Raw genomic sequence first — 63,962 nt, forward strand, 5'->3', positions numbered from 1 at the left:
AGCATATTCTGCGCCGCTACCATCTCATCCGAGAAATTATGGATCGAGGTGACGTCAATCTTCAGAAGATCGACGAAAAGAAGAACCTGACCGACCCATTCACTAAAGCCATTACGGTGAAGGAGTTCGATAACTACATGTCGAAGATGGGTATTAGATACTGCACCGATTGGCTTTAGGCCAAGTGGAAGATTGTTGTGAATAGTGTCCCAAAGCCAATCATCATCCTGTTGACGGTTGTGCTCATTTTTTATATTTATACATAAATTATGAATTAATAAAAATTATTTTGATATTTTTCATCATAAAATATTTCATCTTCTAATGAACTCCTATGTTGTGGTGAAGTCCTTAGGACTATTTAGACTCGACAAAGGAAGATTTGTCATTTAGTCCTTAAATCTGTTCGTGACCAAATGATATGTTGTTACCAAGGACGATAATGTTTATCAAGCATAGGTTATTTTGTGTCATATAGGTTGGTTGTCCTCTTAACCAATGAGTGTGGAGACACTGGTATGGCATACAGGTGAGATGTAAGGGTACATCTGCACTGAACGTGACCAACTTCGGAGCTATTTTTGCTGTCAAGATTTGCTCGGATGAAATATGGGTATAAATATCCCTCCGACCTAAGACCGCCATGGTGACTTGCAAGCAACTCACTGCACTTAGGCACTGGACTACCTGAATTTTTAATTCAGTGACGGAAGGCTGCTGGGTGTAGTCAAGTACTTGACTTATCGGTGCGTATCAAGATGGGATTGACCACTCCAGTTTAGGAGCTGTGTACAGTCATATTTTAATTTAGCAAAATCTTGGCCAGGGTAGTCCTTGTAAGGGGTCACAGGACTGTTTGAGTTGAGCATGATTCGGATGATTTGATCAGGGTTGACAGTTTAACCCTGAGTCATCCTAAACACAGGGATCAAAAGGATGAATTATACAGTAACCATATTCATGTAGGTTCTGAGTGTTGCGATTGCGACTCTTCAATCTATCCGGATGTCGGGTACCATTGCTAGATGGTCACTTCGATTAGTACAGGAATTGGTTCCTGTACTATCGGCTTAGGTTCGAACCTACGGGGTCACACACATTAGAGGTTCCTATCTGATCTGATGGCTGGTGTAGAATCCTACATGTTTGGAACTCAATGATCGAGAATCAGAATTCTCTGATCACAAGTTTCACACATTATGGGTACCGGGGTCAAGAGTCCCACTGGTTGGGACTTTTCGATCAGGATTACATATCGATGAATTCTGATGCCCGATTGTCCATCGAATTTGGACTCAGTATTTATGAGAAGTTTAATTAGTGATTTGATCGCTAATTAACTCAATTTGATTGAGTAATTATTTTTGGATCAAGTCCAATTGAATTGGATTCAATTGGGTTTGATCCGATTAGGTTAAGAGTTGACCTAATCGTCGAGATGGTTTGGTCCCTGATTTGATCAGGGGTTGGGCTTAGTCAATTTTTGATTTGATTAGAATTTTATTGTGCCTAATAAAGTCTAATTAAGTTGAGTTTAAATTAGTCTAATTGGACCTAACTTATTTGGTTCAATTAGGTTGGTTTAAATAATGAAACCACCTTGACCAAATCTCCATGCGCCACCTCACTTTCATTGCACCCATTTGAATTCATGAGAAGAAACTTCTCATGAATTTTTTTCTAATGCCAAGCCTTCTCCACGCCTCACTTTAATGTGCCAAATGAATAGATAAGGATGATTGGTTGGTCATTCAAATTTAAAATAAAGTTTGAATTTGAATGGGCAATTAATCTTTACGCCTTATCCCTTTTTTAACGTCCCATTTATTACATGAGAAAATATTTCTCATGAAATCACTCCATGCACAATTTAAGCCACACCTCACGCTTTTAGTGGATAAGGGATGAGTTGGTGTCCATTTGAATTTAAAATTTGATTTGAATTCAAATGTGCAATTACTCATCTTTATCCTTTCATTTGGATAAGATGTTTGACATTGTTATAAAAGGAGGAGAAGAGTGGGGCGTGTGTAAGAAGATTTTTGGAGAAAAATTTTGGGACGTGAGGAAGTCTTGTGCATGAGAAAGAAGTCCATATCCTTCCAAGAGAAAAAGAAAGAAAAGAAAGAAAAATGGGTGCAAGGTTTTCGGTGAGTTCTCTAGAGTTTTAGCCTGGGGTTCGGGAAGTGAGAAGGTAAGCTACGAGTGTCATGAGCCCACAAATTTCAGGAAGATCTTCAACATCCTCTCAAGCATGTCTGTTGATGATCCGGAGCATCCGAAGAATTGACAGACATTGATCGAAGGAGTTCGATCAGCATCGACCGTCAAAAGGGCTGTACAATGAGCTAGCGCTCGTGAGGAGTCGATCAGACCGAAAGCTTTATGTGGATGATCCACAGAAGTCAGACATGCTGTGTGGCTGCATCGCGATGATCAGGCTCTCCCAACGGTGATCAGATTGCGGCGATCTACTATCCGCACAAAGGTATTGTGTTCTGAACACATTACAGTAAAGTGTTTACTGTTCGAATTTGAATTTCAAATTTAAATGAATGCATGCTATATATCATATTTAGATCCTAGTGTAGGGTAAATTCATGTTAATTAATTAGATTAATTAATATTTTTCTGCTTTTAAATCATAATTTTGAAAAAGTTTTAAAATTACCATTTTACCCTTGCACTGATTTTCCCCACAGTAACGCATTTGGATATGAAAAAAATTAATCCATTGAGCATATAAGTATTTAATAGCTAATTATGTTATTTAAACTAGATAATATTTTTATAAAAAAATTAGATAAGATTTTCATAGAATGAATTAGATTTAGAGGAATCATTTTATGCTTAATTGCTAATAAAGCTTATCTTTCAAATCTTGTAGTTTCATAAGAAGAAAAGAAATGGGTTAGTTCAAAGCCGTTTGAATGATTTGGTATATGTAAGTATAATTGGGCTTTGAAACAATGATTCAAGCTGTGAAATCTCTAGATCCTCTCTCCGTAAAGGACTTAGATAACAATAATGAGTGGCTTATTGGGAGGATGAACAAAGATGATGAAGGTATAGAAGATGACTTGCTTTTCGATGATTCAACATATGGTACTGTGCCTAGAGCTACTAGGGTTGGAAAGCCTACACATAACACTAGAAGAGAATCAATTGTGAGGACACAAGCAAGTATATAAGGCTCCAATTCTAAGTTAAGTCAATATTGATGAAGAAGAAGCTGCTTAGATGAGACCAAAGAGGGAGATGAAGAATATAAATTTGAAGAGGAGGAAGACAAAGAGGATGTTGCTTTTACACGTGTTGACGGTGATCTTGGAGATTAGGATTTTTATATTACTTTAAATTTTTGGATTGGATATCATGATAGACACTTTGGTATCTTTATACTTGCATCACGAACAATTGGACTTATATGTTTACTTTCATATTTTAATTTAAGTTTAGACAATTGATCTTTAAACACTATAACTTTCATTTAGTTCAACATATTTGTATGGTTCAATAGTTCATACTTGTTTGTAATACCATAGTAGTTATTTTTTTGTGGCTACTTATTATCTCATTATATTTTGAACTTTTTTAATATCCTTTGTTTGTGCATAAATCTGAATTATTATGCTTCTTTTATTCATATTTGTGCTCATAAATTGATAAATCATTGATAAATATATATAGAATCATTTATTCCCTATCGTGTACACACACACACACGTGCGTGTGTGTATATATATTTATACTTATATCTATGTTTATAATTTTTAACAACCTTTTATGGTGCCAAGGTCTCTTGGATCCTATGTAGGAGGTGCAATGCAAGGTGCATGTCTTGACAAAATGAAGTGCAAAAATATCAATTTACAAATAAATAATAGTAAATACATGACACTAGAAAGAACAACTATGAGTTATCAATTCATAAACACAAATTCAAATACAAGCATTAGAATTCAAACATATATGAAGGGCATGGTGTGTCCACTATTAAAAGTTCAAATATAATAAGACAATAACTAGCTAGAACAAAAAGAAATATTATGGTATTGTCACCAAGTATGAGCTATTGAAGATTAAAGAGGAGGAAGAGCAGCAGCAACAATTAAAGGAGGAGAAGGAATAGTAGCGGAGCACCACCAGCAAGAGGAAGAGGTGAAAAGAGAAGGTAGAGAAGGCAGAGGAGTAAGAAAAAGAGCATCAGCGGAAGGAAAGATCAAGTAGTGGAAGAGCCCCTATTTCAGAGGGGCCAGGCCGTCCCCTACTTTTAATGGAGGGTGATGAACACTTGAATTAAGTCACTAGATGCATATAATTCTATTTAATTATACTTTATTTATTAAGAATTTGATGCTCTCTAGTTTATTTTGCAGATAATTAAAAGTTTGGGTTTATACGATTCAAATTGGACTCAAATTGGATCAGACTTGAGTGAATCAGATAACCTGTTTCCATTCTAATGTGAATGTGACTTAAAGATCAAGGGTTAAGAAGCAATCTCTCCAATTAATGATCCAGATTAGAAGATAAATGAAATCAAATATGAACACAACTTAAATCTCAAGGGCTCAGATTAAAAAATCACTCTTCATGAAGATCCAAGTATGAATATTACTTATTGATCAATAGAGAAGAAGCAATATGAAGATCCAAGGATTCTTATTCATGCTCCCACCTCTCTTTTCATAAAATTATAGCCTCTTTTCTATAAATACATCCCAACCCTCCTTTTTGCCAAGATCCTCAGCAATGGCATCAAAATTTGATGTATATCGTAGTATACTAAAATTAATCTTACTCACTACTATGCAGATAGGATGAGTCGAGATCGTATCTGCAGAGATCTTATATTGATTATTTTAAAAATATAAAAAAAATAATAAATTACAAAAAATTAAAAAAAATAAGGAGATTGCAATAAAAATATTTTTTATTGATTAAATAAAGAAGCATACAATAGAAAAGAAATAAAAATTCAATACAAAAATAATGAAATCAAATTGATCTTCTCACTGTGCGTGATAATGGATGTGCCTCCTTGAATCCTTCGTCTTCCTCCATGCAGACAATGGCAGGATGGCTGAAAGACTTGATCTAGAAACTCCAAAAAAGAAAGGTAGATGGAAGAGAGTATGAAAATATAAAAAAGATAGCAGTACTAGGATTAAGATCTCTTCTAGATTTGATGGAAGGCATGCTAGGGTTAGGACCTCTCCTAGACTTCTTGGGATGTAGAAAATAGATCTACAAAAGAATATGGTGTCATGCTAGGGTTAGTACCTCCTCCAGACTTATGAAGAAGAAAGAAAGAGAGATGAGGGCAGCAGCTTGGAGAGAAACTTAGGCATTGGCTTGATGGGAAGAGAGAAAGAGTAGAGCTTTGATGGAGGAGAGAAGGAGGAAGAGAGATTGTTTAGAGAAAACAAAAATAAAAAAAAATCAAAAAAATATTTACTATTTTATTTTTTTAGTTGATTATTTCTTTTTTTCGTATTCTTATTTTTCATACTTTATTTTGCTCATTGATTTATTTTTTTATTATTAATTAATTTATTTTAATTACTTAATTATCTTCTATTTATTTTTTTTTAAAATTTCTATCTTATATTACTCTTCATATATGGTAGCTTTACTACTTTCTAACTAGATTACTTTATTTGTATGTATAAAAAAATTTTTTGCTTTTTATAGCTTAGTGATTTACTGTATTCTATAGCTTAAAATAATTTACTGCTTTATATAATTAATAATTTTTTATTTTCTAAGTAGATTAGTGTCCTTATCTTTTATTTAGATTACGTAGTTACCTTTTATTCTTAACTGTGAGATTACTTTATTTGCATAGTTAAGTAGCTATCTTATTTATTACTGCTCATTATTCCTAGTGATTTACTATTTTTTATAGTTTAAAATAATTTATTATCTTAAAAATAGATTTAATTTATTACTTTATTTGTAGCTTACCTACTTGTCATTTTAATCTTAACATTATTTACTTTTCATTTAGTTAGATTCACTAGATCTTCTCATACCTAATTAACCTAATTTAAAACTTACCTCTTATTCCTTCTTGCTTAAAGATAACATAAAATAAAAAGAATACAAAGACACCATAAAATATTTGACTAATATAAATAAACTAATTAAATCTTAAAAGCTACTTAATATGTTTGGACACTTTTTCTTTTTGTATTGCATATTTTCATAAAATATTTTAAGGATATTTAACCCAATTAAATAAGATAAGGTGGGGATTTGATCACCCTTTCTTGACCTATAAATCACAATCCTGCATTTGCATTGACCTAAGCCTCTAACCTAAAATTAATTAGACATTGGGCTTTAAAAACTCTCGAGCTCAATAGGATAAGAAATCTTAAGAGTTGGATCAGATTAAGATTGGTGTCTAGAAAAGTAATTCAGAGATTACATCCTGAAAGAAGGTGGTTCATTAATTGGTTTCGTTTGCTGATCTAGTCAATTTAGTTGGTATCTAAGGAAAGCAATGGAGGGACCCCCACCAACCTTGTACTTACCTGATCAGTTGAGTGGCTAATCTTTTACTTAGAGTGCTCGAAGGTGACTTTGGCAGTTAGGAGCTATCTAGATCTTGGGTAACCTTAGGATAGAGTTGACTTGATTGCATCACTTATTTATAAAATAAAAAAAATAAATAAAAACAACCTTCTCATCTATCATCTCTAGGTCTAGGACTCTCTTAGGATTCTCATCTTTAGAACTTCTCTCTTTTTTCATCTTCTCTTCTTCTTCTCTCTCTTTCTTAAAAAAAAAAAATCAAAAGGGGATTGTTCTGATCTAGACCTCTTGATTGTATATTAAAATAATTAGAACAATCCGATAAATTAGATCTGTGCTAGAAATATGAATTTCTATAGTAGAGAGGATGAGCTATCTCATAGATTAGATCGTCTACTGGCTATTAGACACTCTCTCTCTGCATCTTTTCTTCCTGCATAAAAAGTTGAATGTCCAATCGTGCACTAATTTTTTGAGTTTAAGTATGAGCAAGTTCATCAAAATCAAACCCAAATAGCCTACGAACTAGAAAATAACCTATTCTTTAATGACTACAATCCAGGTTGGGGGGTTCAACCAAATTTTTTATGGAACCCACACCCAGTGGGCACCCCAATAACACAAGGATCTACGTCTATTGAAGTACTTTATTACAACATACCCTATTCACAATATCAACCTTCTCCAACTACCTATAGTCCATCATTTGAAGAGAAGGGATTGAAAGCACCAATCAGCTCCTTCACTCCTCTATGCAATCTTTAGCCAAACTAGAAATTCAAGTCGATCAATCAGTAATTGCAATCAGTAGGGAGGAGGAAAGAGAGCTGCTTAGTTAGTCTGAGAATAACCTAGAGAGATAATACCTGACTAAAAATTTTAATGTCCCTGTAATTTTTTTTGAACAATCGATTATGACTCTCGAGAATAAACTGATCATAGAACAATCCTGCACAACCAAAATGACCAGCACAGATAATTCGACTAAGGTAGAAATATCTAGAGAAAAATTCAAATAGTGGGATAAACCAATTTCATTATCATCTTACCTATCTATGGTCCCATTCCCAAGTGTCCTAGAATCATCCATTCCTTGTAACGGGAAAGGAGGACAAATTGATGAAATGAAATTAATTGAGACTTCTCAAGGACCATAAATGAATAATATAATAGAAAAAATTACACCCATAATTCTCCTCTAGGATTCTTTAGATCCCTATTTAGCTTACTTTGGGGTGGATGATTTTGATATCGATGGATATATCACAAAAATAAATGATCTAGTTGATACGTCCTATCCTAAAATCATCCTACTTTAAATCAAAAAATATGAGCCATCACCTAACCCTCCAATAGTTCTCTTGTTAGAATCATTTCCTGCTCTAGAATTGAAGTCACTTTCTGATGCACCCACTGATCCCCTTCTAGTAATCCCTAACCAAGAAGTCCAACTTGTAGGTATTCTAAAAGCACATAAAGAAGCTGTTGGGTGGGATATCTTTGAAATGAGGGACAATGATATGAATATTTTTATGACTGATTTCTCTGTTTTAGGTATTACTTTCGAGGACTGTCTCCAAAATCTTTCTATAGTGTTAAAACAATATATGGAGATAGATTTAATGTTAATTTGAAAAAAATATCATGCTATAGATTAAAAAGAGATGATATCGAAACATGTCATATCTGAGATAGGGATTAGAGTAGATCAGGTTCTAATTGAAGAAACTTTTAAACTACCAACCCTAATCTCGGTTCAACAAATACAATCCCTTCCTGATCATCAAAAAAATTATGAGAATATTCTTAGTCCCTGGTATTGCGTGCTTGCCCAGTACATTCTATTAGTCTGGGCTAATCGTTGTAAAGCATTCCACAAACATTTTTCTGCCATAATGACAAGGTCTCCTGATTGATCTTGTTCTTTTGACTCTTTGATGGATATATCTAAGTTAGTTATAGGTGGGACTTCCTCATAGTATCCGACCGAAAATGTTAAACTTAACGCTTGTTGGGAGATAATCCAGCTTATGCAATATTGTTAGTTTCTTTTTATTTTGTAAGAATCTCTAAAAAGATAATTAGCCAAGTTGAATCTCTATAGTGGAGTGGATGAGTGTGCTACTAGCCAAGTTAGGGGGAGAGCCACGTTCACACTAGCTGAAATCAAGAACACATATTGAACTCAGATGGTATCCTTTCTTGTTATATTATAATTTTTTTCTTCCATTGAGAATAATGAAAATTAAGTTAGAGGGAAGAATAACTAATTTAATTAAGTTTTTAAGTATGGTCAGAAATAATTAGCTTTGTGTACCTAAATTTTATCTCGATTTGGAGTTAATCAAGCATCCTAATCAATGATTGATTGATGGTCTAGATAATTTTAGAGATATCGAGGAGAAAATTATTAAGAACACCCAATAAATAGTAGGATTTAGATTAAAATAAATTTTGGAGTAATTCTAGAACCCTCTTCTTGTCTATCTCGATGAAGAATCTACTTTATAGGGGTATGGGTGTAAATATCAAAGTATGCAAAAAGTCTACCTTAATAAAATAGATTTTTAGCATTTCTCAATGAGTAACTAGACCTTTTTGCCTAAGTGTTGTTGTTCGCATCAAAAGATAAGAATATGAAGAAATCTCTTATAGAGTCAGTCTTAACTCATATCTTTTTTGACTCGAGTCAGTAAGTTTAAGGGATATTTTACACCTAATGCCCTAAAACTAACTGATTTGAGAGTCGTTGGCCTAAAGTCGCTATAAGAGTAAATTAGAAAGCTTAAGAGGTTAGGACATTGCACTGACTGTATATGAAAATATTTTTTCAATTTTTTTTAAAAAAAGAGAAAGAATAAGGGGAATAAACTCTAAAAAGACACTACACTAAACCCATAATATGTTAGAGGACTTAAAGAGTAGAGTGAAAAGTTGATGGAAGAAGATTTTTAAAAATTTTTATGGCTAATACTCAACCACTAATTAGATCGAATTGAAAATTCAATGATGTACCTCTTTAATGGTTTAGCTGAATATCAGCTATCGTTAGGAATATCTAGGATAACTTTCGATTCAAGGATAATTTGATGCATAATGCTAATGTATCTATTTTACTCGAGGACGAGTAAAGTTCAAGTTAGGCAATATGATGAACACTTAAATTAAGTCACTAGAGGTAAATAATTCTATTTAATTATACTTTATTTTTTAAGAATTTGATACTCTTTAGTCTATTTTGTAGGTAATTGAGAGTTTGAATTCATACAATTTAAATTAGACTCAAATCGGATCAGACTTGAGTGAATCAGGCAACCAGCTTCTATTCCAGTATGAATGTGACTTAAAGATCAAGGATTAAGAAGCAACCTCTTCAATCAATGGTCCAGATTAGAAGATAAATAGAACCAAGTATGAACACGACTTAAATCTCAAGGGTTCAGATTAAAAATCACTCTTCATGTAGATCCAAGTGTGAATGCGACTTATTGATCAACAGAGGAGAAGCAATATGAAGATCCAAGAATTTTTATTCACTCTCCCACCTCTCTTTTCATAAAATTCTAGTCTCCTTTCTATAAATACCTCAGCCCTCCTTTCTCAATCCATCAGCCCCCTTGTGGGGTTCTTCATCTTCTCTCCTCTCTCTTCCTCTTTCTCTCCTCTATCAAAGCTCTTCTCTTTCTCTCTTTTCATCAAGCCAATACCTAAGTTTCTCTCCAAGTTGCTGTCCCCATCTCTCTTTCTTTCTTCTTCATAAGTCTAGGGGAGGTACTAACCCTAACATGACACCATATTCTTCCATAGATCCATTCTTTACATCTCAAGAAGTCTAGGGGAGGTCCTAACCCTAGCATGCCTTTCATTAAATCTAGAAAAGGTTCTAATCCTAGTATCACTATCTTTTTCATATTTTCATATCTTTTTCCATCTATCTTTCTTCTTTGGAGTTCCTAGACCAAGCTTTCTAGCCATCTTACCACTGTCTGCATGGAGAAAGATGAAGAATTTAAGGAGGCACATTTATTATCACGTGCAGCAAGAAGATTAACTTGGTTTCATTGTTCTTGTATCAAATTTTTAATTCTTTTCTATTGTATGCTTCTTTATTTAATCAATGAAAAATATTTTTATTGCAATCTTCTTTTTTTTTTCTTAATTTCTTATAATCTATTATTTTTTTTTATATTTTCGAAATAATCGATCTAAGATTTCTGCGAATATGATCCCAACTCATTCTATCTACATAATAGTGAGTAAGATTAATTTTGATGTACTACGACATGCATTAGAGGGTAGTTGGGGAAGAAGAAGAAGAAGACAAAGAATGGATAGCTGGGAAGGAGGAGGAGGAGGAGAAAGAAGAACACTACAAAAAAAAAAGAGCTTTAGCAACGACTATTAGCGATGGCAATTTTGCCGTCGCTAATAATACTTTTTATTGATGGCAAATGACAACCAATATTTATTCCGTTGCCAAAAAAAGTTATTACTGATGGAATTTTTGGCTTTTAGCGACGACAAGTTGAGTCGCTAATAAAAAATTAATTTTATTTTTTTTAATTTGATTGTAAGATTATTAGTGATGGAAGATTCTTATTAGCGATGGTCTTTTGCTGTCACTAATAACCTTAAATTTTTTCTCCCACCGATTTCTCCCTCCCGCCCCTTATTTCCCCCATCCCCTTCTCGATTCTCCGCACATCCTCATTTTTCCTTACCCTCCTCTCGGTTTCTGGGTTGGCTCCCTTGCCCGCAACCGACCTCCTCTTTCCCCCACCTCCGATCCCCCTCTTTCTCCCATCACCGGATCCCACCACCCCGAGCCCCCGACCGTCGAATTCTGCTTCTCCAAACCCCCGATCGCCTCTCCGAGCCCCCATCCATTGGATCTCGAGCTCCTTGATTGTCTCACGCCTCCTCGAGCCCCGACTGCCTCTCTGAGCCTAGGACTGGCAAAATATGATCCGATCCACCAATTCGATCCGTGTTCAACCAATCATAAATATTTTTGGATTTAGGCTACATGGATTTGAATCATAAATGAATCAATCCATTTAACCCATTTAATAATTGGATTGAATTTAGATTTTAGATATCTAACCTATTTAACCCATTTAATATTCAAGTTGGATTGAGTTAGATAATCTATTTGACCTGTTTAACCTATTTCTGACCTATTTAACCCAATCTGTTTAACTTGTTTAATTCATTTAAGATCTATTTAATCTGTTTAAAATCTATTTAACCTATTTCTATCCATTTAACCTGATCTGTTTAATCTGTTTAATCCGTTTAACCTGTTTAACCTATTTAATCTAATTTGATTTATTTAATAAATAGATTAAATGGGTTGGATTGGATTACCTGTTTAATAAACAGATCAGATTTAGATTTAAATTTTTGACCCATTTAATAAACAGGTCAGATTTGGATTGATAATTTTCTGACCCGATCCATATTGATCCGACCCATTTATGATCCGATCTGATCTGATTGCCATCCCTACCTGAGCCCCCGGCCCACCTCCCCTCGATCGCCTTCAGTCTTCCTCTTTTCCTTATCACCAAATCGACCTTCCCTAAGCCCCCGACTGCCTCCCCGAGCCACGATCCCTTGATCGCCTCTCTGAGCCATCGGCCTGCCTCCCCCGTCTACTTCTTTGAGCCCCCATCCACCTAATCTTGAGCCCTTTGACTGCCTCCTGCCTCTCCGAGCCTCGGCTACCTCTCCGAGCCCCCGACCTTTCTCTCCCTGACTGCCTTCGATCCCCCTCTTTCCTCTTCACCCTCTTATTCTCTCCTTACATCCCCCCCACCCTCAATTTTAATCTCCCCCACAGGCAATCGACCGACCCCCCCTCTTCCTCTCCCGGTTCCCCAGTTTATGCGTGCCACCATCCCCGCCGGCACCCCACACTGCTTTCTTGTTGCCACCGTCCATTTGTCGGATTTTCTGTGCCGCATCCCCTCTTGGTTCTCCAGCTCATGCCCTCCCCATTCATGTGCCGCCATCTCCCCCTTCGCCATCCCCGCATCGCCAGAGTCCTCACGCCACCTTTCCCCTATCGGATCCATTCCCGTGCTCACAACCTGATGGTCATTTCGGCTCTATTTTTGGTCAGATCTTGATTTTTACCTATTGCTTTTTTAAACTTCTTTCTCGTTCATGGGTTTTAGATCTGGAAGTTCATTTTTTCTGGAATATGGATGTTCGCCTGTTGGATTTTCTGCACCACCCCATTCCCTCCTAGTTCCCCAGCTCACACCCCTATCTTCTCCTCTTCTTTATACGCCTCCTTCTCCTCCTCTATCGATAAGGCGAGGCAGCTTTGGAAGGTCTGTTGTTCCACAGATAATCGGCATGCAGCCATCGTTAGATGGAACGGAGAAGAAGACAATGCGAGAGGGATATTTTCCCCAAGTTGGCTTATAAATTTCTTTCTCAAGATTGGCTGGATTCTCTTCCTTGTTCTTCTTCTTGTCCTAGGTCTTCAGGTGGGTAATGGAGGTGATATTATGCTGGAGAGGATGACGGGAGCAGGAGGAGGATGAGGAGGACGACTGTAGGGGTTCGAGGTCGGGCCACCGTTGGACTAGCTCTGGCCCGGTGATGACAGAATTAGAATTAAAAAATTTAATTATGATTTTTTTAAAAAAAATAAAAATTATTAACAACAACAAATATCATCATTAATAGTTTTTTAAAATATTAATTAATAAAAAATATTAATGATGGTATTTTTTATCGCTAATATCATCGTTAATTAGCATTATTAGCGATGGAATTTTTATCGTCTCTAATAATGATAATTAGCGATGATATTATTTTTGATGGATTTTTAATGATGGAAAGCCGTCGCTAATAGTATTAGTGACGGTGATCTGATTATTAGCGATAGTATTTAGTCATCGCTAATAATCTTTTTTCTTATAGTGAAAAAAGGATGAAAGAAGAAAAGGGCAAGGAGAAAGATGAAAAGCAAGAGAAGAGGAGGACGAAGGAAAGGGACAGGTGTCCTCTCCCTTTGGATGGCCAACAATAGCAACAGAAGGAGAAAAAACCAAGAGGAGGAAAAATGAAGAAGAAGAGGAAGAGAAAGAGTGGTAGTGGTGGTGGAAGAAGAAGAAGAAGAGTGGCAATAATAGATAAAGAAGAAAAAAACTTACCAAATGTAGCTATGATCAAAAGCCTAAGAAGTCCCATCAGTTGCTATCCTTAGGAGCCCTCAATCCAGGGGTGAAAGTGAATCGAATAATATCTGTCTGTATTTATTTTTGTGTCCAAATCTATCCAGATATAAATAGAAATTTGAGCATCTGACTAATATTCATATTTGTATCCATATTTATTAAAAAAAATAGATATAGATAGACAATTATCTGATCTATATCTGAATATTCAATTTTATTTGTAATCTTATTTAATTTTATATAGTACTCATTAATTTTTAAGAAAAATAAATAATCAAATTAACATGCTATTAACTTGAGTTACTATCCATTAAGTAATGTCTTTGGTTCTGTAGCCGTAAAATTTACTCATCTAACTTATATCCGTATTTGTATCTATATTTTTAGTATCCGATTTGTATTCATCTCCATTTAAAATAAACATGGATATAAATTTTGTATCTGATCAATATCTATATCCATATCTGTATTCATTAAATAAAACAAATATAGATATGAATATGCTAGTATCCGATCCATATCCAATCAATTTTCAGCTATATATAAATCCCATCTCTTTTTCTTCGGTCTTTTTTTTTTGGCCAGAAAGCTCCAAAAATCCTATCAAGATTAGATGGTTAAGACCGCAAAGAGCCAAAAATACTTTTTCTATGTCTGAGTTTTCTTTAAGATATAAAATAGCCACATCTTTTGTGTCTTTGCAAAGGGCTTCTCCGTGTATAGGAGAGGCAATTGGTATGGGCTTGGCTTGCACCTTCACCAAGGCATGCCTTAGGTGCACCTTTGACAACACTGACACTTTGAAATATTTTCTTTTGATAGCCTTCATTTACTTCGGGCAATTATCATTTGTATAATTATGGTATATTTTTGTCTAGAAGATCCCTAGAAATTATTTTGTTTTATGTCATAAAACTCGTGTCTAGGAGCTTACTATCTTCTAGTTATCAATTAATTATAATCAAATAATAATTAAATATAATTTTATTTGAAAACTATAATCCTAGAACTATGTTAGCTTAGTTTCAAATTTCTTAGGACATTTAACAATGAGAAGATTGATAGTAAAAGAGATATAAAAAGTTATCTATATGGTATAAGAATTTAAATAAAAATGTGGCAAGGCAATAAGTAAGGTTTTTATTAGAATCAATAGACAAAAATGCAAATATGATGAATGCAGTAGATAAGAGCATAGAAAATTAATACAGATGCAAAAAAATTGTGTATCATAAAGATATAAATACATTGAAGATTTCATTTGAACTAATAGAGGTATTTTGTTGACTATATTACCAATAATGACTTAGTGATGTAAAATGAGGGCCTTATATTGGGAAATGGTAGCACAGAAATATAAATATATCAGTGATAAGAAGGTTTATGGAAACTCGCTGACACAACTTAGCCCTTGGTAATAGTCAATGACAAAATCTTCACAAAGACTATTTTGCATTGATGGATAAGGCAAGGCTTAAAATCAAAATACCCTGATAGGTTTTTATTGATCTAAAGAAGGTATATGAGATTTTATTAAGCAAATGTGCAAATCACATGTATAAATTTAGTAGTGAAGAAATGTACAGGACTAGGATTAAGTAATTATACCTTTTACAACTGCTAATGAAACGCTCATAGATCTTTTAAAGGTAGCCCTACTTGCATTTACATATCATTTGAAGATGTTATATTGATGAATAATATAGGGAATGTGTGAAGATCAAAGTTATTTTTTAGTCTATTTACAACATACCATTCACTATTTTCATATGAAAATTGATATCAAATATTCACTAAACTACAATAGTAATATTATAGTTAACAATATCATGTATTCAAATGATTGCTATGCACTTTTGTATCATAAACTTTTTACAATGCCACTTCCACACTTGCAACTAAATCAATCATCACACATGCTCCTGATTCAAGTAACTAGAGGGGAATATAATACTAACTACGTATATAATAGCCTCACTGACATGAACATTCATTATGATATTTGTACAACCAAAGTAAAATATAAGGATCACAACTTTAATGAGGATAATTGTAGAATTAACAATTGAGTGAAAGTCAAAAGCAATAGATTCATCGGATACATTTATCTACAAATTGGCTATATCACACCCCAAGACTTTTGGGAGGTTCACATGAATGTCAACTTGATTGAGGTTAAATGAAGATGAACCCTCAAGTTTGTGCAATGGTCCAATACCATTAAAACTTTAGTGGTTATCTCCAAATAGCATTGCTATAAAAATTTTTAATCTTGTTTCTAGCAGCTTGGATTATTCTTTCATCTAGAGACATCTACCAGCATGCTAATAAGTACCAATATATTGGTAAGAAATAATATTTGCAAATAATTAACAAGATATGAGTTCTTTATGCAAAATTCTATCTTTGATTTGCTTGGTCCACCTTTCTCTTCACCCTTGACCTCCACATTCTCATCCTACTTCTCCTCTTCCTCCTTTTCTTCTTCCTCTTCCCTTCCCACACTGCCGACTTGATCTCTCCTAGTCGCTCTCAACTTTTGCTGCTCCCCTTAAATCTTCTCAACTAGCATCACCTTCTCATATCGCCGCATCAATGTCTCTAACCATTGCTCCCCAAGCTGTGATAGAGCCCTCCCTGATGGATCTTGAAACCTCTCCTAGTACAAATGGTAGAGGTATGGCTCTCGCTCCCTCATCGCATCCTTCGAGAAGTGCTCCCCTCCTTTGATAAGCACTCTATGTATGCTCATCGTCAGTTCTTGACTGTCACCGACCTCGCCTGCACCTCTTCCGTTATCAAGCTCCGACCGTGACGAAGATAGTTGTGGTGCTGCTCCATCTCACAGTCTACTTTCAGCATCTTGAAATCTCGAAGCTTGTCAATGATGAGCTCCAAGTTGTAGCGCTTTGCCATTAGGAAGAGATCAAGGTAAATAATCTGGGGTGAAATATAGGGTTCGGGGGCAAAAAGAGAGAGAGAGAGAGATGAGAGATAAAAAGGATTAAGGAAGATGAAAACATCATAGGAGAGGAGGTCGAGAAGGGTGGACTTGCACTAGGAGGGGTCAAGGGTTGGCGGCAGATAGTGACAGAGAAGTAGAGGCCTTCAATAGAGGCCAAAAGTAGTCTGTGATGCCTTCCATGGCCGACCACTCCATGCTCTTTTTCTCTCTCTCTCTCTCTCTCTATTCGTCGGTGCTGCATGAGGCATCGTTGGATTGGAGATAGTTTGTTGATATGATGGAATTCTTAAATGAGATATTTGTGACTTGTGCCGACCATGGTGCTTGGAATAGACTAGGTTAAAAGGTTTGGCCCAAAGTATTTGGAGACTTGGATAAGTTCGGATCATAATTTGAAAAGATAGCCATTTTTCAAATGCAAACATTCTTACTGGGCTTCATTTTGGGCTTCAAAGGTAGAGTAACATTAGGATAATATTAGATGTGGAGAATGTAGGACATTAATTTGGTGTTGCTTAAAAGAAATATATATGTATATACATATTTTTGAAAATTCTAAATCCAAAAATATTGAATAAATATTTGATAATAATTTGAAAAGTACATCTACAGAAGAAAGGGTCATAAAAATGTTAATAGGAGGAGCTAGAAAATCTAATTTGTGGCTTCTCTTTCTCTTCTCATAAAGTCATAGGAGGAACAAAAGATTTGCCTTCAACAATAGAAATAATTTATTTTGATAGAAATAGTATTTGATCGATGATTATGATTCTATCAATCAAGATCAATTTTAATGAATATGATAAATATATTTCATGTAATTTATTTGTATATTTTTTTATTATAGTTTAGTTAGAGAATGAGTGTAAATAGTTACATACATACATATATGCATACATATATAAATATATATATATATATATATATATATATATATATAGAGAGAGAGAGAGAGAGAGAGAGAGTAAAATAAGTATTCATTTAACTTTGGTTATATATGCACCTGTGATGCATGTTTGCTATGTAAAAATTTTAAAAAAATAAAATGATAGCTTAATAATAAATAAATTTTTATTTTCAAAGTATAATTTAAATATGATAAAATTACAATTTTTTTTTAAAATTTAAAATTAGTTAGATTTGTTAGTTTTTATATATAATTTTTATAAAGACTATATTATAAAGTTTCTATTTTTATATTTTTTGAAACAATAGTTTGAACTAGTAAAATTCTATTTTGGAAATGTTAAGAGAGTTTGTGTGAAAAATTTTAAATTTTAGAAGAAAAATCATCTAATTTTTCTAGCTGTCATTGATAAAATTTGAAAATATAAGGTTGAGTTATTGAGCTACATATATATGGTGGGAGAGAAGGGGGTGGAGATTTAGTTGTTTGAGTTTTTTAATTAAGAATCATTATTTAATTTACATAAATTTATTTTTCAAAATATCCATATTTATAAGGATTGTACAATAAATTTTTTTGTAAGATAATACTAATTTGCTGAAGATCATCTAAAAGTCCCTTTGTGCTTTTTTTGATATAGCATAGATAATTCATGAGTTGTTAGCTAAGTGTTGATATCTATCAATAGCTTGCCAAATAAAAATAAATATAATAGATGATTTTTTTTTTAAAAAAGATGACTATATGAATTATATTATCAAAAGAGAGAGAGAGGGAGATAATTCTCATTAGATGCTTTTATTAATTTATATGACTTGGAATAACTGAAGCTTCCCTTTTCATGAATATTTCCAAATAAAATATGGTTAAGAATTTACATATATAATCTATGTATATCTCTATTTGTATATGTATCTATAACTTCAATTTAGATGTTGTTTCTAAATATCCCAAACTAGTTGGACTCCATTTTTTTCAGGAAAAAAAAAAACCCATCTCTCATCTAGAACCCATTAGAATCTTTTTTTATCATTTTTTAGAAAAAAAAAATTGATAATCCTTCTCTATTCCATATTTTTATTTCTATTATCCTCCAATTTGATATGTCTGATCGCCAGTAAGATAAATATAAATAAACAAACTCTTATACTTTATATTTTTGTTACAAAAATATCTCAAATCATAAGTTTTGTATCTTTATTACAAGATAATGATCTCATGCTACAACTACACCTATTTTGTATATGAAGTTTCATATAAAATATCATAAAATCATGGTATATATAAGAGTATGATATTGCTTAAATTTTATCTGTATCCTTTTGCTTATCAATCAATCTAAATCTTCATTTTTTTCATCTCTTCTTTTTAGACAAGCCCTTAGCCTTTAACTAATATTTAAATGATGTATTTCATATACATATTTTTATAGTTTATTACACTTCTAAATAATTTTATAATTAGTTTTCAATTTCTAGCATATACTGAACAATCTCCCATAATAATTTTACCTTAAGAAAATATTATTTTCTTATAATTAGAAAATCGATCATCTGTAAAATAATCATTTAATATCCATTATCCTGATTCTTTTTCATCTTAATTTGGATGGAAGTTCATTAATTATGGAAATTACAACTATTATATAGCTAGTAAAGAGAAGTTCATTAATATATAATACTAATGCAATCCAAAATAGTCTTCTCTGTTGCTAACATTAAGCAAAAGGTAATAGGAAGACAAAGTCAGAAGTAGGGAAAATATTCAATGATTGAAGAGATAGGAACAAAAACATAACAAGAGCATTTGATTACACCACCACAGGAGAAGATGCAAAGTATCAAATGCTATTAGATAAGAAGTAGAAAATATAAAGGAATAAAAGAGCTGCACATGTAGAACCGAAAGAAAAAAATGCAACAAGGAGTCCAGGAGAGAGATGTCGTGAAGAAGTGGAGCATGGACCAACTTGGTGATAAGTAGAAGTCACTTTTGATATCTAAGAACAATACCGTAAAAACTAGCAAACAATAAAGCACCAGAGAGACTAGTTGAATATCCATTATAGGAGCTGTGTAGTAACCTAATAAAAGGTTTGAAATAGAGCCAAAGATCAACGAAGTGAAGGTACATAAAAGCCAAATGCTATACATGTATTGTATGAGAATTAGCAGCTTTAAAGATAACTAAAAATAAAAATTAGCTACAATCATCCAATATGAAGTAATAATATCTTGATAGCCAAATAAAACAGTAGCTTACGGTGTAGTAAAAAAAAACTGATGTAAATTGTCCAAAACATATCCTGCTTTGAATAACAATCTGAAGGGGCACCTCAAAGTATAAAGATAATTGATAAAGCAATAAAGACTCTAATGGTTATTTTCAAATAAAGAATCAATAAAGATTGTAGAAATAACAGAGACAATAAAAGATATTAGACTTAAGAAGCCAACATAGAGAATCAACAGTAAGAGCCATTGCATGCAGCAAGTAGCATAGCTAAAAAATACAGAGGGTGGTGTGCCATAAGAGTTTGAAACTATCCAATCAGTGAGCTGCATGAAAGAAAATAATAATCTATAAAAAAGTATGTAATAACTATACTTCATTTCTGATTTCTTCATCATACATAAGATCATGATGCAATATCATAGCAAATTATGGAGATAATATATCTCCTGAGTGAAGGAACAATTGTCTAAAAGAGCCTATTTGGAGAGCCAATCAGCAGCTTGGTTCTGTTCACGATAAATGTGAGAAAAAATATAAGAAAAAAAATTATTTATGATGTTCAATATATCCTGAAAAAATAGAAAGATCAGTCACCTTACAAGAGAATTTATGTGTAAGCCACTAAATTATTGTAAGAGAGTCACCTTGAACATATAAGATATTATTTCCAAATCATTGTAAAGCAGTTTTAAGTTCATACCATGCTACTAGGAGCTCTGCATAAGGAACCAAGTAGGAAGAAATGCTAATACCTTAAGCTAAAATAAGAGTTCCACAAGCATCTCGAATAATAAAGGCTACCCTGGCAACTTAAGATTAGATTGCAGCATCAAAGTTTAGTTTTAACCCTCCAAAAGATAGAGGCAGTCAGGTTAATGAATTAAGAGAGAAAATGTGCCATGGCATATAAAAGCTACCCCAAGACTTTGACTGAGGGTTTGCTAAAAAAGCTTAATTGATATCTTACATATAAAAAGATAGATGTCTAAACAATCGTGAATGGAAAATAAACTAATGCTGAAAATCCTAGCATTGTGACACTTCTAGAGCAACCATGCCATATTACCCATCATTGCTTTCAACCTGTCTCCTATCCAAGCATTTGCTAGCAAATCAAGCAGTGCTGGCCAAGAAGCGGGAAGGGAGTTAAGATCAGAAATCATGGCAAGGGCGGCCCAACATTGTTTAGCATATGGACAATTTACAATAACATGTTCCAAGTCTTCAAAAGTATTAGCACAAAGGTCACAGTAAGTAGAAGTTTTGGAAATTATGCCTCAAAGATTTAAGAAAGATTTACAAGGCAAACGGTTCCATAAAAGCTTTTATAGGAAGCATTTAACCCTCATAGGTGAAGGAAGAGCCCAAATCCAATTGCACTGAGGAGTATAAGACTCCATGTCTCAAGAAGGAAGGATCAATATAATGTCAGAAGTTGAAGCATTAGAGGCATGTGAATTAAACCAACAAAGTCTATCTGGCCACGGATTCAAAAGAATAGGAATCTTAGTAATAGTATAAATTAAATCATCATTAAAACGTGAATGAAGAGCTTGCAAATTTCATTGCCTATCAGTAGTTATAAAAGCTGCAAAATTAAAAGAAGCTAGACCAATATTTGAGTTGATAAAGGTAGGCATCCTAGATAACAGCACATTAAAAATTCAAGGGTCAAGATAGGCATTAATAGAGCTGCCAGAACCAATCATCTAAATTAAAAATTTCTACAACTGGATATCAATGGCACTAATTTTGTTCTAAATGATAGAGCATTTATGGGGTCTGCGATATCCATTCCAAGAGCTTTTGAATTTATATTTAGCCTAAACCAGTAAAGCCCATAAGGAAGAAGGATGTAAAATCAAATTTATAGCTACTTTACCTATTAAAGCCAACTGCCTATTTTTCAAGGTCTGCAAGTCAAGGCTACTACAATTCTTTGGCTTACAGGATTTAGACCAAGAAAGCATATGAAGATCTTTTTGAGTTGAAGGATGATCCCATAAAAAGGCTCAAAACTTTTTTTCCATAAAATTAAGAATTGAAACAAGTAAGTGGATATAATGCATGGTGTAAAGAAAAACTGAGACAAGAATTGATTGCAAAAAGGTTGCCCTTCCGACAAATAAAAGAGCCTTCCACTTCCACCCTTTAATTTTATTATTTAGCTTTGCCATGAGATGATTAAAGTAACATGCAACTAAAGTAGTAGCAGATAACAGAAAGCCTAAGTAATCCCAGACGCCTCGTTTAATTGGAATTTGAAGGATATGCTGAATCTGCTCCTCAATAGAAGAGGCAATATTAGGATTAAAGGTGATATGTGATGTAGCATAATTAATAGGTTGCTCAGTGGTATCACAACAAACTTCAAGAATATATTTTAATATTAAAGCATCACGAACAATAGCAGGAGCATCCCTCACATACAACTTATATCTAGCTTATGATAACTTCATTTGAAAATTTTCTCTTATCGGTAGATTCTAGCAATTCCAACTATATGCTCAAAATTATAAGATATAGCATGCCTAAAACCATTCAACATTATGTAGCCCATTTATGAATATCCCCTTTTTATTTTCAAAAAAGTCTAAACATACACCCCCATTTTGTCAAAAAATAATCTTTTGCATGCATATTAAAATAACCTTTGTTTAAAGATTGAAAGTACTATCTATCCAATCCAAAAAAAATCTATTTATTACATACTTGCCTTACCCATACAACCCAAAATTCTATTTTTATTTGCTATTTAGAAAACAAGCCAAACAATGGTCTGTAATTGTTAGAATTATCTTTTTTTTTACAAAATCTGATATATTATACAACTCTTATATAAATATATTTTTGTGAGCTTTAAGATAGATTTTTCAAGAAATAAAGAGAAGCGACAAAAATAGAATCCCACAGAGTAACTCCAGCATTATTGGCTGCATAGGTTGCTATCCACCAACAATCTTGGATGAGGGGGTGAATACCACTATTACTGGATACCATGTTTGATAGCCACTTGACCATTGTTCTTGAATCCCCCTCAAGCACAATGCAAGATGCCCTAAAGATCCTAATGATATAAATCACTCCTTTCCATAATCCATGCTACTCAGCCATCAGAATAGTGGTGTAAAATATCTTAGTACCACCTGCAGCAAGAAAGGAGTAACTATATATGACTTCTGATGACAAACGCAGCTTCACTATAGCCACTCTTATTATGCATGCTATCATAAAATTTCTTGAGAAAGTAAGGGGAAGTTGGCTCTTAGGAGAAGAAAATTATTTGACACAAAACCCATAAAAGAGGAGCTATTAATTTCCTTTGCTATCAAGGAACCCTCGAATGTGGCAATCTGGATGAACTCATCATTTGAAGAGAGGCTTTCAACTATATCCACATGGGGTGCTTTGGAAGATAATTTCTAGCCAATCAGATATGGTATATTATATAGCATATGAAGATTGCCTCTCTCCTCTACTACTTTTTAGGAGTATATTCTTTTAATGATTGAAGAAGTTCTATAAGAAGTGGCCTAATTTGGGATTGTCTAAACCAAAGTCGGTAGGCCTAGCTGACACCAGCCTGAATCAAATAAAAAAATAGTAGGGAAGAATGAGATTGAATCCCCACTCAAGCCCCTGCCATTGAGATATGACTAGAGAGTTTTGGCCGACAGAGACTCTTCGCAATCGGTACAGAACCATCATGACTATCGGAGCCATCCTAACCATCAAATGACTGATAATATCCTTCATCGATTGAGTTGATCTTATTTTAATATTTTTTTATTTATTCTCTTCTTTTTGTGCAATTGATCATCATTGAGCTTTTCTTCATCCTTCTTCCTCCTTTTCAGTGGTTGTGATGCTGCCATGGTCGAGTGCCACTGCTCAAAATCTCTTTTTCTATTTAAAGTTCACTGATTGCTATGCCTCCCTTGTTTTAAGATTATTGGCCTTTTTTTCACTAGAATCGATTACAGCCGGCCACGACCTGCTGCCACGTCACCTTCGATGAATCCCCTTCCTCTTTTTGCTATTCTCTTGGCCATGGGTGCCACCATCAAAGTAGAAAGGTGCAACATCCCTTTCCTCCTCCCTTTTTCTTGTGCATGGCTAGACCGCCATGCCCAAGCCACAGCCACTTTGCTGCAGACCTTGGCCACACAGATTGTACCACCATCAGCCCGACCTCGATCATGCCTCCATCAGAACCCACCTCCTTTTCCCTCCTCTCCATTTTTCTTTTAAATGGATTGAACCCCCCATAGGAACCTTTATTTTGGCATAGAAGAAGAACAAGAAAAGAAAGAAAGAGAAAAAGAAAAGAAAAAGAAAGAAAAAATGAAGAGGAAAATCTATTTTCTGTTGTGGTCTCACCTTTTTGGATCAGGTCCATAATCTGATTAAGCTCAAAGTGAGATCTTTGTTGGTCGATCGAGTCCGAATAGATCAAGTCTCTAATTGGATCTAAATCAAGTGGATCTAATCCAAAAAATCTCATTGATCTAGATCGAGTATCTCTCTCCTTCTCATATTGATTGAGTCAAACCAAACATATCAGTCTGTGAATGAATCAAAATAGAGTTTTTTCTCTTTTTATCTCTATTGATTGGTTAGATCAAGTCTAATTAGTCTAATTTTTTTTTGATCAATGAATTAGATCTAATCCATGATTTTGATTTAGATCGGAAGGAGCAAGAATCTAAGGATCAGGCCAAAGTTGAAAGTCATGACTTTTTGATCTATTTGATATAAGACTATAAGTTTTCTTTTATCTTTAAATTTTTAGTACATATTTATATATTTAAAAATTAAAAATTATATATAAATTTTATTAAATATTTAAAAACTAAAATATTCAAAAAAGTATGTATCCCATGCATAAAAAGAAATTCAAAATTATGTATCGAGCATGTCACTTGGCATGATTGCAAATTTTTAAATAAGATAATTTCTTTATTTTAGTGTTGGATGGTATTACACTTGTATGAACTTTTGAATAAAAATTATTTTCTTATTTTTAAAATTAAAATATAAAAAATATTTTCAGAATAAAAATTATTTTCTTATTTTCAGAATTATTTTCTAAGGATATGTAGCCATATGTCATGTGCCTGATTCAGACTGTAAAGTTATGTATGACAGATTAAGTGGTATCAGAGTTTAGATTTAAGATCTTATCGCTTAGATTAATAATGAGAGTGAGGTAGAATTAGGATTTTAATTGAGTGTCATGAAATAATTATTGGTGCTAAAAGTTCACTTAGGACTCATTTGGTTCATGAGAAGTGGAGGAAAGAGATAATTCTTAAAAAGTAAAGAAGAAGCCTCTTATTTAGTTAGAGTTTTAAGAGAAGAGAATAAAAAATCTATTACTATGTGAAGATACTTCTCACATTTCATGCAGAATGAAAATTCATGGGGGAGATGGGTTTTAAATTTTTTCATGAAATAAAAATTAATGATACATTTTTTTTCTAAAAATATCTTTTTAAGATCTATGACTAAGATTTTATAAAATATATCAATGGATGGTTTGGATAAAATACTAAATAGTAATATATTTATTATATTTTTTAATATTGATACTAATATAATATTTATATTAATATATTAATATTTATATTAAAATTTTAATATTAATATATATTATATTTAATATTATATTTATATCTATATTAATAAATTTATTATATTAAAATATTAATATTATATTAATATATATTGGTATTATATTAATATAATAAATTATTATGATCTAATATTATATTATAATATATTAATATTATATTTATATTAATATAAATATAATATTATTATTTATATAAAGTTTAAAAGTAAAAAGTTATGGTCTTATATTTATTAAGGATATAATATATATTCTACATTATTTTTTTAAAAAAATAGATGCTCAACCAAATATAAGCTACTCTACAATAAATTATTTTTTTATGATTAATCAAATATGTTAAAATTTTATTTTTAAAAAATAATTTTTCAGGAAGTAACTTCCTTGAAAGTTATTTTTTAGGAACAAAAGTTCTTCCTGTGAACCAATGAGTCCTAAATTTTTTTTGATGGATATGATTTCTAGGGCTTTGCTGATGTGAGTTGTAGATAGCTTATATAATTAAAACTCTTACCTAAGTGCACAAGCCTAAAACTTGAAAGAATGCCGTTGAGGGCTAAACAATTGATATATGGAGATATATTTTGCATAATGTAGATGAGTTGCATTGTATTGACCTTTAACATTATTCTGAGAATCTAAACTTGATATGATTGTAGAATGTGATCACAATTTCAAAATTGTTAAAAGTTATTTTGGATTGCAAAAAAAAAAAATCATATAGCAAATTATGGATGTGAGTGGAGTTGGTGGAATGATGTCATTGTGAAAGTATAGAGCCTATATTTTGGTAGTTCCTAATAAATCTTTGAATTACATTTTTGTGTTGAATTATACTGAAGTTAAAAAAAACAAAATTATGAGATGATCATGGATCTGGTACAACCATTGTTGAAATACTAATGGAATCTCATGTTGATAAAAAAAATTATAGAAAAATTGGGAGGCTCAAATGAGTTTAGCCTAGAAGAAAAGATTCTGGAGGATTAATTATACTCACAAATGAGTTAATTTGGTATCTTTTGATTCATTGGAATATAGAGTTGATTTTCTCAAAAGGGAGAGAGATTAGTTATAAATTTTGTAATTAAATAGTCAAGGTAATCTAGAGCTGGTTTAACTTAAATCGAATTTAGAATTTAATATCTCGATCATACAATGGTACAATATGATGATTATCTTAAGGATTAATCATGATATTTGAAAAGTAAGGATAAAATTTTTGCTTTGATTTTATAAAAAAATTAAAAAATATTGATCAAAGTTGCGTAGTGGAAGTATGGTAGATTGAGTCATTTAAAATTGATTAAAAATATTGATTATGGTTGGAAATATGTTATGATAGAAGATTTGATTTTTCAAATAAAAAGGAAGGCGAATACTGAATACTATTGATTATTAGGCTAATCATAACGTAGCTATATTATTTTCTCTGACAGATTCTTTTATGGACAGCCATGCTAAAGAATACTTTGAGCTTTCTATGTCTAGGTTGAGTTGATTGTTGATTAAACTTGGGCTATTTATTAAGTATTTAAATAAATCATGCACTATTCCTTTTCTTCTTATTATTTCAACTCTAACATAGAAATCATAGTATCGGTAACTTATGTTCTCGAAATTACTTTTATAATTTAGTGTTGATCATTTTCATACTTTGTAATAGATCTTTGTTATCTAAAGCCTATAATTACAGATTCATTTCGATGATCACCTTCACAACTATATGATGATTGGACTCCAATCAAAGTTGGTTATTATGTTTTGTAGGATCAAAACTTCATCATAGTATTTGTACTGAATCCATTTCAAGCTCTATTCCCAATACAATCAATTTTAATAAGATTGATCTTGCTGTAAGGTTTTAGCATCCAATTGATCCCAATCCGATTTCAAATGAACCAGCATTCATGACATAATGATGATTTCAATCTCAGACCCTTTGTCACTTTTCTTGTGCTAACCTTGTTAGCATACATCTTAATGTTAAATAAGATAGAAAGTTTTTAATAATTGATTCAAGTGAAGTTATAGTGATTTTGATTGAAGAGAGATGAGATTTTGAATTGTATGTTACTTCGGGATAAAATTCTAGAGTTGATACAGAGGTATCAAGCTGTGAAGCATTTTTTATAGGAGTTTGTATTTTAGGATAAAAATATGCATAAGTATTGTGATTGATCTGAGTAGTCAGATTGTTTATACGCACTTAAGTAGTGTCATCATGTATTCAGAATTGCCAAGCATGAGCAAAGTAGTATATATAAATTTTGAGCTAAGTATCTTTAACTTTGGAAGAGATAGATTTCTCAAATTTCGAAGATGAAATTTATTTTAAGAAGGAAAGAATATGAGAATTGGTCTAACTTAGGCTTGTTTGAACCAAAGTTAGCAGGTATAGTCGACTCTAGCTTGAATCAAACAAATATAAAATAGTGAGGGAGAACGAAATCATGACTGAAACAACGAAATCGCTATCGTGATCCCCACTTGAGCCCCTACCATTGGGATATAGCTAGGGAGTCTTGGTTGGTGGAGACTCTTCATGGCCAATACAGAACCATCACAGCCCTTGGAGCCACCCTAATGATTGAGCGATCAACAATATCCTCCATCGATGAAGTTTATTTCATTTCAATTTTTTTATTTAATCTCTCCTTCTAGTGCTATTGAATGCCATAGAGCTTCTCCTCTTCCTTCCTCCTCTTCGGTGGCCGCCATATTGCCATGGCTAAATGCCACCATCCAAAACCCCCTCTTCTCTTTAAAGTTCACCAGTTGCTATGCCTCCTTTATTTCAAGATTGTTGGCCTCCTTTCTATTGGAATTAGTCATTGTCGGCCATGACCTGATGCCACCACCATCTCCAATGAGTCCCCTTCCTCTTACTTTTTTCTTGGCCATGGATACCACCATCAAAGCTGAAAGGGGTGACACCCCTCTCCTCCTTCCTTTCCTATGTGCATGGCTGGACTGCCACACACAAGCCGTGGCCACCTCATCGCAAACCTTGGCCATGTAGGCTATACCACCATCAGCCCATCCCCGATCGAACCTCCATTGGAACCCACCTTCCTTTCCCTCCTCTCTATTTTCCTTTTAGATAGATCGAACCTCCTGTAAGAACCTCTATTATGGAAGAAGAAGAAGAGAGAAAAGAAAGAAAGAAAAAAGAAAAGAAAAAGAAAGAAAAAAATGAAGAGGGAAATCCATTTCATTTTATGGTCTCACCTCCTTAGATCGCGTCCACAATCCAACTAAGCTCAGATGAGACCCTTATTAGTCGACCTAGTCTGAATAGGCCAAGCCCTAAATCAAGTGGATCCAATCCAAAAAAAAATAATTAGCCTAAATCGAGTATCTCTCTCCTTTTCATATTGGTCGAGTCAAACCAAATCGATTAGGTTGTGATTGAACCAAGATAGAGTTTCTATTCTCTTTTATACCTCTATTGATTGATCAGACTGAGTCCAGTTAGACTAATTTTTCTTTGATTAATAAATTAGATCTGATTCAAAACTTTGATTTAGATCGAGAGGAGCATAAATCTAAGGATTCGGTCAAGAGTCAAAGGCTATGACTTTTCGATCTGATTGATATAAGACTATAAGTTTCATTTTATCTTTAGATTTTTAGTATATATTCATATATTTAATAATTATAATTTATATATAAAAATAATTAAAATATTTAAAATCAAAATATTTGGAAAAGTATGCATCTTATATATAAAAAAATTTAAAAATATGTATCAAGCATAATGTCACCTTGGCATGATTGTAGATTTTTAAATAAGATGATTCCTTTATTTTACTATTGCATGGTATTACACTTACATGAACTTTTCAATGAAAATATTTTATTATTTTCAAAATTAAAATGTAAAAATTTATTGAAAAATATTGTGAAAGTAAATATGCTGGTTATTATGGAAGTTTAGAGAAGAACTCTCTAGTTAAACTATGATCTGGATTTAGCAAATGGGATTGATTGTTGGCCATACATCAAAAATTAATTTCTTTTGGACCTAGCCAGTCTGGACTGAATGTTGATAGAGCTAGTCCTTCTAGATCTAGCAAGTTGAGGCTAATTGTTAGCACATATCGATACATCATATGTTTATATTCAGAACTAGTCTTGTTACCTTATTATGGGGTTAATTATGGGCGTATAAATCAGAACTAGTTTTTTTTTGGACTAATCATTAAGGCTAATCATTGGTATATGCTAATGGATCGTATGTTTTGTATTCAAAGGCTAGTCTGTTATGGAGTTTGTCACGAAACTAATCATGGCCGTAGTCATTAATAACTGAGAGAGAATTTTATGCTTTATTATTATGTATGACATATTTTGAAAAAGTTATAATATTGATATATATATCTTATTTTTATCAAATTGTCATGGTTGAAATAAAAAATTTTATTTATGCTTGATCCCTTAAAGATATTGAAAACTTATTGATCCTATAAAGCTCACTTCTTCTTTTATCTTTTTCTCAAATACAAACGAGTATACGTGCCATGCCTCTAATTCGAGATCATGAGCCAGGGGTCATAGCAGTTATCACATACTCATGGAGTATTCTTCTTACAAGTATGTAAGGCATTCTAAACATGATATCAATCCATTATAGTGAAACTAATTTAAATGACTAAAAGTCAATATTTAATTAACAAATTTAACTAATAAATTTTGACTGATAAATCTTAACTAATAATAATAGATCTGAATCTAAACAATATTGATGTTACTAAATATCGCTTCTAATCTCTCTCAAGTAGTACCATATTCAAATCTACGCATCTGGATTGAAAAAAAAGAGAGGATAATAAGTTTGACAGCCCAGTAAGTAATGAATACTTTTGCTAGATAAATTAAGTAATATGTTGATTCAAAATCTAATTCAAAATATACATCACTAATCAAAATAAGATCCATATGAATTTATTTTTTTAAAATTTAATTGTTAAATTTATTTTCATGCATAAATTAATTTTCTTCAAAACATCCAATTCATCTCAATAGCCATGAGCTATGACCATACTTATACCCTATGGCTGGACTGGAATGTGCTCAGAATAGTCGAAGTACAAATATATAATCTTCATTGATAAGGTATTAATATACCAGTGCATAACTCCCACATCAGGATATCGATATACCAATGCATAACCCCCACTAGTAGAATATCGATATGCAAATATAACCTCTATTAGTAGGGTTCTGATATATAGTTAGATTGTGAGTCAAAATCTATCTCGAATCAAATTTTTTTTCGATAAAATCAATTTTATATTTCAATCAAGCAATATACAAAATCATCTGAAATCAAAATCAATCAATCATAATTTCATAACAGAATCAATACATTTGACAATATATCAAACAATATTTCACAATGAACGAAATTTAACAAGTAATATCATGCTTCATATTCATAAATCACAAATAATATAACTCATAGTTAAATGATAGAAATACTATATAATTTGCTGATAAATCTAAAAAAAAAAATGAAGTATTACTTACCTCATATGCAATCTAACAAATCTAATATAATTTTATTTTTTTTTAAAAAATCTTTAATTAATAGATTATATCACAGTATCTCCACTATTGGACATGTTTTTATTGAGATGACTGTATCCCTATACAAAATTAAGTTCAATAATTAGAAAGGATATGAATTGTTATAGAAAAGATTAGTGGGTAGTTATATCTAACAATTTAGATCAGTCCGATCATGATAATTTTATTTGATTAAGATCAGATTAAGATACAATTGACTTCATAGAGATCAGAGATAATTAAATCTAGTGGAATCTGACAAAGGCTAAGCAATAGTGATCGATATCCAGATCCATCCGATTAAAAAAAGTTCTTCAAATCATGATTAAATTTGCATATTAATGCTTCAACAAACATGGATGATCATATCTAATAGATTTAATCTTGGCCAGGATTGGTGCTAGTATATTGTCCGACGATTATAGGTTAGGACTCTTTACTAAGCTTGATCTAAATCATTGAAAAAAAATCCTTTATTGGATCAATGTTAGAGAGAGAAAGTGAGAAGAAAGAGGAAGGTGAGAGAAGGAGAGAGAAGTTCTTTTCTTGTATTCCTCTTGTTTTTCTTTTCTTTTTCTTTTCTTCTTTTCCTTTTTCTCTTGTTTTTTTTTTCTTTTTTTCTTTTTCCTTTTCTTTCTTCCCTTGATTTCTTGGGGAGATAGGGAAGCTCATGCTCTCCCTTCCTCCCAAAATAGGGAAGGCCTCCTAGGCTCAGTAGTGGCCATTGATCGAAGATGTTACTAGCCATGGCAGCACCGCTGGATATCTTACAACCAAAATCGATGGGTTAACCGGCGTAGCAAGGGTAAATCAAAGAAACAGCTGAAAAACATATGCTATTCTTGGCTAGATCCAACTGCTAGACCCCTTAACAATGGCCATGATTTTATCATGGGGTCATGGGGAAGCCACAAAAGGCTCAGTCGGAACTTCATCAAAAGAGAACAATGTCAAAGGGGACCATAGAAGAAAGAAAATAAGGATCGACAATATTTTTTGGAAATAATGGATCTTTTCTTAATTGATTTCAATGGATTTCTTGGTTGATGGCATGTTTTCTTGTGGTATTAGAGAAGAAAAAGACTTCAAACACCTTACCTTAGCTTTCGATGAGATCCCAAGGCTAATTTTGATGAGCATAATGAGCCTAGGCCATCAGGATTCAAGAAGAAGAGAGGAAAGAAGTAGGCAATGGTTTGGCGGTGATGATTGGCGAACCTCGATGCTTCGAGTGGTGGAGGATTTAGAGACAATGATCATTTTTTAAATAAGAGTGGAGAAGTGCCTCTGTTGGCCTCAATTGAGTTCGATTTCCATCCGAAGTAGTTGAGGAAGAAGACTCCCATCGAACTCTTCTTCCAAGCTATATATATATATATCTTGTTACTGGGCTAACAGGTTAGGGTATCAGAATATAGGGCTTGGATTCAAATAGTGAGGAGCTTAAGAATTAGAGGATTTATGATTAATATTAATGTGGAGATATTGATTTACTCATTATCATTAAATAATAATAGATTATTCTTTGAATTACTGCATTAGAGTATTCTACCACTGCTTCAATTTAAAGTGATGTAAATATTTGAAGGAAGAGACATGCCATGTCTTGTGAGGTTGAATCCTAAGAGTATGTAGCCATGTGTTGCACACCCACCATTGGCCATTGGGTTGGAGCATGATAAACTCATGGAGAGATGGAGAGGAGCTAGTCTTCACACCTATATTGACTTTTTGTGTTCTAGAATAACATGAGCAATGGTCTCTTGAACTCTAGGCTAGACATTACAATGAGGCAGCATGTGCAATCTAAGCCGATGCAAGATGACACAACGTGGAAGTTAATTCCAAGCAACTTGGGTGGATGTGAAATCTCCAAATCCATAGTACTCTAGGTTGATGTAGGTGCAGGCAAGAATAATTTATAGAATTTGCTTGTCTTAATGGACAAGCTAGTGGAAGGATTCACCCCAATCTGTCAAAAGCATCAAAGATTGGAACCATCATGGACATAATTCTATCAGCTGAATCAACATTGATTAATTGGTTGATAGAGAAAAATTTGACCTCCCTTCACAAAGTATTGGAAGGTCCTTAGTTGATAAGCCACTTAGGGCACTAACATTAGCCGGATTTGATTGTCGAGCAAGGGGAGGCTTGATTACCTTGCAAATGCAATTTGTTCATGTACCTAGAAATAGGCTAAATATGGCCAAATAGAGGCAACTTAAAAAAGGTTCAATTGTTGATGTAAAATAGCTAGTTTTATTGCCCAAGCTTAGCCTCTCCATACCTAAGACCCGGTCATTAGTTTGGGCTAAATCAATTTCAAAAGATGACACACCAAAATATGCTTGATGTTTCATTTTTAAATGTGGTAAATATTTGCTCTGAATTCAATCTCATTTCCATTTAAGGAAATTGAATTGGATTTAAGACTAATTGTATTGATCTGTAAGTTTTTGGGATCCAATCAAATCAAAATAATCCAATATTACACAATTAGTTTTATATCCACTCGGACTATTATTAATACTTCCGGTTGCACCACTCAAGATTCAAACCCAAAATCTTTGATTTCGATATGGCCACTAGGACAAGCCCAAGTTCATAGTTTAATTGCTTAACTACACCCTAAATGCAATAAAACAACGATGAAAAGACATGCAGACACAATGGATAACTCATTTCACATTAAGTTTAGTAGACCAACACAATAATAAATGCATTAGAAATTAACACTTAGCTGCATAATAGTTATTAGGAAATTTTTTTTTTTTTTAATTCAAGGAGGTTGTGAAACATGGTGCCTTGCTTTCATATCAGTTTGGATTGGCTCAAGCTCATTTCGAATCGAGATACTCACTGATAAATGGTGATGATTTTGTATTGGCCCAACTTGATTCCAGATAAGCAGGTCAGGTCAATCAAGCCCTAATCCAGCCTGAACGGAGTCTAATGCTCTGGTGCTGGTACCATGAAAAGTGAGTGGAACCGCAGATCCGGGCTCGGTCGGACTCACCGCGCAGCCGAGGTGCCGACAGGCCGGTACATTAAGCCCAATCCAGACGCTGTTGCCGCTGGACGAAGAGAAAACCAGGGGCACGATGGCGTCGTCGCGCTCCATCTCGCCTCCCGCTTCTCCTCCTCGTCCTTATCCGAGTACTGACAGGTTCTCGGACTCCCTTTGCTTTCTCCAGTACACCGCTTCTCTCAAATGTAACTCCGCGCAACCTCTTCCTCTGCTTTTTTTTTTCCCAAATCCTTTTTCGCTTTTGTGCTGATTTTAGTCAAAGTTTCAATTTATTTGCTTATCATCTTTTTGATTTTATATTGGTAGGTTATGATCTTATTATTCATATCTTGTTGGGTATGTTGGATTCGCTATTCATGGGTGTTGCTTTCACAGCTTGTTGGATTTCAATGGGGTTATGACTTGTTGTCAGATGGTTAACTTTTTTAGTTACCTGCTTTTCATATTGTAATTGGAATCGTATTGGTTATTTTATTGCTCAGATAGATGTTATTGTGGGTTTTGAGACCAGTATAGTGGTGGACAATAGACTACTGATGGTGGCAGTGGAAGGAAGCAGCAATGAATTGGGAAAAGAAGAAAGGAAAATGGAAAGAGGTGGGGCATGTGGAGCAAGATGGAAAGATGGGTCCGAGGCAGGCCGGAGGAAGAGGGGAGGAGAGAAAGAAATAAAGAGGGAAAGGGAAAATTACTCAACAGGCTGGGGTCTTGAATCGCTCGTACCAACTCATTCTTGATAAAATTTCATGATATAAAGAAATATCTCATGAGATGATTACCTATTCTGAAAGACCAAAACTACCTATCTAAAGTAAGAACTAGAAGGGAAAAATTTGTGATTGCAAGTTGCCCTTAGGAGAGATTTAAACCAAATTATGTTCTGTTATGTATGCCCAGCGATACATGTGGACATTCTATCAATTAGGCCTTGTAGTGCATGTGATTTGATTAAGAGGGAATGCTTAATAGGTGGCTGGGAGGAATCCTGAATGTACAGCATACATGCTTGATCAAGAGGGGAACATTTGATGGATGGTTGTGAAGCATGTTTGAGAGACAAATGGTGCCAGTGTAGATTATAGTTGTACAAAGAACAAATGAATTTCATGTGACATTCATAACTAATTCCACAAAGAGCATCTGTTTTTTATGGACAATTAAGCTTCACGATGTCTGCAGCGTCAACACTTTGGATATTGGAAGATTACATGATGTGGCACGACAATACGTTTTGAAAATGGAGTGTTTTACCTATGATAGTTCAAAAATGTCAAAATAGCATAGAGTTATAAGTTTTCCTATTAAAGAACATCCTAGTGTAAGTAACAAAACCTCTTTTTGGCCGTTCCAAGCTTCACATGGATTTAATCTATAGTGTATTTTCATATTTATTAAGTTTCAACTTTCCTTTTGTTTTTGGTAAATTATTTATACTATCGATTATCCAAATTAATATATCATTCAACTCATGAACATATAAAGCTGAGCTACAGTCATACCAGTGTGATTGAGCTTGAATTTATTTTGTACAAACTGCATGATGGACCATATTAAGCAGATACATTATCAATCATGACATATAATATATGAAATGCCTCCATCGTCATCATCATCATTGTCTTTTGCTGTCATCATCATCAAAGCCTTTGCACATTCAAATGCATGGACAACCATGGAGCCGAACTTGAGTGAAGAAGGTTATATTGAAGGATCTTCAACTTTCAACTAGTGGCTGTCAACCTAGGGGGTGTTTGGTTCGTAACTAAAATCGGAATGGGAATGAGAATCGGATTGGCTTGGAATCGGAATCGGAATGGCCAAATCCTCCAAAACATTTGGTTCGTGACTGGAATCAGAATCGAAATCGAAATTGGAATAAAAATTTGAATCCATAGAGGAGAGTAGGGATTGAGTTCTATATAGATTGAGTCATTCCTATTCCACCCTGGAATTGGAATCGGAATCGGAATGGGATTCCTCCCAACCAAATGGTTGGAATGGGAGTCACCCATTTCAATTCCGATTCCGGACCCCCACTCCCCCCACCCAAACGCCCCCCTAATGTCCATCCTTTGAGAGCCTATCCTGAAATTTAGTTTGTCCATATGATGAGCTTATTCATTTTAGTGTTGGCTCTCCATTAGACTTGGAAGAGTCTAGTTTGGTGGAAAAGGAATATGGCAAGGTTTACTACAAGGAATTACACTTGTCCCTTAATTCCAAAAATCAGATGCTTGGGATATCTCAGGCTTATGCATCACATGAACACAGATTGGATAGTAGTGGTAGAGCTAGGGTGCACAAAAATGAATATCATGCTATATAAATGAAGAACAGATATTAAAATACTAAAGGAGCAAATTTCTGAGAGGTTGTTTAAGTTAAAGCCACAATACATCAAATCATAATAATGGCAGAGGTGACAAAAAGAATATTAAATGACCTAATACCTCACCCAGAAAGGGCAGCTAGGAGGGTCCTCATAGATATTAGGAGGGCAAGTTTCCTAAGCTAGTCTGACAAGTTATTGAAGGGGTTTAGGGATGAAAAGGAGCAAACCATGAGTAATGGTGATGGAAAATGATGTGGGTGAGTGATGAGGGTTTCTCGGTGGCAACAAGGTCTCGTTGTGCTGCAAAGAGAGCATAATTGAATGGAGGTGGGGACTCCGGTGGGTGAGGAAGAGGCTGTGGGCAATGATTGCAGCAAAGATTTGATATTCATGTAAGAATACAGGAAATGTCTACCTGAGGTCCTGAACTTCACAAATGAGATTCTTAGAGCTTGTCACCACTCAAAAATCAAATTTTCCATGGCTGCTGGGATGTCGAAGGCAGAAAGGAAATGAGAAGGGGAGAAAAGTTGTGGGGGCTGTCACTGTCTCACGGCCTTTGTTTCTTTCCTTTGTAGTTTGTCAAGCCATACTGTTTACCCTTATCTTCCTTGTCTTCTTCAACTGATGTAGACTATATCTTTAACAAATTGAAGGCCTCAACATCTGTGCTGCAGCATGTATTTCTTTTGGACCAAGATAGTTAAGCCATAGTTTAAAGAGCTCACATAAACTAGTTTGTACCAATAACAAAAAATCTTTCATCTTTGTAGTAGCTTGTCATTTTACTTGTGGACGTATTGGAAACTTGCATCATAAAATCAACAATAATTTTGTACTATGGGAATCAGTCTTCTTTGTATATATACACACATATCTATATGTATATTTATGCATCTGTGTGTGTATTTATGCAAGTATTTTGCACAAAAGGAAGTGTGAAGTCCAATAAAATAGAGAATCTTCCAGATATTATTTGATTTTTACATCTAACTAGCTCGATAAATACACTTTGTTCCAAAATTTTTATAACAAATTTGCTGTGAAGTCCTAGTCTAGCTATTTTGTGCCTTTTGAAGATCAAATGGGAAAAATAATCAGATTAATGCAACAAAGGTTAGCACTTCTCAGACCTTTTTTAGATTGTCAATATATGTAAAATGGGTAGTCAAAGCCGCTGACCTCTGCTTTAGTTTCATTCCCTTTAAAAAACATATAGAAATTTTCTTACTATTGTATTAGTATAAGTATATAGAAATTTTCTTACTATTCTATCAGGATGATAAAAGTTCTATACATTTGTTCTTATTCATTTGGAAAGAAAAAAAAAATGCAGGTGGGATTAGTACCTCCATACAACATCTTGTTAGGATTTTTTTTTTCCTCTAGAAAACTCATGGACTAAGTGATGAAAATTTTAAAGTGGAAGTATGGTAGTCAATAGTCACAGACTTGTACTGGAGGCATCATGGTGGCAAAAATTGAGAACAAAGTGGTGGAGACTTATTTAGGATGTGTGAGCATATGTAATGAAAATTTATTTAGGGCCTTATAAAGTGAGTGGCTCAAATTTTTATGTGCTAAAGGTAGCTAATGTATGCAGTCTACCACTATGCTAACTTGCTAAGCAATGCACATATTTAATATGTTGCCTATAAGTGAATTTTATTCTTTCTATGATTATATAATGAAAATAAATTATACAATATGAAGTGTACATTGCTTTTGTTCACCATGGCACATTGTGAATCCTTCGTGATAACATAAATTCTGGTTTTAGGCCCCAATTAAACATTGTTCAGTCCAATTCATGCTCCAGTTTCATGGTATTGAAGACTAAAACCACCAGCTCTATATCATCATGAACTTTAACGATTTTTGTAGACTATATATGCTCTTTGTATAATCTACATTGTAGGATTGAATCTTTGATTCTACATGACCTCTTTCCTACTTTCTCGTCTCTGAATGTTTTCATTTGGTGGTTGCTAGATGGCTGTGACCATCATCGATGATAATGTTGGAAATTGGTACATAAAATTTGGACCAAGGATCGTCGACTCGGAATCGGATCCTGTGCTGGTTGGCCGGCACTACGAGTTGGTATGCCCTCGTACCGGACTGTACTGGATCGGAACCAATACGAAAATAGGGGATGAACTAGGGAGGAAAAGAGAGAGAAAGAGAGAGGGAGGAAAAGAAAGGGAGGTTGGTGGAGATGCCGATGGTGGCCACCAGAGGGCCATGAAGGCTTCCCGGGCTCCATAGTCTGTGGAGAAAATGAGAAGAGAGAGAGATAGAGAGAGGAGAAGAGAGGGGAAGGCAGCGGCGATGCCGTTGGAGGGCCGTCGAGTGATCGTCGTGGCTGTCGGATGGCCCAAAACATCCCCATGTCCATCGTGGGTTCGAAATAGGGGCTTCACTCATGTTTTATTGGATTTTTAAAAAAAATACGATGCATGGTAAAGCCAGCAATTGGTGTGTATCGGATTTTTTAAAAAATCTAACAAAACAAGGGCGAAGCCTTTGTCTTGAACCTGCAGTGGCCGCGTGGGTGGTTTGGGCTGTTCGGTGGCCATTTGGTTTCCTCCCTGCCGTCTTTTCCTCCCCCCTCTCCCCTCTCTTCTCTTCTCTCTCTTTCTCTATCTCTCTCTCTTTTGGCATCTCATGGAGGATCGTGGAGATCCGGAGGCTCGGTGGCTCTCTGGCGGCTTAGACAGGCCACTGCCGGCCTTTCTCTTTCCTTTCCTCTCCTTCTCTCTCTCTCTTCCTTTCTTTTCTTCTCCCTTGTTCTGTTTTTGCCAGCATTCTGAATCGAGCATCCAAACCGCAGCAGTTCGATGAACCATGATTTGGACCATTAAGCATTGGTTCATCACCTAAGCCTTTTATTGTGTTGATGGATCTTTGAGTTGACTTGAACATTCCCACCTTTATCTTTTCAAACTCTCTATCAATGAACAATGTTTCAGTATCAATTTTGGCAAATGCATCATCAAAAGTGATTGCAGATACCAACAACCAAGTTTAGGAATGTTGTACCTACTACTTAATGTTGAAATGGACATTGTGCTCATTTCTTTGTTTTTGGGTGTCATAAAGTTCTTTAAACCCCTAACATCTATTCATTTAAATTCTAAATAGCTTGAATTTCACATATTTTGGTCTTAGCTATCTCAAAAACAAAGATGGAGCTTAATTCAAGAATATTAAGTATCAAATATCCTATCATTGTGCCAAAGTTACTATGTGGTGTTTGCTATGATTATACTAAAATAGCAGATTGTGTTGCTTTAGTTTGGAGATCATCACTTGCACCGCAGGTTTCGTTGTCCTCTTTTGTGTCTTTTATCCATTCCCTGCCCCTCCCAACCTTATTGGATCTGTTGTCTCAGTTGTTTGGGAGTATGTAACATTCCAACTTCTAAGTCCATAGTTTATATTTGAATTTGAAGGTTGCTACTCAACCCTGTTTTTCAGTCCTATTTCATAATCTTTGCAGTCTAGTCCTTCTGCTCATTTGCTTTCCACTTTAGTAGCTTTTATTCTTTGTTTTATTAAATTCATAGTTAGACATCTCCTTCCTCTAATCTTGCGTTACCAAATGTTTGAGGCTTTTGTTTTGTTTTGATGATTTATCAAAAGGTTCCTTTATTATGTTCTAGCACTTTGCTTATTTGTTAGATCCCTTTGGTGTTACCAATAGAAGGATCCTTTCACCTCCCACAATTTAGAGTTTTCACAATTTTATACAGCGCTTTCTTCATGTTGCTGTCATTTTTTCTTTTTCTATCTTTCTGTAGTGCCGGTGGCATTGGGGAAGGAGAGTTTCTATTTTGTCGTCATCTTGGCAATTCTATACTATCATGATATTCTTTAGGATTGAGGTCCATAATTTGGCTTGTTTGAGTTGGCACATTATTTTCATTCTTATGATCACAGTCTTTGCCTCTTTTTCTTTTCCCCTTTGTTCCAAGGTAGCTACTTTTTGTGCTTCAATACAAAGTCAATTTCTTCTTTTAATGACTTAAACGTCAAGGTTAATATTAATCATTTTTTATTTGATTTTACCATCCACTTATTGTCCTTGACCTTGCCTTTTCTTTTGAGCATGGTCTCCCTTTGACATGTTGCTGGATCATTTTACTTTTGCCTTTTGTTCCAAATCTTAGTTTGACATCTAAATCATGCTTCTATTTTTCCTTATTTTTCTTCCTTTTCATGCGACTACATGTTGAATTTATAGCTTTTTTACTGGGTGAACTTACACCGGTTTCTACCTGTTCCTTGTGACAAATAGCTTTGGCCGTAAGCACCGCCACCCATTCTATCGTTAAATTTCACAAGGTGTTCTACTCTGGCAATCCTCATCTCGATCTTGGTATCCTTGTTGCTTGAAGAGCGGCTTCTTCCTCTTGATTTGCATGCCCAACTGATCTCCTAAACTGCTTTATGCCATCTGTGATATGACTACTTATCTGCTGTCATATCTGATTTTTTTATGCTGTCACCAGATGCTTGAACCCATGCTTATATTTTCCCTACTGTCCTGCTCCTTGAACCTATACAAGGCCTAGGTATTTTAGGCCAATTCAGTTGGACCAACCTTCTGGCCCAAATGGGCTAATTCATTTTGGGCCTGCTTGGGTTTTGGAGTAGGCCCGGGCTTAGGCTAGGATTTTGAAAAAGAAAAATTCAGGCTTGGCCGTGGCTCGAAGCCCCCCCCCCCCCCCCCCCCCCAAAAATTCCAGATTGGGCTCGAGCTAGGGCATGGCCTACTCCAATTCTAACCCTAATAACCTATTGGCTTTCTCATTTTGCACTTCAATATTTGTTTGATTGCAAATAGATTGTTGGCTCTCCACATGCGGTTCATTAAATTGCATGTTGTAGCAAATGGCTACAATATATTGGTATTTGTGCAGCTTGTTTTCTTAAATTGCTTGATGGGCAATATGATCAAACTCATACTATGAAAAATTGTCAGAAGGAATTATACCCGCTCTTTGGACTTACAACTTTCTCCATGAAACGCACTTTTTGCTACATTTTCCTTTGCTTTATCTTTTTTCTCCATGGTATACCCTATTAATTATTTGTATTGAAATTTTTAGGCCTAGAAGCTAATCGGGACAAGAGCAAATGTCAACAGCAATTTGATGATTACAAAGAATGCAAGAAGAAAGAGGTATGACATTCATTGCTTGGAGTTTAGAAGACTTCATTTTATTGATGCATTGGATGTTGTAGGCAAGGTTTTACGTCCTGACGGGATGGGGGGTGTCCTAGCCATTCCGTCCCATTCCTGTGAGAAAACGAGATCGGGATGGAGTCGGGACTTTGAAATCCATCCATATAGAAAAACGAGGAACAAAGAAGGGAAGATGAAAGAGAGAAAAGTGAAAGGAAGAAGAAGAAGAAAAATGAAAGAAAGAAAGGAAGGGAGAAAAAAGAAAGGAAGGAAACAAGGGAGAAAGAAAAGAGAAAAAAGAACAAAAGGGAAAAAAGAAGGGATGACAAAAAGAATGAAAAAAGGAAAAAAAGAAAGGTAGAAGAAAAAGAAAGATAAGAAAGAAAAAAAGAAAAGAAAGAGAGAGAGATGGAGCATATATATCGAGATGCATTACCAAGATGGCTATTGGGACAGGACGTGATAGCGGGACGTTCTATTCCATGGAGATATTGGGATATTTCTGTCCTACGGGATTTAAAATCTTGGTTGTAGGTTTATTTACCAAAAGTTAAACCAATAACTGATATGTAGCTTTTATGACTTTTGATCTTGGAGATATATTTTCTTTATTTTTCTTTATTTTATTTATCTATATATTTATTCCTGGTAATAGCTTGGTGAGCTGTTTAGTTAGGCATTATAATCAATTGTGCAATATCTATTAGTTTGATGGTTGAATATGTATACAGTACATATGTAAGTACATAAGCAATATTATGTATTTGAGAAGATTTACATTCATATTAAGCTTTCTCTTATAAGGTAGAGTGTGCTTGATGGGTGTGCCTGTTAGATGGTGAGAGGAAGCCAGTTCTTTTACAAATTGACCAATAAGATGAGATTGTAAATCCTCTTCATTAGTAGCATTGTACTAATGGTAGAAGTGGGAGTTCAAGTTGGATACACAATATAAGTCAGGCTAATCAGGTTTAAGACTGATTTTTTTTTTTCCATTTGCTTTCTACTATAACAAAAATATGGTGTGCAATGTTTATATCAGGTATATAATTTCAGAGCCTAGATAATCTTCTTTGAGGAGTTGGAAATTGCAAAGGAGTTTGGAGTCCGGGTGGGACATCCAAGCTTGTGCTGCTACTAACTCTCTGCCAGGGTGTTAGGCAGCTAATGTTAAGATCTTGGTTAACAGGAGCGTCTTTGAGTTTTTGTGGAGTGATGGAATAAACTTAAAAGTTTTGTGATGGAATGTAGGCTGTGAGAAGATTGGAAGCTATGAGTAGGTTTAGTTTACTTGATAAGGTGGAGATGATAACACTTGGTCGTTATGGCGGCAGTTGATATTTAAGAGATTGTTTTTAATGTGGTGGTTAATGGTGATCTAATGCTGAAACTTGGTATATCTTAAATTGTCTAAGTAGATTGTGTCTCATATGGTGTTGTAAGTGGCTATTGGATTCAAATTTCAGACCGAGGATTATAACTACTTTCCAACTAATTATATGATTAAACATAACCATAAAACAGAGATCAGGTATGCTCATTAGCTGATCGGGGAAGATATGAACCATAAAGAGTATGCTAATTAGGATTGTGTTTTCAAAAAATCAGGTTGGTTAGAGAAGCCATGACCTTGAATCCTTGATATGGTTTCTTTTGCCGCTGTTTCCTCATCAGTTAAGAAACCAAAAATTGGAAATGGATAACCACTGAAGTAGCAATCTGGTATAATTTGAAATCGTGAGACCCTTTATGCTTGTACTTTTTGCCAACATGAGAAAAATTTGATAATAATCATTTATACCTTGATAAGATGTCGGATTTCTCTGTATTAGCTCCATCTCCAGAATTCTAAAGCAGTAGTACAAAACACAAAAAATGAAGAAACTTGGGTGTGCACAGGTTTCAATCCCTTGAACTTGGAATAAGAGATGCATACCTTTCCCTTATGCTTAGGTTATGCTCTCCTCTACATACTTAGGTTGGAATTGGAACCATATTCAGCCTCACCATAAAAGCAGGAAAAATGAATGAAAACAGATAAATGTCAGACTCCTTTAAACTGAATGATTTATCATGAACACAGCAAACTAATATCGGACTGGAGAAATTGGGGACTTCATAATACTCTTGTTTCTCTATCTGAGCTCCTAATTGGACCTCAATCCTAGCTAGAGATAAAAGGAGGGGGGTTGGCTCCCACCCCTTGAACACAACTATAGAGGAAGAAATAAAGAAGAGAGTCTTATTTTTGCTAAAGGTATAATCTCTTACCCAAGGATAACAGTTTCAGCTTGCAATGATTATACATGCCTTTAGTTTATTTCTTCAAAGATAAAGATCCTGTTTTGCTGCATTTCCTTATATCTTGCAATCCTTCATCAGCATCTTTTATTTCAAGTATCATTGATGTAGTAATTTATGGTCATTTTGATAATTTCCTCCACAAACAATTAGAAGAAGGCCTCTTGGTTTACCTTAAAAGACATGGATGATTTAATCCTCTGCTTTTTTGCAGAAAATCAGCAAAAGTTTGTAAACAACCAATCAAACCATGCCTAAGATGTATATTGAAAATGACAGATGGCTCTACTATACTTTGAGAGGGGTTGAAGAACCATTTTCAGCAAAGCCAAGTGCCTGACCTGGGCATATTCAGGTGTGGGGGGCTGGGAAGAAGGTCTTTTAATTTTCCTTTCTTTCTTTCTTTCTTTTTTAAATAAAGAAGTTGACATGAGGACAAGTCTAGGAACATATCATAGGTGCAGGCCCCTAAGCAGAAGATCCATGCTACTAAGCCTGTTGCATGCATCCTATTTTTTGAGCCATGAAAAGACTGCAAATACCAACTTTAGTACCAACTTGAAGTAAAGCTTCTGAAGTTGTCTTCAGGGTGCAAAGATGGAATTAAAAAAAAAAATTTAGGAAGGAGCTATAGCAGTTTTATTCCTATTCGTAGTTATGGTTGCGCCGACTGCTACTAAGAACCTAACAGAACTTTTCTAAATGTGGGTTCTGAAACATTCGTCGGTATACCACTCCACGAGCAAGGAGTGCAGCGATCAGAGAGAGAACAACTATAAGAAAAAATGGACATTCTGATCTCCGATTACATTGTATCACTGGGTTTAACTTACATACTTCTCACTTTAATAACTTTAACGCTCATTCTATATGGTTTTTTTGTAGCCCTTGTTACTAAGGTTTTTACTAATGAATGGATGCTCTGACATTATGAGTTATTAGTGTTCTCTAATCTTGTCATCTTAAATGGGTAAATCCATAGTATGAACTTTGTAAAGGGCATTCATATCATGGCATCTCATTGTTAGGCTGGTGGTAATGCATTTGCTAGGTAGTATAGAAACGAGGATAGACTGAGACTCCATTTATCTTGAGACAATGTTGAGTGACTCGAATCTTTCAGCAATAGATTTGATAGGCCATTATTAGATTGTCGGGCTACATCCATCGTTTAGAGTTGGTGCAAGATGTATTTGATTAGTGTAGATGAGAAGTGGTGAGATTGATGGCTGCTGTTTTGGTGGCATGTGGTCGATCATTGTAATGTGATTTCTCAAGGATGTCAGAATGAGCAGATACTGTGGACACATAGGATGCAACAAGATTTTCATATTTATTTTACTGTGAAATGGAATATGCGCAAAGTAAACCATCTGATGGAGGTTACATGCCTGTGAAGTAAAGAACACTGATTAATGAACGCTGATTCATGGAGTAACGTAAAGAGACCAGAAATTGACTTTCCTTATCAAAAATATTTTTCTACCAGCTTAGTTGGAACTCCTAATCCAAGAAATTTTATACTAAGATTCTGTGGATAACTTGTTAAATCCCAGGTCTGAAATATTTTTGAAATTTCATAGAAACAAAACATAATAATGTAAAGATAATTTACATTGTACAGACTCAGGATGCGTCTTCATCTTCCATTTATTTTCTTTCTTACTAATGTACAAAAGGAATATGAATTTGCATTTCCCCTGTTCATAGTTATTCCTGAATTAATTTTTCGTGTCTTTAATGACAGAGGGAGGCCAGGTTAGAAAGAAATCGGAAAAAATCTTTCTTCCACTAGATGGAACAGCAGTAAAGATTTTCACTCAACAAGCTTTCGCAGTTGTCTTCGGGTGTATGAAACCCACAAACTTGTTTATTACATGAAAGAAAGCAGTATGTTTCCGCAATAGTGTCAGATGAACTTCAGCCAGGCACCAGGAGTATCCAAGTGGCTGACATCACCGGCAACGAATGACCAAGAAAAATATTTCCATGTATAGTTTGCATTTCGCTTACAAGTTTAATCTACATGGATCCTTGGAAACAGAATAATGTGACATTTGGTGTTTCATGGCCTCCCATAGGAGCAATATTGTTGTTCTGGCTTATAAAAATTTGATACCGTACCACAAGTCTATTGCAGAATGGATTTCTAGAATCTCATAATTGTTACATGTTAGTTGTCACCTAAGATTGCCCTTTCCAGTGGGCTGATGTTGCAGGTTGCACATGTGGATAACCAGACAGCCATTTGTGAGGATTTAGTGCTTTGTCTAATTGTTTCTGATATTGCACTGATGAGCTTGTTTATTCTAACTACCTTTAGATGTAAAGTATCAATGTGTTGGAACGATGATAACGCGATTCTTGGATGTGCAGCTAACTTATTTTAAGAGCCTATTTTGCATGATATGGTAAATCATGGGAAAGTTGCATGCGAACCGTGTTTAACTGCAATAAGCTGCATCAAACAATACACTGCATTAATTTGTGCCTCCTTAAACGTGACTTAGCTGTGATTAAATCATATCAGAGCAGTGCTGAAGTATGCTGCTGATCTGAATCGTTGTGCAATTCTATGTTTTCCCTGTCCATGCTGACCTGCATGAATCCCGGTGCCTCTATGGTGTTGGATTATCATCCTGTTTATAGTGTTGACAACATAAGTTAATTGCTTGTTAGACATAGCAAAGAGAAATGCTTCCCTACCTAGCTTCTTTAGCCAGGATATAAATTAATTAGTCGAGTCCTGTTGGTGTTATAGTAGTCTAATGGAGGGTTTTTCTTTTATGAACTAATCGAAATTTGTTAAGCTTTCAGCATGTTTCTTTTTTATCTGGGCTGGGGCTTGGTTTCTTATTTTGAGTTAGATTTGTGTGGTAACAATATCAATATGAGATCAAGCCCATTGTGTTTGGTTAAAAGCTCCATAACCTGGTCCGATCCAATAGCTATAGTAAGTAGTCTAACTTATGAGCAAAAGTAACTGTTTCGGCCGAACAGATCTAATAGGATGGGATAAAAAGGGCCTTGCTCACTAGAAAGCCAAATGGTAGCATAAGTGTTTAAACTCAAAACAAATGCTTTAAAAAGGACCTTTCATCAAACTGAAAAGAGTCCAGGTCATGGATCACCTATTCAACAAAAAGTCAACTAGAATCGGACTGTGACATCATAATAGCATAAAAATTATATTAACTATTAATTTTATACATAGAAAATTATGTTAAAATTATAACTATGTACAGAAAAAACGTAAAGAAAAATAATTTTCAAGCAAATTTTATTACTTATTGCTACAATAATACAAAATTATTGCTGCTGCATGCCAACCATCCACCATGCATTGGTGAGCATTGTGGAGAGGGAGAGAGAGGAAGAGAGATGGACTCATGGTACATGAGAGGGGGCTTCTGTCTGACTATCGTTTGTATGCTTTCTATACTGGCACAAAGAGAGAGCCTTGAGGTGCGAGAGGTGACAGAGAGTTGTCAAGGGCTTAAGAGGAGGCTTCTATCATTTCTATCTCTCGAACCCTAAACTCTTTCTCTAGGATTCATATAAGAATTAGCCAGCTCATTTGAACCTAAAGTGGTTCAAATGAACAACTGTTCTAATCATATTTTTGAGAATTTTTTTTTTTAAAAATTGATTGGTTTTACACCAATTCGATTTTAAAGGGATATTTGGATTGGAGACCTCACTAGTTAACAGCTGAACAGTTTGACTAACTGCTTTGATCTAAGTTTTATACATTGCTCAAAACAATACTACAATCATAATATTGAGAATCATTTTGTCCGATTTTAAAGAAAATTCTATTTATTATCTCTTTTATGCCTTATTTGAAATAGAATTCTATTTTTAATATATTATCTTATTCAGTTTAAAGTTTATGTTTTAGTAAATTTTATTTTTTTGAATTCAGATAAGAGTCAAACTCTCACCCATATGATCTCTATTCAAAGGGATAGTTGGTATTTTCTTTAGGGATTGGAAGAAAGAGAGAAGAGAGATTATTTATGCGTACAGAGACTTTTTTGTGAGATATCTTTGTGAGGTTTTGGTCTTTATTTTTTTTAAATAAACTTATTTTTTTCTCTCAATTTTTTCTTTCATAATTATTTATTTCTCACAATTCTTTGCAAATAGTCTCTTTGTTTGGTATTTGTTTTGGATCCTGCATCGACATGATTGATCTATTTCATGTAGCATGCTGTTTTATATGGTATTAGAGTTATAGTTTTGTGATTGGTGGCTCATGTATTTCTCTAGATATATTTAGATTTATTTTGTTAGAAAAAAAATAGAAGTGTTCGAGAAATTTTATTAATTTAAGAATTTGGTTGAAAATTATTTTAAATTAAAAATTGGTTGCTTAAAAATTGATGGAGGTGGTGAATATGTTTCAAAATTTTTTTTTGATTATTTGATTAGTTATGGCATACGTGGACAATTTATTTGTCCAAATATTGCTAAGTAGAATAGTGTGGCAAGGAGAAAGAATATGCATCTATTTGAGACTATCCACGGTACGACTCATGCAAAGAATTGAAGCATGAATTCTAGATAGCGTACATACAGGAAGCAGTTTATGTTCTTAATAGAAAATCTATAAGAAATATTGATACTATGACTCCCTATGAAAAACTGTTTGAAATTGCCTTGATATTTCTCATTTTCATATGTTTGGATGTGTTTGCTTATTTATAATTATGATACATTCTCTAATAAGCTAGATAAGAAGTTTGTTCTCCAAGAGGGAGAGGCGATATGAGGTGGCGACGAAAGCCGCCGAGGTCGAAAAGAGTGCCGACGAGTGGGTTGCTGAGGTCGGCCGTCTTGCGGTGAAGGCATTTAAAATTTTTGAGGAATTCAAAGACATGAAAGTTGCATTCGGTTAAAAGGCCTACAATACCGGCTTGGAGAGTGGATTTGAGGATTGCCGATGCCTGATCATTGCTCGACTCCCTGAGATGGACCTCTCTTTCCAAGATAAGGATGAGGAAGAAGCTGCAGAGGAGCCCGTCCTTTCTGAACCCACAGTTGCCAAGGGATGATCGGATGGAGAACCGACGATTGTTGAGGTATCCTCATCTCCAATTGCTGACATCCTTGCCCTGACGCCAACTCCTTCAATTGTAGGGCCCGTTGGCCTATCGAAGGTTGCTTAAAGCTTGACCGATCCTCCAAGCGAGGTCAGAAATTAAAGTATCTTGTACTTTCATTTCTACTACTTTTTATATAAAGAAGATCTTTATTAATGAAATAGACTCCCCTTTCTTTCTTTAGAAATTGTACCATTCTGTATACTTATCTAGTCTTTCCAACAAGCTGTCGATGGGTATAACTTTCTCATTCTCTATACCGAACCCTTGTTGGCTCCTATTGCTGTGCGAATTAGGACTCGCATCAACGACCTAGAGAGAAAGATGAAAGCGCTAATCAAAAAGACTTCGGATCGGAAGAGAGAGCTTTCCAAGGTCAGGAAGGCATTCGAGGAGGCTTCAGCAAAGGCCAAGCATCGTCGAGCGGCTGTTTGGCCGAAGGATAAAGCTCATGCCGAGAAAAGAAATAAGCTGATCGAAGAGTATAAAAGATTGTCAGGAGTTGCTGAGAGGGCAACTTGGGATGCGGCTGCCAAGGTACTCCAACATAGCTGCCGACTCTAATAGGCTCGGGAGAGGATTTCAGCACTAGAGTCATCGAAAGCAGTCGAAGAGGATAAATGGGAATCTGCCGCACTCGTTGCGTGACTTCAGAATGAGTTACATGCCACAGGGGCGAGTATCTCAGATCTCGAGCGGGCATAGGAGAAGGCAGAGCTCGATTCTCAGGTAGGTCCTAGCGACGTAGCGACACTTATACTTGTACCGCAGGAGAGTCGTCTAGTCGTAGTAAGTCCTCAAGCTATGGTTGAGTCAAAGCCATGTACGGGTTGGCTGCAAATTGCGGCTTAGTCTGCGCTGAGGGAGAATCGGCCTACTTCGGTAAGACCTCGGGTCGGCGGGGATTTGACAAGACAAGGATTTCCATAAGGGGAACTCGATAGATCTACCCTGGGATACTCCGGTGATAGGATTCGATGCATATTCGACTTTGGCTTCAAGGCCGGCTTCGCGAGATGTCGAGATCAAGTTAGGATGCTGTTCACTAGGCTTGATCCTTCTGGCCTTTCAGAGGGTGACCTCCACCCTTCTGTTCCTCGCAGCTTGCCCGTGGAGTAGTGATTCGTGAGATCACTTCTGAGGGCATAGAGTCATGGGGGAGGAGTCCCGACGAAAGTCAGAGTGAAGCCGATTCTTCCATTGTTCACCACCTTTGTAAAGCAGACAACGAAGATGTGGGGATTCGAGAGGAGGGGTCCGACGAAGCCTCGGAGCCAGAAGTTAATTGCCCCCAGATGTGAAGTTTTCGTTTCTCCATTGGTGTCATTTGCTTGATTGAGGTGAATTTCTTGTAGCCATGACACTATAAATAAATGTTGATTCTGTGTTCCTCCTCGTCTTATATTACCCTTTCATGCTATCATCGAGCCATTGTGCTCGGATATTTTTTGGACAAATAGTCTTCAACAGGCTATCAAGATGAGAAATCCTCAGAGCTTAATAGGGTTTGCCGCCTTAGGCACTTATTGCAATCAGTTTAGCGCTTCAAAAAGCATCGCTCTAAGGGTAGTCGACTGGCCTCTTCGATTCAAGGAAGCGGCATCTTGAGAGATGGTGCATTAACTAAGAATGTTGGTGATTGTGCTACTCACGAGGGAATCAACGTAGACTAGCATTTAGAGCCTATGGGGGTTCTCCACATGGCGACCAGTCGATTTATGAGGCTTTATTCTGAATTGATTTCTAAGACTAGGGTGACGTGTCATTAATTGCTTGGAGAACCACCCAGGTCGCTAAAGCCAGTGCTTGGGTTCCAGTGGGGGCATTCGTGCCTATATAAAGGGCCTGATGGTTAAGAAAATATTTGCTATTCAGATCCCTCTGCATTGTTTGCAGCCTTCTATCTTTTTTTTTCACCATGATGCCCTCAAGGAAAGCCATGAAATAAGCCGTCAAAGAGAGGAGGGCAATGGCCAAGAAGGAGGCCTCACTCGAATGAGCGAGCAAGAGAGGGCCGGGCCAGTCGTCTACCGCCGACATTGGTGCACCACCTATTCCTCCTGCCCCTAGCTTAGCCAGGCTCCCATTAGGAGGGGTTGGCTACAGCCCGCCCTGGGTGTCTGCGCCCCTGACTCCTCCCTTTGGATCCCCGAGGCTATACAGGATCGGTGCATTGAGAAGTTCTAGACTTTCGCAGCTTTTGAGGAGGAAGTTACCAACGCCGCCACCTCCACTTTCATCCAGGGCTTTGAGGACTACAAATTTCATCTGTGAAAGATGATGCCTTAGCTAGACCTTCACTATCTTCAGCCAAGGAACAACGATGAGGAGTTGTTCTCTTTCTCTTCCGACGAGCAATGAATCCTCATCTTTGCACTTGCCTTCCTCCACTTCTTTGTCTTCTCTCTCCTCTCTCTCTCTCTCTTTTTCATTGTAAAAATCATTGTTGTCAATAAAAAGGCAAGTTTATCCTTATCGTATACTATGTTGGAATTCATGTTCTTGGTCAATTCGAGACCATCCAATGTAGGATTGGCAAAGGACCGACCAATAGGCCTTTCACCTGAAGTCAAACAAAGATTCCTTCCACGTAGGGCCAATCGAGAATCAGGCTGATCAAAGGCCATCCCTAAAAGCCGGGCCGATCAAAGATCATCCGATCAAAATTATTTTATGTTCTTTTTACTTTGACCGATCGAGGGCCAGACCAACCAAATAGGATTATGGATAACTGACCACTCAGGATTTGACCTTTGGGTACGCGGTCCGATATGACCCGACGAGATTGCATGGTGGCCCCCCATGGCTTTTCACTCGATGCTTATGTCTTAGGATGCTTGCTCACAAGCGGGACCTAGGGTCGATGGAAGGATATGGGCCGACTAAAGTAGGCCCATGAGTTAGTTGGGTGAACCCGTCGAACATCGCCACTCAGTATGCTTGGAGCAACCGATCGATTGCTTGATAGTTGTGCACCGATCGATCGTAGAAATAGCCGTTGGTTGGCAGCGGCAAGGGGCCTTAACTTGCTGGACCTTGGCCTCTTGACTTAGTCGGTCCGGACGGAATCCTCCCGACATATACCCCCTACTCCCGAGTCTGAGCTTTGGTCAGACGGAGGGAGTAATTCTGCGTGCGTCGGCTGAGAACATGAAGAGCCAGTCCCCTCATGGGACGTGCGCATCATTTTCAGGGTGTGCCTGCATTTCTGCGCCTGCATTAATGCATGTCACCTCAAAAGCCTAGTAGAGGGAGAGCGAAGGGATGCAATTGTGCCCTTTACGCCTAAATTAAATATGCACCAGCACAAGCAGTGCCTGTGATTAACCTCCAATCGACACGTAACACGATTTAATGAGGGTAGTTGTGGGGTGCCACACTTTTTATAGGGGGACTCCTCACCTTTCCACCTCAGGATGGAAGTTTTTCTTCTACTTGCCATGGTATGGTGGAATAGCTTCTTCGCAGGTCGCGAAACATTTGTTCCCGATCGGAGCCATCAGTGATCGCTTGAGAGAGTGGAGTCATCTTGTAAGCTCTAGGTTGGCATGGAAGGTATTGAAAATAACCATCTTGCTAGGTGGGTGTGTGGATCCACGGCCCCCAGAGATTGTCTCGGTGCTATGCTCGGGTGGGATTGGCTTCAGTGACATTCTCTGGTGGGGTATCCACAAAGCATATACTTCCAAGAAGGATGGCCACTGGACTGTATAGTTGTTCCCTGCTAGGGACCTCCTTCATGGGGTCCTTAGTGCCCTACTGAAGCAATCCGAATGCGGCCTTCATCCGTCGCTGCTGGCGCCCTGCCTGCCTCTTGACTAGGTCGGGCTCCCATTTTGGAGTGGAACGAGGGTGGCGATCACCACCGACTGTTGGGCATGAGAGTGCCTCTTTCTCCACCCCCTCTATTTGGATGACCGGTGATGCGTGTCATCACCAAAAATAAACCTAATTCTAACTTACTACGTAGCTAGGGTGAATCAGGATCGTTTCACAGAAATCTCGGACAATTATTTATAATTAATAAAAGAAAGAGAAGATTGATTTTAATTAATTACTAAGAAAATAATAATTTTAAGTTTAATTCATGAAAGAAAATTGAATAGGAAAGAAACCTCAAAAATTCAAAATCCACTATGTAAAACAGATTCTATTTTCTTTTATTTTTATATCGTAATGATGAGATTTGTAATTAAGAAGCAGCATAATTTACCTCGGATAGGTACGAACCATATCTTTGGACTATGGCTCATCCGTCTAGAGTATAGATTATCTTAATCAACCATAAATTAGAGACTTGAACTTGAAATGTAACAATCTATCTCTCCTAGCGCGTACCGTATCTGTAGATCACGGTATATCTGTAAAAAGAATAAATCGTACACGTCGAATCCAAATCTCTAAGAAATAAGAAAGAATATTAAATGAGCATGAAGCATAAAATAATTCTTTATTTCATTGTATGAAACATAAATACAAGATAAAAAAAATATATCTGTGTTGTAAGCTTCATCGTCTTTTCGAGTTGAAGGAATCTAGCCTTCCATGGAACTCTTGCCCGCTGACATCCTGGGATTGAGCAGATGGATTGTTTGAAAGGTTGGAGATGGAAAAGGAGGGCTGGTGTGTGATGGATGGTGGAAGCTTTTTGGATGTTTGGAGGGCTAGGCTAGACGAAATATGGAATGAGAATGATGGAAGAAGAGATGGAGAATGGTGGTGTCCAACGTGTCCTCCTTTTTTTGCTCTTGTGGTTTTCCTTTTAATAAAGCTCCAAGCCGCATCCAAGTCGCATAAATGCTTCCGCACCGAATTCTCGTGTCTATTCCGTAGCTCCCGCGTTAGTTCCACCTGCTTCATAAAGTCTTCGTTGCCAGCTCCTAACTCACGCGCAAACTGCGTGGATGCCACTTTTATTAACCTGTCAGCTATGCATTTAAATCTCTCAGCTCTTGGTCCAGCGTCCGCGTCCAATTCTCGCACCTTACCAGCACTTGATCCCAACACCAAAAAGTCGCATGTCATGCCAACCCACATACCAGCATAAGCCACGCGCCACTTCCTCTATTTATAGTTAACTTCCCAACACCAAATCACATGGGTCCCATCTAAAAAGTCAGTTTTTATCATGTGAACCACTTTTTTTTAAGCCACTGGGAGGGTTGTGTGCTAAAAACCATGCACGTCCAAGCTTGCATACCATCTATTGACTTCATAACATGCCAAGCCTTGCATTAAATATATTTTAAAATTTATGCACATTTGCTTAGTCCATCAAGTGTTGTGATCTTAGAACTTGGATGTGCACCTAATTGACTTGGATTCGAGCTCAGGCTTAGTCACATAGTCGATCTGTAATTAGGCCTTTATACTTGATAATTTTTGAAAAAAAATAAAATAATAGAGATTAAATAGCACAGGTATAATACTTCTCGTGGCATAATTAACGTATTAATCACACCTCCCAATTTGAACTTTTACTCGTGTTCGAGTAAAATAGATAAATCAATAATATGTACCAAATTGTCCTAGAAATGAGAGTTATCGTGGCAATTCTAAGTCAATTGATACCCGGCTAGATCATCAAAGGGAATTTCATCGGGTTATCAATTCTACCTATCTAGTGGTTGAGTGAAGTCCATAGAAATTTCTATAGTTTTTTCTTTTGCCAACTTCCCACTTCACTCTTTAAGTCCTCTAACTTACTGTGGCTTAGTGTAGTATCTTTTTACATTTTAGTCTCCTTATACTTTTTTTTTTACGTATATAGTCAGTGCAATGTCCTAACCCCTTAAGCTTTCTAATTGACCATTATAGCAAGTTTTAAGCTAATGACTCCCAAACTAGTTTGCTTTAGGGTATTAGGTGTAGAACACCCCTCAGGCTTACTAACTCGAGTCAAAAAGGCTACGAGTTAAGACTGACTTTACAAGAGGTTCTTTCATATTCCCACCTTTTGACGTGAACCATAACGTTTACTTAGATGAAAGGGCTCGGTTACTCAGTAAGAAATGCTAAAAACCTATTTTATTAATCTAAATAGACTATTAGGTGGACTTTATGCATATTTTGACTTTTTTACTTATACCCTCATAAAATAGATTCTTTATTGAGATCATTGGGCCGAAGGTTATAAAATTACTTTAGAATTTATTCTGGTCTAAGCCCTACCATTTATTGGACTTTTTTAATAATTTGTCTCTCAATATCTCTAAAATTATCTAAACCGTTAATCATTTATCAGTTAGAACACCTGATTTACTTCAAATCAAGATAAAATTTGGTACACAAAACTGATTATGGTCATACTTGAGGACTTGATTAATTTAATTATTCTCTCCCCCCCAACTTTATTTCCATTGCCCCCAATGGATGAAGAAAATAACAAAGTAGAATAGAGAAAGAAATTACAAGGAAAGATACCACCTGGATTTGATGTGCTCGTTCATTGTCAGGTGAGGGATTCTTCCTTTGTGGGCGTGATTGGTTCATGACTCCATCTGGGCTTTGGATGAGATGCTCCCCCCAACTTGGCTGATTGTCTTTCTTGAATTTTTTTATGAAAAGAAAAGAAGCTAGATAATTAAAAAAATGTATAAACTGGGTTGCCTCCCAGGAGTGCTAAGTTTAAAGTCTTCAGCCAGACTGAACTGAGTATCATGGCGGTACTGGATCCATTAGATCAACAGATTCAATTAATTCTCCATCGCTAATTTCATTTATGTAAGATTTCAATCGCTGACCATTTACTTCAAAGGTGTTCTCCTGTTTGGGATCTCTGAGTTCTACGGCTCCATAGGAAAATACTTGAGTTACAATGAAAGGTCCGTTCCAACGTGAACGAAGTTTATCAGGAAAAAGTCGCAACCTAGAATTGAAGAGCCAAACTTTTTAATTGGGCTCAAACATTTTTTGTGCAATGAATTTATCGTAGTATGCTTTAGTTCGAGCCTTATAAATTCTGACACTCTCATACGCTTCATTGCGTAGCTCTTCAAGTTCATTTAATTGAAGTCTCCTATTGGAACCCGCATTTTTCATATCAAAGTTAAATTACTGTATGGCCCAAAATGCACGATGTTCCAATTCCACCGGCAGATGACAAGCTTTACCGAATACAAGTTGATAAGGAGACATTCCTATGGGTGTTTTAAAAGCAGTACGGTAAGCCCATAATGCATCATCCAAGCGTGCTGACCAATCTTTTCTATCGGGTCTTACCATTTTTTCAAGAATATGATTGATTTTCCTATTGGAGACCTCAACTTGATCACTTGTCTGGGGATGATAAGGTGTGGCGACTTTATGGGTTATTTTATATTTTTTTATTAGCATGTCGAAGTGCTTATTCGTGAAGTGTGCACCCCCATCGCTAATTATGACTCTTGGGCATCCAAATCGACTAAAGATGTTATATTGAATAAACTTGATCACGACTTTCTGATCATTGATTCGGGTTGCCATAGCCTCTACCCATTTTGATACGTAGTCCACTACTACCAAAATGTACTCGAATCCAAATGGAGAGGAAAAGGATCCCATGAAATTAATTCTCCAAATATCAAAAATTTCTACTACAAGTATAGGGGATAGGGGCATCATATCTTTTCTCAAAATATTTTCTGTTTGCTAGCATCGCAGGCAATTACGACTGAATTCATGTGCATCTTTGAATAGTATCGACCAATAAAATCCACTCTGCAACACCTTTGCTGCAGTTTTCCTTTCACTAAAATATCCCCCACATGCTAGCGAGTGGCAGAAGTTAAGAATACTTTGGACTTCACACTCGGAGACACAACGTCAGATTACTTGATCTGGGCAATATTTGAACAACACTGGTTCTTCCCAGAAATAGTACTTTACTTGAGAGAAAAATCTATTTTTCTCTTGTTGGGTCCAATGTGATGGTATTTGTCCTACTGCCAAGTAATTGACTATATAAGCGAACCAGAGAAGACCAGTGGAAGAGATTGAAAAGAGTTGTTCATCTGAAAACCAATCTCTAATCATTTCTTTATTGTGTTCTACCAGGATCCTAGAAATATGATCTGCTACCAAGTTTTTGAAGCCTTTTTTGTCTAAAATTTCTAAATCAAATTCTTGTAATAGAAGGATCCATCTAATCAGTCTAGATTTTGTATCTTTTTTGGATAGCAGATGTTTCAGTGCTGCATGATCGGAGTATACTAGGACCTTGGAGCTCAAAAGGTATGATCTAAATTTATCTAGGGCAAACACAACAGCGAGTAACTCTTTTTCAGTCGTAGTGTAATTCAATTGAGCATCTGAAAGAGTTTTACTTGCATAATAAATTACATGCGGTTCCCGATTAAATCTTTGCCTAAGGACTTCCCCTACAGCATAATCAGAAGCATCACACATGATTTCAAATGGTAGGGTCCAATCCGAAGATTTTATGATTGGTGCAGTGGTTAAGGCAGTTCTGAGTTTATTGTAAGTGGTTAGACAATCTTCATTAAAATCAAAAGAATTTTTCTTGACAAGCAAGTTGCACAAGGGTCGTGAGATCTTGCTGAAATCCTTAATGAAGCGCTTATAGAAACCTGCGTGGCCTAGGAAGGATCGCACTTGTTTAACCGAGGTTGGGAGAGGCAATTTCAAGAGTACTTCAACCTTTGCTTTATCTACTTCGATCCCCCGCTTGGATACAATATGTCCAAGCATGATTCCCTCATGAACCATAAAATGGCTCTTCTCCCAACTTAAATCAAATTTGTCTCTACACATCGTTGGAGAACCTTGGCTAGGTTCTGAAGACAGTCATCAAAGGTAGAGCCAAATACCAAAAAATCATCCATGAAGATCTTTAAAAATTTATCGATCATATCAGAAAAGATGGCCAAAAAGCATCGTTGAAAAGTGGCTGGTGCATTGTAGAGACTGAATGGCATACGTCTAAATGCAAATATTCCATATGGGCATGTGAAGGTAGTCTTTTCTTGATCAGCAGGAAATATCGAGATCTGGTTATATCTCGAATATCCATCTAGAAAACAGAAGAAACTTTGTCCTGCTAGCCGTTTTAAAATTTGATCAATAAAGGCAAAGAAAAATGATCTTTCCTAGTAACGACATGCAGCTTTCGGTAGTCCACACATGCTCGCCAACCAGTTGTTGCAAGAGTAAGAATTAATTCACCCTCGTTGTTCTCTACTACGGTAATACATAATTTCTTAGGTACTACTTGGGTTGGACTAACCCATTGGCTATCTGATATTGGATAGATAATTCCAGCATCTAGCCATTTCACTACTTTCTTTTTCATGACTTTCCGCATATTCGGATTCAATCTTCGTTGAATGTCCCTATGTGGTTTTGCCTCAACCTTACAATGAATATGATGCATGCAAACAGAAGGATCTATACCCTTCAAATCGACAATCGACCACCCTATAGCCTCTTTATGCTTTTTGAGCACCCCTACAAGTTTGTCTTCCTGGTTAGTAGTTAGGTCAGATGCAATGATCATTGGAAGGGTATCATTGGGTCCAAGAAATGAATATTTCAGCATGACAGGAAGAGGCTTTAATTCTAGAGTAGGTGGTGCTTCTAAGGATGGTACTAGAGGACTTGATTGAGTCGGTAATTGTTCATATTTTAAAGTCCAAGGTGGAGTGGTGCTAAAATTGGGAGGTTTTAGCAAAGCATGTATTTCTTCAGTGTATCCATCGATATCAAAATTATTCATTTCAAAATATGTTAGACATACCTGTAAAGGATCTGAGTTGAGTAAGGCAAGAGCTTTATCTTCTACAACTTCCTTTAACAGGTTGATCTCATTATGGTCGTACGTAGGTGGTCCTTGAGATGCATTAAAAATATTCAACCTCAACTTCTTATTTCTGAAAGATACATCCATAACCCCGGTCCTACAATTTATACAAGCATTAGCGGTTGCTAAGAAGGATCTACCTAGGATGATCGGTATTTGGCTAGGGTTGCTGCCAGATTCCATATCCAGCACAAGAAAGTCAACAAAAAAATAGAATTCATCTACTTTCACCAACACATCTTCCAGCATTCTCCGAGGTACCTTAATAGATCGGTCTGCTAGTTGTAAGGTCACCGTCGTGGGTTTTAACTCTTCAAATCCAAATAGGTCATATACAGAGCTCGGGAGAAGGTTGACACTTGCACCCAAATCTAATAATACCTTCTTAATCGTGAGGTCCCCTATGACACAATAAATAATTGGGATAATTGGATCTTTTAGTTTGGGTTGGGTAATTTGCTGAAAAACTGAGCTGGCCTGCTCAGTTAGGTAGATTTTTCTTGGTAGCTGTGCCTTTGATTTTCATTTCTGTGTACACAGGTCCTTTAAAAATTTGGCATAGGTCGGAACTTGCTTAATGCCATCGAGAAGGGGTAAGTTTATCTAGACCTGTTTAAATAGTTTCAATATTTCATTCATTTTTATACCCTTCTTATCAAGAGGTAGAGGGGATTCTAAAGCACTAGAAAATGGAGCCTTAGGTGCATGTGCTGGGTTAACAGGTTCTTTCCTCTCTTCAGATTTCTTCTTTTCTGGTGTGGCTAGAATTGGTTGCTCTTGTTGTTGGATTATTTCAGGTTGATTTAAGGTTTTTCCGCTTCTAAGGGTCATAATTGATTTGGCATGTTCAGAAAAAGTTTCAGGACCAATGGTGCTTTCAACCATGTACTGTCCTTTTGAGTTATTAATAGGCTGACTGGATAATTTGCCTTCTTTCCTCCTACTGAAAGCTGTTGCTAGCTGACCTATTTGGGTCTCTAGCTTTGCTATTGATTGCATATGGGAGTGAAGGAGTTGGGTATTCATTTCTAGTCCTTTAAGTGCTTGCAGCACCTTTTCTTCGAAAGCCGAGTTATGAGTACTCGGGGTGGGTTGGGGAGGGTTCTAGTATTGTGACTGAGATGGATGCCTATAAGCCGCATCCGGATAACCTAATCTTTGTTGCACTGGAGGAACCACTGGTTGTGATTTTCATGAGAAATTTGGATGGATTCTCCATCCTGGATTGTATGTACTAGAATAGGGGTTGTTTCCTGGTCTATGAGTTGTTTGGGCTTGATGAACTTGTTCTTGTACATATTCAAAAAACTATGGTGCAATTGGATAATCATTCACACAATGAGTGGGGCTCGAACATAATGCACATATATCTTGCATCTGACAAGATGGAGAAGAGGAATGTCCCATACTTAATAATCGATCTAACTTTTGGGACAATTCATCTACCTTATGATGGATATCTATTGAGTTTCCTACTACATATATTTTACCTCTCTTTGGGTTTAACATGGGTTTATCTCTAATGGAGGCAGACATATGATATAATGAATTTTTACTTAAAATTTTAAACATTTGCCATGCCTCTTTCTCACTTTTGAGTATGAATGTTCCACCGCATGATGCACCGATCTTTTGTCGATGTCTTTCAAATAGCCCATCATAAAAATATTGGATTAACTGCCACTTGGGTACAGCATGGTGGGGATATTTTCTAATAAGGTCCTTTAACCTCTCCCATGTTTCATGGAACATTTCTCCATCTAATTGAAAAAAACTAGTTATGGCTTTTCTTATTTGATTAGTTTTTCCTATGGAAAAAAATTTCTTGAGAAACTCTCCTTGCAGCTGGTCCCAGGTTGATATAGTCATGGAATCCAAAGTATGTAGCCAGTATTTGGCTTTGTCCTTAAGTAAGAAAGGAAATAATTTTAACCTAAGAGCATCATCGGAGAAGTTGTGAATCTTGACAGTTGAGCATATCTTAAGAAATTCTTCAAGATGTTTATAAGGGTCCTCATTACTAAGTCCATAAAATAAAGGTAACATTTGGATTATACTGGACTTAATTTCATATTGGGTGGCCTCCACAGGAGGCACTTGAATACAAGGAGAGTAGGTATATATGGAAGGAGTAAAATACTCCTTCAACTGCCTAGGTAGATCATTCTCCTGATTTCGTTCCATATTTTTACGTCTGTTGGCTCTAAAGGTTCTTTCTATTTTTGGATCAAAAGGTTGGATTTCTGATCGTAACGATCTATGATCGAGCATACACCCTACAATTATACTTTAGAGCAAACATAGAAAATTTTAGTTTTTATAATATATATATATATATATATTTAATAAAGCGAGAAAAGAGTGAAGAAAATCTAAAGCGAAGAACCTAAGAATCTTAAATCTATGAAAAGGGAGATATTAGTTAATGTTTAGATGTTAATTACAATCAACTTAAACAAGCATGGACTCTCTATCCTAGGGTTAACCTAGATCTAGACAGCTCCTATCTTCTAAGACCGCCTTTGAGCACTCCAAGCTCAAGACTGACTAACTGACTCGGCCAGGTAAGTGTAAGATGTGGGAGGTTTCCTGCTCATTGCTTTCCTTAGACACCAACTGAGTTGGCCAGGTCAGTCAACGGAACCAATTGAAAATCACTTTCTTTAACCACTTGCCTTAGACACCGAGCAATTAACCAATCCGAACTCGGTTCAACTCAAGAGCTTTCTTGTCCTATTGAGCTCAAAATTTCTAGGGCTGACGTCTAGTTGATTTTAAAATTAAGGCTTGGTTTAATACAAAATGAAGGATATGATTTTTGGGCTAAGGAAGGGTGATCAAATCTCCACCTTATCTGATTAATGGGTTATTGCCCTTAAGATTAAATTATGGAGATGAGATGCAACAAACCAAGATATCCAATCTTCGTAATTAGTATACAGTCAAGACTAAATTAAATCAATTTATTTTTCTTTTTAGATTTTATGATTAAGTCTCTAATTTTCTAAATGGCTTATGAGATGTCAATGTAGAGATAATTTTTTTTAAGTAATTTAAATAAAAAAATTTAATTATATTAAAAGTTAACTCAAGAATATAAAGAAAATAAACTAAAGTAATTCAGCAAGTAAGCAAATATTTATAATATTTTTTTTTTATAAATCATGAGAACAAAAAGCAAACAAGTAAATAAAGTAGTTAACTAAAAAGACTATAAATTAAAGAAAGCAATAAATAATTTAAAAAAAAAAATCAACCATGCCCAGATCCCCGACAACGGCATCAAAATTTGATGTGCATCGTTAGGGCACCAAAAATAAACCTAATTCTAACTTACTACGTAGCTAGGGTGAATCAGGATCGTTTGACAAGGATCTTGGATAATTATTTATAATTAATAAAAGAAAGAGAAGATTGATTTTAATTAATTACTAAGAAAATAATAATTTTAAATTTAATTCATGAAAGAAAATTGAATAGGAAAGAAATCTCAAAAATTCAGAATCCACCATGTAAAATAGATTCTATTTTCTTTTACTTTTATGTCGCAATGATGAGATTTATAATTAAGAAGTAGCATAATTTACCACGGATAGGTACAAACCATATCCTTGGATTATGGCTCGTCCGTCCAGAATATAAATTACCTTAACTCAACTACAAGTTAGAGACTTGAACTTGAAATGTAACAATCTATCTCTCCTAGCGCGTACCGTATCTGTAGATCACGGCATGTCTGTAAAAAGAATAAATCGTACACGTCGAATTCAAATCTCTAAAAAATAAGAATGAATATTAAATGAGCATGAAGCATAAAATAATTCTTTATTTCATTGTATGAAAAATAAATACAAGATAAAGAAAATAAATCTGTGTTGCAGCTTCATCGTCTTTTCGAGTTGAAAGAATCTAGCCTTCCATGGAACTCTTGCGCGCTGACATCCTGGGATTGAGCTGATGGATTGTTTGGAAGGTTGGAGATGGAAGAGGAGGGCTGGTGTGTGATGGATGGTGGAAGCTTTTTGGATGTTTGGAGGGCTAGGCTAGATGAAATATGGAATGAGAATGATGGAAGAAGAGATGGAGAATGGCAGTGTCCATCGTGTCCTCCTTTTTTCGCTCTTGTGGTTTTCCTTTTAATAAATCTCCAAGCTGCGTCTGAGTCGCGTAAATGCTTTCGCACCACATTCTCGCATTTGTTCTGTAGCTCCCGCATTAGTTCCGCTTGCTTTATAATGTCTTCGTTGCCAGCTCCTAACTTGCGTGCAAACCACGTGGATGCCGCTTTTATTAACCTATCAGCTATGCATTTAAATCTCTCAGCTCTTGGTCCAGCATCCGCGTCCAATTCCCGCACCTTGCCGGCACTTGATCCCAACACCAAAAAGTCGCACGCCATGCCAACCCACATACCAGCATAAGCCACGCGCCACTTCCTCTATTTATAGTTAACTTCCCAACACCAAATTGCATGGGTCCCATCTAAAAAGTCAGTTTTTATCATGTGAACTGCTTTCTTTCAAGCCACTGGGAGGGTTGTATGCTAAAAACCATGCACGTCTAAGCTTGCATACCATCTATTGACTTCATAACATGCCAAGCCTTGCATTAAATATATTTTAAAATTTATGCACATTTGCTTAGTCCATCTGGTGTTGTGATCTTAGAACTTGGATATGCACCTAATCGACTTGGATTCGAGCTCAGGCTTGGTCATATAGTCGATCTGTAATTAGGCCTTTATACTTGTTAATTTCTAAAAAAAATAAAATAATAGAGATTAAATAGCACAGGTATAATACTTCTCGTGGCATAATTAATGTATTGATCACACCCCCCAATTTGAACTTTTACTCGTTCTCGAGTAAAATAGATAAATCAATAATACGTACCAAATTATCCTAGAAATGAGAGTTATCGTGGCAATTCTAAGTCAATTGATACCCGGCTAGATCATCAAAGGGATATTTCATCGGGTTATCAATTCTACCCATCTAGGGGTTGAGTGAAGTTCATAGAAATTTTTAGAGTTTTTTCTTTTGTCAACTTTCCACTTCACTCTTTAAGTCCTCTAACTTACTGTGGGCTTAGTGTAGTATCTTTTTACATTTTAGTCTCCTTATATATATATTTTTTTTGACGTTTATAGTCAGTGCAATG

At 35.6% G+C, this 63,962-nt stretch overlaps 1 protein-coding gene, 1 non-coding gene and 1 pseudogene across 2 annotated transcripts; 2 read left to right on the top strand and 1 right to left on the bottom strand.

The window, feature by feature from the left end:
• LOC105054639 (uncharacterized) overlaps window positions 1-16,896 on the bottom strand; it is a 66,314-nt pseudogene extending 49,418 nt beyond the window's left edge.
• A 17,165-nt stretch (window positions 16,897-34,061) lies between these two features.
• LOC105054638 (uncharacterized) lies at window positions 34,062-46,196 on the top strand. The gene is made up of 3 exons (XM_010936203.4): window positions 34,062-34,262; window positions 41,524-41,597; window positions 45,649-46,196. Exons 1-3 carry the CDS (start codon window positions 34,151-34,153, stop codon window positions 45,694-45,696), a joined length of 234 nt encoding a protein of 77 aa, XP_010934505.1. The 5' UTR covers window positions 34,062-34,150; the 3' UTR covers window positions 45,697-46,196.
• Window positions 46,197-60,493: 14,297 nt separating this feature from the next.
• On the top strand, window positions 60,494-60,599 carry LOC140853034 (small nucleolar RNA R71). Its single transcript, XR_012136112.1, has one exon. It is a non-coding gene; the product is annotated as a small nucleolar RNA R71 (small nucleolar RNA).
• The last annotated feature ends 3,363 nt before the right edge of the window (window positions 60,600-63,962 follow it).

The sequence above is a fragment of the Elaeis guineensis genome, chromosome 12, assembly GCF_000442705.2.
Source record: "Elaeis guineensis isolate ETL-2024a chromosome 12, EG11, whole genome shotgun sequence".
Lineage (NCBI taxonomy): Eukaryota > Viridiplantae > Streptophyta > Magnoliopsida > Arecales > Arecaceae > Elaeis > Elaeis guineensis.

Excerpts from the sequence above, each read along its gene's own strand:
- LOC105054638 (XM_010936203.4), top strand. The coding sequence starts at position 34,151 with ATGGCGTCGTCGCGCTCCATCTCGCCTCCCGCTTCTCCTCCTCGTCCT. Across the intron at positions 34,263-41,523 it reads GTACACCGCTTCTCTCAAAT|GCCTAGAAGCTAATCGGGAC; the intron begins GTAACTCCGCGC and ends TGAAATTTTTAG. Across the intron at positions 41,598-45,648 it reads AAGAATGCAAGAAGAAAGAG|AGGGAGGCCAGGTTAGAAAG; the intron begins GTATGACATTCA and ends CTTTAATGACAG.